The sequence below is a fragment of the Chenopodium album genome, chromosome 26 (genome assembly GCF_948465745.1).
Source record: "Chenopodium album chromosome 26, dcCheAlbu1.1, whole genome shotgun sequence".
NCBI classification, from domain to species: Eukaryota; Viridiplantae; Streptophyta; class Magnoliopsida; order Caryophyllales; family Amaranthaceae; genus Chenopodium; species Chenopodium album.
This window is the reverse complement of record NC_137859.1, coordinates 12,427,308-12,495,540: the sequence shown is the minus strand read 5'-3', so window position 1 is coordinate 12,495,540 and position 68,233 is coordinate 12,427,308. Positions and strand designations below refer to the sequence as shown.

Below are 68,233 nucleotides of genomic sequence, written 5' to 3'. Positions count from 1 at the left end.
TGGACCACTAACATTAGAGAAACTATGGTTGTTTTATTAATAAAAAAAAAGGTCACTATAATAAAATGAAGGTCACTATGTTGAAAATAAAAGTCATTTTGGTAATATATAGGCTATAAGAGGTTAATTTTTTCAATGAAATATTTTATAAGGTCAATATAAATAGGAAAAGGTGACTATGTTAAAATTAGGGTTATAACGTCGTACTTCAAGTTCACAATAGTATTAAACGTTATACAACTTTTAATAAAGGTTACTATGTTAAAAAATAAGGTTACTATGTTAAAAATAAGGGGTCACTATTTTCAATATAATGTCAGTTCCGTGTGTATAAACCTCGGGTCCATAATAATATTATTGTGGATCAGGTCCATGCAAGTATTTCTAAGTTAGATAAACATGTACTTCCTCATTCCCGACAACTAATCCACGAATGGGATTACAGAGGGAAATCATTTTTCTATACAATATATTTGGCGGCAAAACGTTCCAATTGCATTTCATACACTCCGTACTTCGTACTTACTTAGGGTTCCATCACTTTCACACTTCCACTGTCTCAGCTCATCCCCAAATTCCTCCTTCTTCTCTCTCCAATCTTCGGTGAATGTTTCAATGGCGGAATTTGCAGGAGAAGCTTCAGTAATGGCGAATTCGCCGATGATCAAGCCAATTAATAAGAGCGTGGTGCATAAAATTTGCGCGGGACAAGTAATTTTGGACCTTTCCTCTGCCATTAAAGAACTCGTTGAGAATAGTTTGGATGCCGGCCCAACGAGCATTGAGATTGCGCTTAAGGATTACGGTGAAGAGTGGTTCCAAGTTATTGACAATGGTTGCGGCATTTCCCCCAACAATTTTAAGGTCTAACTTTTAATTTCTTTAATTTTAGTAAGAATTCTAGCTAATTGTTGAAGTATTGAATTTTTTGTTTATGTAATTAACTCTTTATGGTTAATTTTTTCTTCTTTGCATATTTACTAGGATTTTTGCTAAATGGGTTTGTTGTTTATGTAATGATGGTAGTGGTATTTCACTCATGTTTTATAGTTCTTGTAATCGTGAATTCATGCTATTATTTAGGGGGCGTTTGGTATGTGGAAATGAGAATATGAGGATTAGAGTGTGTGATTGGGCATTGAAATTTGTGGGTGGGAATTCGTCGAAGTGTTGCTCATTTAAATGGTTTGGGTAGTGAAGGAAATAGATTGGAAATACATTACAAATTCACCTAAACACCCTTATAATTCACTTGAACTTTCCTTATCAATAATGATATTTTACCCTCTAGACAATAATACTATAAGAGTCGAGGCCATTATTTCCCATTCCCAAACCCACCTCCATTTCCAATCCCCACCTAACAACCATGAGAATTAATTCAATTTTTGATAAAAAAATCTCACTTCATGAACATTAAACAAACACACCCAATTCATTTCTTTAGATGGTGAATGCTATATACACTTAGAGATTTTGAAGGTTTTGTCTCATTGATTCCAATGGGCAATATTAACTCTTAGGGTGTATTGTTATCTCACTTTGGGATGTGAAAGATTTTGTTTGATTTATTGTGCAATCATGATGTATAATTGTATACAAGCTTTTTTGTTGCTTGTAGGTTTATTCTTTTAATATGTCATATGTTTATTGAGCTAAAATTATTGATCCTACAACTCTATGATTTTCCCATCTATCCTCCTCCTGGATGTAGGATGGATAGGTGAAAAAAATATACTTAACCTTTAGTTTCAGCTTAGTCAATTATGTCATAGTTGTTATTTGTCGCTGTCTAATTGATTTCAGTTTATGTATAGCAAGAGCTTTGTGAAAGTGGATGACGTTTGATCAAGATGTGCTACTTTTTGATTTTTTATTTTTTTTTTTCCTATGTACCACAAGTTAGGCTACTTGGGAGTGTCATTCTATATCCTCAAGTTAAAAATTCACTCCCCTCCTTTTTCCCTATATGAACCCATGTACTATAGACTCTTGTTTTTAGAAGAGTTAAGTAAGAAAGTAAGAACGAGAGTTGCTATAAGAAAAAGATAGGTAAAGTAAGAAGATAAAGTAAAAAGTTGGGTGGGTGTAAGGATAAGGTAGATAAAGTAAGAGAGTGAGAGGTATAAATATTGTGTACCAAAGGAGGTAAGATGGTAAATTATGTTTGCTTATAATAGAAAAAAGTAGAAGCGAGTGCATTAAAAGCACCTCAAGATGGAAAGTGGGTACATAAAATAGAAAAGATACATAATATATGAATGATATTTATGGATAAACTATATGTTTGAGAAATGACTTATCAGCTTAATTTGAGGAAATTTGATCAAACAATAGCCAACGATGTAAACTCTGAAGTTTAAGTACCCAAGGGTGGAAAAATTTCTCCCCCTTCCCCTCCCCCTCTACACGAATAACAGTCGGGTCTTATTGAACTGTTGTATCTGGTAGTAAACCATAACTATATGAAGAGACAATGAAAATATGTTAATGTATAGGCAAGAATAGCTGAGTAGCTTGTGAAAAGCATGTGAACATGTCAATTCTATCAAATGAATTGACACACATGGCATGCATATAATGGGGATGCCGCTTTTTATAACTTGATACTTTAAAAAAAAAAAAAAAAAGGCTGTGGAGCAATTTATTACATAAATATTCTTAGTGGCTTTGGCTTTGGAACTAATATTGGTGATTTAGGTGAAAATGTCGATGAATAAATTTTGTTAAGGGAGTAAATTATGTTGTATGAAGAGGATCTCAAGTTTTGACTCTCCTTGTCTTTCACTTTATAGTAGCACCATTGTTTTTATAGGGTTTTGTATTACAGCAATAACAATATTGGTTGTAGTGTAGGGAATGTCTATATGCTACTCCATAACATGAAGGATATATTAATGTAGAGGAAGTAAAGGTTTTCTTATGCAAAGTGAAAATAATGATGGTGGAAGCGTGGAGCTATTATTCTTTTGCAATAAAGGATCTTTGTTTCTCTTGCATGCTTTGTTGATAATTTTTATAAAAATTTATTCATAGATAGCATGGCTTGGTAATGAGATACTTTTGCATTGGAGGGGTGGAGGGGGAGAAGGGAGTAATGGTCTTCATATCTGCAATTAAGCAAAGAAACCTTTTGAATTTCTCATTCTGCTGCTGCCATTAATAATAGCTGTACTACTTGGTAAATTACATCCCTGGGCAGAAAATTCTACCATATGATGTATTTTCCAAGAATATATCTTGATTTTTGGGAGCTCTTTGAGGCAAAGGTTCTGGACATCTGCCATGGGAAAAGGTTATATAGTAGTAAGCTTATTGGGAGGTTCATTTTTATTTTTATCAAAACCTACATGCCTCTCTTCTGATTGGGCTTGCCAAAGTGTCTAGTATGTATGCTGCACAGCTTCCATCATTATGGAGCATTAGTGCAATGGGGAAACTAATCCAAAGAAGGGGCTCATTACGCTAGAAGAATGCCATGGAGTGACACAGACATATGAAGAACCCTATTGCTAATTTTGATATATTTGATCAGATAAGATTTATTTGGTTAAATTTTTTCTTGTCTTTTTTTTTACAAACAAAAAAGAGTATTTTTTTGTAATGGACTGAAATTATCACATATAAGATTAATATTTAACTATTTTAGTTTAAAGGCAAGAGCTTGGATATTTGATTGAAGGATAAAGAAGGATACAAAAGTGATAACTTGAGGCTATCAGTCTCACTAGCAGTTTTAGGCAGGCTACAATTCTCTCACAATACATCAGTCAAAGTTCACATAACATCCTAATGTTCCATTGATAAATTTATATACTGAGCCCTCTCCCCATACAAAGAAACCCTAATCGTAATTGCATTTTTCCTGTTCTGCTACTGCAACAATCAGTCCCGAGTTTCCCTCCTTTTAGTGTTCTATTGATTAGCTTTGTCTTTTTCTGTTGAAATGTTCTGCGCTCTTATTGGCTGTTGCTGATTGTCATGTTGTTCCCTCACTTCAATTGGCTGCTTCCTCCTTCTAGCATAGACCCAAATAGGTGGCTGTGGTGTTGGGATAACCTGGCTCATTACACCATTGGTATTATCCCGTTTTAGAACTGCAATGGACTGAATTCATTTTCTAATCATATGGAAAATTTGAAGTGGAATTCTAGCTTTTTAAGAGTGCACAGGAAACAACTTTTGTAGACTTACTATTTACTAGGACAAAGCTGTAATTTATTATTATTATTATTTTTTATTCTGTAAGCAAGAGCTTTGTGAGAGCCATTCTGCAGCTTATTATGTGATGGCTTACTAATTACTACTAGGATTTATCAATTTTCTTTCAATGCTGAGATGAGGGCATGGCTTCTGACATTCACTTTACTTTTCTTAAGAATGCTTTACTATGCATAAAATGAATATGTTGGTAAAATTGCAAGGGATTTTATTTGTTAAGGCACTTTTCATTCTATCCATTAAGTTGATTAGTGCTTGGTTGATAATCTGGCCTTAATTTAAATGCAGAAAATGAAGTTTTATTTAATGTTATGGTTTTGGTGTAGGTTATTGCTCTTAAGCATCATACTTCAAAACTGGCTGATTTTCCTGACCTTCAGTCTCTTACAACATTTGGCTTCAGAGGTGAGGCACTGAGTTCCCTTTGTGCGCTGGGGAGTTTGACAGTGGAAACTAGAACAAAAAATGAGTCTGTTGCTACACACTTGACGTTTGACAACACCGGCCAATTAGTAGCTGAACATAAGACAGCACGGAAAGTTGGTACTTCAGTAACTGTAAAGAAGCTGTTTTCTAATTTGCCTGTGCGTAGCAAGGAATTCAGTCGTAATATCCGCAAGGAATATGGAAAACTTGTATCTTTATTGAATGTGAGTAAAAGATATTGTTCATATTGCTTTTAATTGTTGTTAAAATAGATGATAGGTGACAATTTAAAGCTGTCATGCAATTTGAAATATTAAGATTCACCTCCTTCCCCCATCATTTGCTTGGGAAATTTATTTATAGCTTTTGTCTTTTATTTGGCCTTTTGTAGTATGATCTTGGAGTCTCTGGAAATTGAAACTTTACTAATATAATTCAACTGCACATATTAAACATGAAAATCCTGAATGGTCTGACTGATTTTGACTTTATGTTTCATAACCTTGTTTCTTCAGGCCTATGCTATTATTGCAAAAGGAGTTCGATTTGTCTGCACCAATATGTCTGGGAAAAGTGCAAGATCCGTGGTCCTGAAAACCCAAGGAAGTGGATCGCTCAAAGATAACATCATAACATTGTTTGGCATGAGCACATTTACTTGTTTAGAGCCACTGAATATCTCATTGCCAGGTAACTGCACAGTCGAGGGCTTTGTCTCTAAATCAGGTTATGGCAGCGGACGAAATATGGGTGACAGGCAATTCTTTTATGTTAATGGTCGGCCTGTTGATATGCCAAAAGTAGGTAAACTTGTGAATGAGTTATATAGAGGTGCTAACTCACGACAATATCCCATTGTGATTCTGAACTTCATTGTTCCGATTATGGCATATGATGTAAATGTGACACCAGATAAGAGGAAGATTTTTTTCTCTGATGAAGGCTCTATTCTACAATTTCTGAGAGAAGCTCTGGGGATGATCTATTCAGCCAGTTCTGTCACTTATAATGTTAGGAATATAGATGTACCTGATGAAAAAGATGATCACTTATCTCCACGCCCTGTGGGATTGCAGCTGCCCTCTGAGCTGTGCAAATCATCTTCAAAAAGAGCTCAAGCTGAAGAAGTATGTGAGGAGAAGCAAGCTAATAAAGATAACATGATATCAGGTTCTATTGGGAAGGGCAACAATCTTTCATCTTTTGGTCTCCGCAATGATGCTCAAAAGTCACAGGACAGGGATTTTGGTCTCAGGGTCCACAGAATTAAAAAGACTTGTAGCTATTCACCAAGCCATGAAAATAATAATACAAGTATTAATATTGATCAAGAATGCCTTAAAGAGGTTGAAAGTGATGTTGCAATCAACAATAATTTGGCTAATAGGCCAGCCTCTATTCAATCCTCACTTACCAAGTTTGTTACTCTGCAAAAGCGGAAGTATGAAAACTTATCTACACCCTTATCTGAAGCCCCTATCTTAAGAAATGAACCGCTTCAACGTAAGTCAGAAAGCAATGATTTGGAATTGCCTTTTGCTGCTGTAAGCTCAGCCACAAAGGTTCACGATTCTGCTGGGCTTTATGAGAATCAAACATCCAAGCATTCTAAAACTGCAACAGATGTGTGTCAACCAAGCAGTCCTCTTCTGAATGATGGTGATTCTTGCGTGGAAGGGATAATAGAGGTATGCTAGTCTGTATTCTCTTGATGAACCTTTTTGTGAACAATTCAAAATCCACACACACAAAAAAGAAAAATACTCCTATTTGTAATGACACCTTTTGTAGTTTTGTTCTTGATGCTAATCAGATTGCTCCTCGGTTGATAGTTTGTTTCAGAAGTTTGGAAGACCAGCCATTTACTATTGAAAAGTTTTAGTTGCACCCAGAGAAAACGTAGCTGCATAGATAGTAGGATTATATCAGAATTTAAACATGAGATTGGAGGCTTTGGAGTTAGTGGTGCACTCCATATTGGCTTCAATGGTAGGGTTGTTCGTGGGATGGTGGTGATCTTGGGTGCAGTGGTGGGATTGTTGGTGGAGAGGACGAGAGGGTTATTTCGCTTTAGTGGTGGTGCGGTGTTATAAGGTTTGATTATTGTGGCAGTCAAGGGTCAAAAGGTATTTGGTTGTTGAGTTTGGGGCTTAGGGTGATTCTCTTGGGAGGGGGGGGGGGGTGTAGAGAGTAGAAGAAGGTTGGGTAATCACACGGGTAAAGGGAACGATTCTCTTGGGAGGAAAAAAAGGAACTTGATTACCTTTCTTTTTCTTGGAATTCCCAAACCAAACACACCGTTATTCTTTTGACTATGTCTTAATAAATATAGCACCAGTAATCTATTCACTTGTTGACCATGATCTAAGTGGTGCTCTAAAAAAACTGGGTGCATGTCTCGCCTACCGTGTGTGTCCTTTACTTCATGATGAACTAAGCTTCCTTTTACTTTTTGGGACTCATGAAATGATCTGAACAATGAGATCTATTGTTGAATGCTAATTTAATTTTTTTAAAAAAGGAGAATATCAAGAAATTATCAGTATTGTTGACATTAATAATTTGAAATACTTCTTTTGTGGAGTGGGTTGCAATGTTCGCTTCGCTAAAATCTGAAGAAAAATGAAGTTTACAATGAGTCAATGAGTACTAGTAAACTTAATTACTCCTATAACCATGCTCTTTGGCTCACTAAATTGTGAGAGAAAGCTCTTTGGTTTGTAATTGTGGTACTCATGCTACATTTAAAAGATCTGGTTGTCATGTTTGAGAATTTTAGTTTGGTAGATCATATCAAGCCTAACCTATTTTTTTGTAAAAAAATGTTTATATGTTTGGTAAAGTGGCAGATAGCCACTTACAACATGTGAAATGACATTATCATGACTATATCGTAATCGTCTATATCTTGTGGATAAGCTTAGTAAAGTAAGTGAAGTTGCCATTTAAGGTGGCTCGAGAAGGAGAAAGTAACTTGCAGTAGGTGATGAAGCTAAAAGGTATGGGGGATTGGTGGAGTTGTACACTATATTATTTGATAGGCATATGCTCCTATGATTTTTTTTTTTTTTTTTTTTTTCCTTCTTTTTTTTAGAACCAAAAGTTGCTCCTCTTCTGTTTACCAAATGTCTATATGTCACATGGTTGAAAGGTCCAAAGATGCTACATGCTATTGAAATTTGAAGTATTTATCATTTGGAAACTTAGTAACTACCTTGGACCTATTGTCCAATACTATTCCTTCACCCGATTAATTTAAAATTGATTTATTGACTTCAAAGGATTTAGGTTCCCCTTTATACTGTAGCAGAGGAGATGTTCTAAAAGAGGGAGAACAATTATATCTCTATATAATGAACTTAAGCAATTATATGTCACTAGATATTCTTAGGAGTTCATTGCCTAGATAAATCATGGTATCACTGAGTCATTGCTCTGCCTAAATATAGTGTTCTGTATGCAATATGGTATCAGATCAGTGTTACGGCATTAGAGGATGTACCAAGAGTTTCCCTGTCTCAATGACTGCACAAATCTTGTAGAAATGTTTCTTGTACTGAGACTTGGTTTGTTACAGAGATTAATGCAGATCTTGCTAACTTGTTTATTTTATCTTTTGGATTGCTACTTGTTTATTTATTTGGTCATTTGGAGCTTAAAACATCACTTAAATTTCAGGACAATCAGCTCCAAGAAAAAAGAGTGCCTGCCGCAGATGTGATCATACTAAGTGAATCAAGGAGTGGAATCTCAGAAATTGAACTAGAAGAGGCACCACTTGGATCCCAGTCGTTACTAGGTACCCCTCCTTCATCTGCTCCAAAGGCCTCTTCTACTTTGCAATTCAATATGAAGGATCTCGTGAAAAGGAGGAAGCAGAAATTATCAATATCTCATTCAAGCTTTGATGCTTTTACTAGGACAACAACCAAAAGGTTTGTGAAGTATCAAATCTGGGAAATAAGTTTTCTCCCTTATTTTGTCTTTTATAAAGTAGTTGATGATATATAGGTGCTATGCTGCTGCGACACTAGAGCTTTCACAAGTAGATAATGAAGAGTGGAAAGCTAGGGCTCTTGCTGCTGCAACCACTGAACTGGAAAGGCTTTTCAGGAAAAGAGACTTCGGCAGGATGAAGGTAAAGAAATTGATTGCCTTGTCCGTAGAGTTAAAGTTTCAGCCTTCAAAGTTTGCTAGCAACCTGCCTATGCCGTTTGATGGGATATAGGGTAGCTATTTCTTTGACTTCTAGGTTAAGAAGCAACTGCTTTTTATTTCTTGTCCATTGTTAGCACGAGGTCCTGTCGATGAGCATGCAATTTTGAAGTCATGTTTGGCTTCGTCTCAAGAGAAAAATGAGCCAATACTGTACTCTATGTTATTTATGTTATGTGACCTGGCAAACTTACCAAAGCTGACCTGGAAGCTTTGGGGTTTGATGAAAATTTTGAATTTAAAACCCAATTATCTGAATCCTATAAATGAGGAATCCTGTTGGTTGGGGTTAAAAATGGGTTAATCTGCAGGACTCAAAACCAAATTTTAATAATATAATTTTGCTGGCTTATAAATACAATAATTACAGCAGGGATTGTTTGAAGATGACTAAAACTCTCTCCAATGCCTACCCACTTCAATTTCTTCCCTTTGTATTGTTTCATCTGCTGCCAATAACAGTGTCATATTTATTAGAGAAATAGTATTGACCTGCATTGAAACTGATATTTATTATTCAAAAAAAAAAAAAAAAAAGAAAAAAAGAAAAGCGTAGGTGATATTGAGCCACTGATTGACCCAAACTCTATGTTCTGGTGACTGGTGAGGTCGTGTAGTACTAAACACCGTTTAAGCTACTGATACGCCAACTCTGATTACTGGACATGAAATGGAGAGCACAATGGCCTTCTCTGGTGTTGCAACCTTTAAACTGCCTCATCCCCTTGACCAAGCTTAACCATTGTTGTCTTTCTATGTGAAAGCTATAAATTTGACTTTGTTTCAACTAATATAGAATTGCTTGCTTGGAAAGGCTATGCTATGTTACGTCTTACCCCTGCTTTACAGTTTACACTCCAAACTTCAATTGGTATTTCTAATACTGTAGCAGGCTGGAACTGTCACTAGTTTTTTTCTAAAAGTATCGGGTATGATGCATATTGCAGGCAGTTCATTGCATTTTGTTTAATCATGGTTGATTTTCATGGTATCGTATAACCCCTTCAAATTCAATTTTAGGTGATTGGACAATTCAATTTGGGTTTTATTATCGGGAAGCTAGATGAAGACTTGTTTATTGTGGATCAGGTAATTTTGGCCAACGGACTTTATATCTCTTTTCTTCTACTCTGTCATAGAATAACCACAGACCCAAAGTTTTCTGTTATTTCGGTCTGTAGTATTACTTCTAATTTGATTATTTCTTCTTGTTTTTACATGCTACTGGATTAATGATATATACATTCAATCACCAGCATGCAGCTGATGAGAAGTATAATTTTGAACGCCTCTCAGAATCAACAGTCATGAACCAGCAGCCTTTATTGCGGTAATCTTTTCTGCCTTTTTTAATGGTCCTTGGATAGTGAGACTGATAAATTGGGGTATCTTGAGAATAATTCTATGTTACATGCATTTGTTCAAAATTAGCTGCTATGCTTTTTGAATTGTGAAAGCTTTTTCAGAAGCAAGCATCAAGCTTTTGCATTTTGCCAACTGCATCTTGTTTCAAGAGTTTCAGTATCCTTTTCTCTTTATTATTTCGTTTCCCCCATTTTGTCTAAGTCAAAGATTCTGCTCTATTTACTTAGTAGAGTAGTTCTTGAACCTCCCGCCTGCAGTCACAATCCATTGCAACAGCAGTATAATATCAAATCCTTGACGGGCTTCAAAGGACACTAATTATTTCCTCCTGATAACTAGTTTGCACCTCTTTCTAGCATGAATAGTGTTGGTTTATTACTTTATTACATCTCCACTTTATTGTCATATACAGATTAAAGGGCTGATCATGATAAGTGACAAGATGAGTTTTAGATCGTGTATTTGTACATGTCATCATTCTTATGACCTCCAACAGTCTAATTTAAATAGCTACCACACATGCATCAATTGCTATTTATTGTGTGTATATCTATTGGTCGAGCCTACTCTTGCTAAAATTTGGACTGGACTGCCAACCTGACTCTTGCTTGGCCTTCAAGTCTGTCGACTTCTGTTCAATAATTGTTTGGCTGTTGGACGCTATATTAATTCTTGATAAATGTGTTACGCATTAGACTAACAGCAACTGAATCAAAGTAATTATCAGTTTTGTGACCAAGAATGAAGTTTTCTTGTTACTCTTTTCACACTCATCTTTCTGATTTTCTGCTTTGATAGTTTACAGTGGCTGTCTTTTAGAATTTTTGCAAGAAAAGATTATTGTAGCCTCATCGTCTTTGTGATGAATATGAATTCAACTATTGTGGAGTTCAGCTTGCACAGAAAATTCCGACTCTTTGACCATGCTTTGTGATGTCGTCTGTTTTGATTGAAGCAAATTACAAGTCACTTGTCTACCTCTTATCTTTGGCTATTGTATGAGCAATTTTGATTCCCTTTACTGACTCCAGCAGCCAATAAAGTGCATATTTTTTATTACTACTTTGTGGCATATCAACAGAAGACGTAGATAGTTTCACTATTTGAGCAGTGTATGACATACCCTTAGAAAGTCAAAATATCTCTCTTGCAGAAGCCTTTGAGTTCTATCCTATAATGCAGGCTCCATGAAACCTCTTCCCCCCATTTTTATTCCTATATTCATTTTTCTTATCTCTGACTCTTTCACCTTTCCATTCTTTCCTTTTTGTGCTTGTTGGCATTTCAGGGAGATAATTGTGCATATGCAGATGTATATGATTGAAGCTTAAATGATATTTTATTGCCCGGCTATTGTGTTTCTTTAAATTTTCAATGTACATATGTAAGGCCTATCTTAAGCTATTTCTTGTATTATCTCTTTGTACATGCAGGCCAGTCAGGTTGGAATTGTCCCCAGAAGAGGAAATAGTTACCTCAATGCATATGGATATAATTAGGTAACCTAGATATCTAAACCTTGCCTCTGCATCCTCATTTTACTGGCTGTATGTATTTTTGTACATTCCATTTAATCTACCCATGCAAGTAAAGTGCCATGTATTTTTTTTCAACTCAATTTTAATATCCCTTTCCTTGCAAATCAATAACAGGCACTAGGCAGCCAACCCTTCTCTTGCTTAAGGGTTGATCCATATCCCTCTTGGCTATGATGTATACTATTTTAGGGGTTTTCTAAGTATTTTATGGGAGCTGTTGGGGGTGGGGATGGTTGAGTTGGTAAGTGTAATCTTTGGTTAAGTTGCATCCAACGGTCCAACCCAATCTGGAATTCTGGATAGATTTTTTGCCCATTATAGACTTAGTGGTCCAACCCAAACTGTGCAATGGTGCAATGTACACTATTTTAGGGATTTTCCTTAGTATTTTATCATCTTTGTGATGAATTGTAATCCAACTATTGACCACAAATTATCCTTATGCCCGTATTAAACTCAGGGTTGATGGAGTTCGGCCTTGTGGCTTTTAAATCTACACTAGCTCTTAGAAAGGGAGTCCAAAATTAACAGGACCTGTGATCATGCTGATATGATAAATTGACAATAACATCATCAGTTTAAAAAACTACTTGGCAACCCTCTTTTGTCTCAGTTGATCAGTTAGCTAGAGCATAGAGCATCACACAATGGCAGCAAATTAAGAAGTAAAAGATGGTTAAATTGATATGATCAGAATTACAATAAATCGAACGATAATTCCACTTTCGAGAGGTGGATTCTCTCCTAGTATGAGCTTTCAAGAGGCTCACTCTCTCTCAATGATAAACCACTCAATATTCAACATATCCTCTTTCCTCCTAATGAGACCTATTCATAGAAAAATCCCTCCTAATGAACCTCTAGCTTATTCTCCAAGTTACTACTAATAGACTATGACTAACATGCCCTCCCCTAAATATTGATTTCTTGCAAACTTTTGCTCACTTTGGAAGGATTTTTAGATCTTCCATGGAAAGAAACTGGAGATTTGGGTTCATTACACTGATGTGTAGGAAAATGGTGAGTGGTGTGCCATTAAACTCGCTGCTCTTAAAGTTTAGGCTGGTGAAGTGAGACCTAAGAAAAATCTATGTTAAGGCATTTGAAACCTATGGGATAATTTATATTTTCATCAGAGATAAAACTTTATGTCTAGGGAAGTAATTTATGCTTAAATTATTGGTCTCTAAAAATGCTATATATAGGGTTAGACATTAAGGATTAAACAAGCCAGGCAATCTGGCATAGCTGCATTTGTATTTAACTATTGAGTGCACTTATTTTTATCATCTTCTTTATGTACCTTAGAAATTGGGATTACTATCCAATGTCCATTCATCATGCTGTTTTTTTTACAGTTTTAAGGTTTGTTTGTATGCTTAAGACCCTTACTTTATGTGTTTCTTTAGCAGGACATGTTTGTCACTTCATCTCACATATTAATCGTGATGACTGTAGGAAAAATGGTTTTATCTTGGAAGAGGATCTAGATTCATCCCCAGGCAACCGCTTTAAATTAAAGTCTGTGCCCTTCAGTAAAAATATAACATTTGGAGTTGAAGGTAATGTATTCATATTGCAAACTAATTAGTAGCATTTGTAGGATAAGTTGTCACATCCATTGTTCTGCAACCTTTTCAGAAGAAATCTGATCATCAGTACATGAGTACATCACTCTCTAATCACCTAAGTCTTTTGATCTTTTCTGATTAGGATTATCTATAGCATTATCAACATTGTCATTCAACTATGTGAAGCCTTCCTTGAACCTCCAAATACTCTTGCAATACTTGGTTATATGCTGTTTTCATGCTAAGTAGTCATTTTATCTCCTGTACCCACCTTTGCCGCTGCTGAACTTGGCCTTTAGCGATCAAAATCATCAATGGCAGTCTGTGTCGTTGATTCGATATCCTCTTCATATGCTTCTTGTCTCAGTACAACTTGAGTTAATTTCTTTCTATCGAATGCAAACAGAACATAGCTTTGTGAGAATAGCATCTCTAATCCAAGAGCAGCTTGTTTTCTTGCTGTAAGTCTTCAAGAACCCTGTATTTGTAATGCACTTCTTTGGCCACCAGATAACCGTGCATATTCTTTCAGTCCCCCCCCCCCCCCCCCCCCCCTGCGTGGGTCTCAATGAGTGTGAAGTTTCTTGTTAAGAAATAGCTGACATGTGTTTATCTATCTAGATGATGAGAACATCATCTTAAAGCCAACAACTAAAATCCTACAAGGCTTGCACCCTAAGATGAAAAATCTACATTAACCTTACCTCATGAATGTTTAAACTTTAAACTGATGAGTAGGCACATAATTACGGACTTATGTAAGCACCATATTGCCTGGTGCTTGGATTTCTTTTTTGTTTCTGGAAAGTCCAAAATTCTTTTTCCAAGTCTTATTAGCACAACTTTTTCCTCTGCTCTACTTTGGCACCATAGAGAGTTTTTAGTAAAGTTTTGAATGTCATGTCAATTAAGCTTTAATCTGATCCATTGGATATATTAAGTGTTTTTCTTGTTCCCATGTGCTGTGTAACTAGTCATGGCAGAAAGAAAATGGTGTCCTCTGCTAGCCGTATTATACCAAGGAGTACTCTTAGTTTTCAAGCAATATTTTCTGGGTTTAAAAAAAAAGTCAATTGCTAATCATTGCCTTCAGATATCGGGAGAATGAATGGATGATTTCTTATCACACTAAAATAATGCTCGACATGTGTATATCTCTGTTTCTATGTTTCTTTCGGTGCAGCTTTTGTTGCTATGGAATCATACTATGGATGTTCATAATGTGCTTTTTATTCTAGTACAGATGTAAAAGAGCTCATATCTACTCTTTCTGATGGTCATGGAGAATGCTCGATTATGAGTACTTATAAGATGGATACCTCTGACTCAATTTGCCCATCGAGAGTACGTGCAATGCTAGCATCACGTGCCTGCAGGTCCTCAATTATGATTGGTGATGCACTTGGAAGGAATGAGATGCAAAAGGTAATGTCTGCCGTCTTCTGAAAGTGAATCCTCTTTGATGTTTGTTTCTTTTATATTTCTGTGCTGAGACTTAACACTTACGTAACTTATAATATTTGAGACGGATGATGACCCTGCCAAATTGCGGTTTGGGTGGCTGCAATTTTGTAGGAAGTAGAAGCAAATTCTGTAATTTCTTAGGTAGGGGAAGCAATTTTGTAGCTGCAATTTTGTAGGAAGTGGAGATCTCTGAAGTGGTAAGCGAGTTTACACTAGAGGAGGGTAGATTACTTAATAATAGGAGAATTGTGTTTCCTAGGAATTTCAAGCAGAAAATACAAAGGTTGCTCAAAGCAAGCCAACTAATAGGCAAAAGAAAATCTAGTTTAGTGCGGGTTCCCTGGACGGGCTTCCAAATTTGAGCAGCCGTGGGGTGTATCATTGGAGGAAATTCTTCCCGTGGGAGAGGGGAAGGTGCCTTTACATTTTAATGAACTCACTTAAAACAAGGGCATGCCCCCACTCCGGGGTTCCTGAAGCAAGCACTTTGCATACTTATGAAAGTCTTTGACACATCAGGTCTCTAAATTCTTACTAACCTATTTCATGGTTTGCTCCATATAGAGAATGATGCAATGCACTCACCCTCACCACCAATCACAATCACTTACAGCAGAAGACAGAGAAAGCAGCCACAGCAGGAGGGAGTACAGCAGCAGGGGAAGGGGCAACACACCTCTCCTCCTCAAGCAGCAACGGCTCTTTAGTGGAGCAGACCTTTTGTAATTTAGCAAGAGGACAAGAAGAGTAGCTAGAGTAATTAAGGCATTAGGCCAATGAGAAGAAGGGAAGGAGTAGTATAAATATTGTAAGCCTTAGATGGCATAACTATCCAGAAATTGTATGAGAAACCTTGGAGAGTAATGGCCTAAAGCCATTGAGCGCTGTACACTTTTGCAAATCAATCAAAAATCCAACCTTTCAACTAATTTTCTGTCTAAAAATATCTTAGAGTATTCCACTTGGTATCAGAGCAACCATGCCGCCGACACCACTAACAGTAACGCCGGAGCGAGTGGCGGCGCTGGAAGAGAAAGTAGAGGAGATGCTGGAAAAATTAGGAGAGGGAGAGAACTCACTTTCACGAACCTTGCTGAAGCAACAAGAGGAAGCCATGGAGAAGTGGAGGATAAGAGAAGACGGGAAGATGGATAGATTCCGTCAAGACGTGAACCAGCAAATCCACATGACGGCGGGAAGGCGGGACAAGGTCCTTGACGAGATCCGAGGCGCCCTCAAGACCCTAGGCAAACAACCCACCCAGAATGTTGGGATAAACGAGGAGGTGGAGCAACCACAGAACTTGGGAGGAATCAACGACTCGCCAATCGCTAGCGGTGGCTATAACGAACCACCAGCAAGCGCCGGAGTGCTCAACGGACTGAGATTCGGTAATTGGAATCTGGGTACAGGGTTCCAACCGCCGCCCAACCCACCTCACAATGGCTACACCGACGAACCACCCCACAACCATAACTCTGACAACCGCTGGAGATTCCGAAAATTCGACTTACCCACGTTCGACGGGTCGGATCCGGATGGGTGGATCTTACGAGGAGAACAATACTTTCAGTTTTATAGATTGACCGAGGCGGAGAAGTTGCAGGCGGCAGTGGTGGCGATGGAGGGTGACGCTCTGCGGTGGCACCAATGGGAATCTCGCCGGCGACCGGTGATGAATTGGGAAGACCTGAAGATGAGACTCCTCACGCAATTCCGACCCGTTAACGCCGGTACCCTTCACGAGCAATGGCTTGCTGTGACGCAAACCACCACGGTGGCAGAGTATCGACGGGTGTTCATTGAAAAGGCTGCACCTTTACCAGATATTCCCGAAAGTTTGTTGAAGGCCTAGTTTATCAATGGTTTGAAGGACGAAGTGAAGGCGGAGATCCGAATGTTGAACCCGTTGAGTTTGGAGGATGCCATGGATTTGGCGGTGCGGGTCGAGGAGCGAAATCGGGTCGCCGGACTTAAGAAAACGGGTGGAGTATTTAGTAGATCTGGGCCGTACTCATACTTCAACAAAAGCCCAGCCACCACTATCCTAGGAACTGGGCCAGCCCAAACCATATCCCACAACCCAACTTATAACACCCACAATACCCAACCTTATAACCCAGCCAAAACCCAAACACAAAACAGCCCAACTTCCAGCACATCCCAAAGCTCAATTGCTTCAGTTAATCACCCCGCAACAACCAACTACAACCGAGTAAGTACTAGCTCCGGTCGATTTAACGGTGAGGTTCGACGGTTGACGGAGAAGGAGATTCAAGATAAGAGGGCGAAGGGTTTGTGTTTCCGGTGTGACGGTCGTTGGACGAGACCTACTCATGTGTGCCCGGCCAAGCAACTTAGTGTTTTGTTAGTAGAGGATGAGGAGTATGAAAACCCCGGTGAACTAGCAATCATGGAGAACGTGTGTGGGGAAGAAGAAGAGGAATTGCCGACAGCCATCTCTATGAACATTGTGGGTTTGACCAACCCCAAAACCATGAGACTCCATGGAACCATCAATGGACAAACCGTAGTAGTCATGATTGATCCCGGCGCCACACATAATTTCATAGCTCAACAAGCCGTGAAGACACTTGGGTTAACTATAACGGGAGACACTCCTTTCGGTGTTTCTTTGGGCAATGGCGAGAACATTAAGGGAAGAGGGCAATGCAAGGGTGTGCGCTTGAAGTTACAAGAAGGAGTAGAGTTGGAGGAAGACTTCCTACCTCTTCAATTAGGCAACTCGGATGTAATTTTGGGAATTCAATGGTTGGAAAAGCTTGGAGCCGTGCTTACGAATTGAAAGCTCCAAGAGATGACATTCACACTTGACCACCGAACGGTAACAATACGAGGTGACCCGAGTCTAGCCCGGACGGGAATAACTTTGAAGGCCATGATCAAGACATTGAGGAAGGAGAGTTGAGGGTTACTTGTGGAGTTGAATCGGATAGAGGGCACAAAGGAGGAGGGAGGAACCGAAGAAGTTCCTGAATTTTTGGCAGGGGTAATACGTGAATTCGAAGGGGTATTTGAGACTCCTAAAGGGCTGCCACCTATTAGGAATCATGAGCACTCGATCATACTCAAAGAAGGCACTAATCCCGTGAGCGTCCGTCCTTATAGATACCCTCCATTCCAAAAGGACGAAATCGAGAAGTTAATTGGAGAGATGTTAGAGGCCAGGATTATCAAACCGTCCACTAGCCCTTTTTCGAGCCCGGTTCTTTTGGTGAAAAAGAAGGATGGATCTTGGAGGTTTTGTGTAGACTATCGTGCCTTAAACAAGGAGACCGTGGCCGATAAATATCCCATTCCCGTGATTGATGAGCTCCTTGATGAGTTGAATGGGGCACAAGTGTTCTCTAAGCTTGATTTGAAGGCCGGGTATCATCAAATCCTAGTGAGGCCGGAAGACACACATAAGACGGCTTTTCGGACACATGAGGGGCACTACGAGTTTTTGGTGATGCCATTTGGGCTCACAAACGCTCCGGCCACTTTCCAATCGCTCATGAACGAGGTATTCCGCCCCCACTTACGCAAATTTGTCCTTGTGTTTTTTGATGACATATTGATTTATAGTGCTAACAAGGATGATCATATTATGCATTTGCGAATTGTTTTAGCTACACTTGAGAAACATACTTTATTTGCAAATATGAAGAAATGTGAATTTGGTAAGGAGATAGTGGCATATTTGGGCCACGTAATATCCAAGGAGGGGGTTTCGGTGGATCATGACAAAGTTAGGTCCATGTTAGCTTGGCCCACTCCTAAATCCTTGAGAGATTTAAGGGGGTTTCTTGGGCTTACAGGATATTACCGCAAATTTATCAAGAATTACGCCCAAATTGCTTATCCTCTAACTGATCAACTGAGGAAGGATAATTTTGGGTGGAGCCCCATGGCCGACGCTGCATTTCAGCAACTCAAGGAGGCGATGACCTCCGCACCAGTTCTAATCATGCCGAATTTTCAGAAGACATTCATAGTCGAATCCGATGCCTCCGGATTTGGACTCGGAGCAATTTTAATGCAAGAAGGGCGACCCGTGGCTTATTTTAGCAAGGTGCTTGGTCCCGGGGGAAGGAGTAAGTCGATCTATGAGAAGGAATCAATGGCCGTGTGCTTGGCGGTGCAAAAGTGGAAGCACTATTTGTTGGGGAGGAGGTTTGTAGTGAGGAGTGACCAACAAAGTCTTAAATACATCACACAACAACGAGAAATCGGCATGGAGTATCAAAAATGGGTGAGGAAGTTGATTGGATTCGATTTTGATCTTCAATATAAACCGGGGGTTGCTAATCGGGTGGCCGACGCACTTTCAAGGAGGGGTGAAGATGAGCAGGGGAGAGAATTTGAGGCTTTACTGACCACGCAAGGAGTGGATTGGAGTGTTTTGACACAAGAAATTGAGAAGGATGCGGAGCTACAACAATTGAAGGAGGCCGTAGAAAAGGGGGAGGCCGTGGCTGGGTATACAATCGAGCACCAACAGTTATGCTACAAGGGGCGCGTGGTGATTCCTCGACATTCACGTGTCAAGGCTGCTCTGTTCAAGGCGTATCACGATTCTCCGGAGGGGGGCCATATAGGAGAAACCAAGACTTATTTGAGGCTCGGAGCGGAGTGGTTTTGGAGTGGTATGAGGAAGGATGTGTCGGAGTATACGCGGCAATGTATGGTGTGTCAAAGGAACAAGTTGTCACAGCAGTCCCCGGCCGGCTTACTACAACCGTTGCCCGTGCCGGAGCAGATTTGGGAGGACGTGACGATGGATTTTATTGAAGGCCTTCCTCGTTCCAAAGGAATTGACACCATTCTTGTGGTAGTTGATAGATTGTCAAAATATGCTCATTTTATAGGACTTAAACACCCCTTTACCACGTATGGAGTTGCTGAGGTGTTTGTAAGGGAGGTGGTACGATTGCACGGAGTGCCGGGAAGCATTATTACTGACAGGGATCGAATATTTGTAAGTGTCTTTTGGAAGGAATTGTTTCGTTTACAAGGAACCGATTTGAAAAGAAGTACCTCGTACCACCCGCAAACGGATGGTCAATCCGAGGTGGTCAACAAGAGACTTGAAACATATTTGCGTTGCTTCGCTAGTGGGCAACCCAAATCGTGGGCAAGATGGCTGGCGTGGGCAGAATACTCGTACAACACCACCCCACACTCTTCCACTCTTTACACACCCTTCAAGGCGGTGTATGGCAGAGACCCGCCACGCTTGATCAGCGTGGGAGCTGGGCAGACCCCAGTAGATACGGTTGAGGAGGTGCTGCGAGAAAGGGATGTCATGTTAGATGAGTTGAAGTTCAATTTGCTTCGTGCCCAGCAAATCATGAAGAAGAATGCGGACCGTAAGCGAAGGGAAGTGGAATTTTCCGTGGGTGATTTGGTGTTCCTCAAACTTCAACCGTATCGGCAGAAGTCTTTGGCAAGGCGTCCTTTTGAGAAGTTGGCTGCCAGATTTTATGGGCCCTTTGAGATTATTCAGCGCGTGGGTAGAGTGGCATATAAGCTGAAGTTGCCAGATCAGTGTAAGCTACATCCGGTCTTTCATGTTTCGCAACTCAAGCAAGTGGTGGGGGACCGTTATCAAGCTCCTACAATTCCGGACCAGATAACACCAGAGCTGGAACTCGTGGTGGTGCCTGAGGCTGTTCTAGAGACACGGGCTAAAGCAGGGCAAGGATCAGCTTTTGAGGTCCTTATTAAGTGGCACGGGGTACCTGATTTTGAGTCTACCTGGGAAGACCCTGCAGCTATCAATGCCACCTTTCCTGACTTCCACCTTGCGGACAAGGTGGCTGTTTTAGGGGGGGGGGGTGTTGCAATGCACTCACCCTCACCACCAATCACAATCACTTACAGCAGAAGACAGAGAAAGCAGCCACAGCAGGAGGGAGTACAGCAGCAGGGGACGGGGCAACACACCTCTCCTCCTCAAGCAGCAACGGCTCTTTAGTGGAGCAGACCTTTTGTAATTTAGCAAGAGGACAAGAAGAGTAGCTAGAGTAATTAAGGCATTAGGCCAATGAGAAGAAGGGAAGGAGTAGTATAAATATTGTAAGCCTTAGATGGCATAACTATCCAGAAATTGTATGAGAAACCTTGGAGAGTAATGGCCTAAAGCCATTGAGCGCTGTACACTTTTGCAAATCAATCAAAAATCCAACCTTTCAACTAATTTTCTGTCTAAAAATATCTTAGAGTATTCCAAATGAGGGACTTGTTATGTCCTACATAGGAAGAGGTTTAATCAGAGGCAAAGAAAGAGTTCTTTTTATTCAGTGGCAAGCCATTCTATCCTAAATGCTTCTTTTCCTCTTTGCCATCACCTGTAAATTACTCTATGAATACCAGTGTACTGCAACCTGCCTATTAGTGGACACAAGGGGCCTTAAAAATGTATTTGTTTGACTGCTAATTGGCTCTGGGTAGGAATCCGCAAGGCATGCCAACAGCAGAAGACCTCATCTAAAAGCCTTGTCAGACTCTTCCTCTTTATCTGCCTTGGCAATTATGGGATGATTAACTATGGCAAGAAAGACAGCCATTTTAGTGGTCTTAGATAAAACGTCGAAATATGCCCGTTATATTTTAACTTACCTATCCCATTTTCATGAGAGATAGTCTTACTGCGTGGGTTCCCAGGATCTGTTTATTTGAAATCAAGAAATTGTCCTTGAAATACATTTTTCAAACTGCAACGAACATCACTAAAGCAAAGCCTAGCCCTGTTGGTGCTCCTCCTCCCCCCCATCTCTCCCTCTAAAGGTTGAGTTTGGGTGTGATTTTTTCTTTCTCTTGCATTGGCATGACCGAATGAAGCTAAAATCCTCTTTTTAAACGCTGAATTTATTTCTTCCCTGCTGCAGCATAGTTAATTTGTATGCTATTAGCTTTAGTATTTCTTGTCATATGTTTTCTTGTGTGATTTTCATGTACAATAATAGATCCTTGAACACTTGGCTAAAACTGAAGTCTCCATGGAACTGCCCACATGGAAGACCAACCATGCGCCATTTAGTCAACTTGGCTGTTATTTACGATAGAGAAGATCCGGAAATTACTAATTTGTGATGAACATTGATGGTATTTATATCTCCAGTCTCAACCAATGTGATGCAATTTTGTCAGTTGCCGTGTACAGTTTCGTAAAGATGACATACTTGGATCCGAATGCATGAATAATTTGATCAATATTTCTTATAAAAGTGTCAGGCATATGATGTGTTGAATATCTGATAACCCTGCTTTTTATACCATTAAGGCATCAAATTTGCCCAAACTCACGTCTACCTTGGTGAAAAAATGAAACAAGTAATTGGTTGGCACGCTTACTGTGTTATTGGTCAAGGTTATGAGGATCAAGAACTTGCGTCCCTAAGGAAGAAGACTAGGAAGGCAGCATTGTAGACGGGGTTAATCAACTGGAGCATATAGTTGCAGTGTCAGATTACTTCTCCGGTATTCGGAACAGCAGGAGCCACTTTACAAACAATAGTGATGGAAAGCAGTGGAAAAACTACTGGGTTTATGCACAAAAACTGTGTATAATGTGTAGGAAACGAAATCATCTGTGTAATGTGAAGGAAACGAAATCATCTGTACACTTTTGATGAATGTATCTGAATTCTCGCAGGCTCGCACGATACACAGCAATGCGGACCAGCAATTCGGATACAAGTCATACAAGATTGGATTGGATTGAGTTTTTGTTTTAAGACTACTGCATATATGATTTGTAAATTTCATTAACCAATGACTGTATATTTATTACTCCGTGATTAAAGTTTTTAGTTGTCCCTATTTAACTTTTTGCACTATCATTAACTTTTTGCCCAAGTGTATATGATTTTTGCTACATCCATAGTTTAGGGGTCTGTTTTATGCTTCACTCTAATTTTCACACCCAAGTTTCTACCCATTTCTCTCTCCAAATCTCATAAAACCAAATAAAAAGTAAAAAATAAAAAAATAAAAAAATTAAAAAATTAAAAAATTATACGGAGTAGTTATTTATCATTTAGAGATGTCTTTAGTTCGACTATTTCTTTACATAAACCAAATAAGATCATAATTGTTGGCGGAATATGGTGTGATATGATAACAATTTTTTGGTACAACAGACTATACCGTGTAACAGGGGTTGCCCGAATTATTCAGTTAGGGATTACTCGAGTTACTCGATCAAGGGTTACTTGAGTAACCCCGGCAACTCGAGTAACCCTTGACCAAGTAACTCGAGTAACCCCTGACCGAATAACTCAAGTAACCCCTGCCGCACGGTAGAGCAAGCCGTATACAAAAAGTTGTGTATTGATAAAAGTTGAGTAGTTTATGAGTTTGTCATTGTGGAGAAAAAATAAATAGGGACTGATTTATGATATTGATTCAAAAACAATGAAAAAGAGAGGAGAATGTTTGCAACTTTTTATAATGAACTTGCCCTGCCCATTAAGCTCTTAATCACCTCCGTTTAAGAAAAAAAAAAAAAAAAAAAAGGCTCTTAATCACCCGCTACCGCCTCTATTCTCTTTTCTCGCCAAACTACCACCATCCACAGCCCACCATTGCAGTCCCGGCAACTACCTAAACAACCCAACCACCATCACTAGCTCAACGACTCACATTTACCATGAACACCACTCTAATCTTCATATTCGCTCATTCCAGCATGAGTATATAAGCTAAAGTTGATGGCTAAGGTGTAATTCAGCCTTCTTCTAAGACCAATCCAAAGCACATTGAATTTTTCCAAGTGATCAATTGATAACATGATGTTGAAATTATGAACTAATAGAAAGGATTCAGAACAAATATAATCTTGTGCGTGTAATCCTTGCGCAGGATTAAGAACTAATATAATCTTAGGCTATAGCAAGGATTAAGAACTAATAGGATGTCATGACCTTCACAAAAATGCAAAGGAATATCGAGTTTATGATATTGTAGATCATACATATGATAAACTAATGCTTTAATATCTATAATGAATGAATTGAGATAAATAAATTACACATGCTCTAAACTAGAATATAATTATACTCGAGTAACGATTATGGCTTAACTACACAAGCTAATATGTGAAGCTTTCTTGAAACCTTTATTGTTTTCGACAAAATCCGTACGAACCAACACTACCTTTTATTGCAGGATCAGCTTGAGAATCAACAGGCGATCTGGAAATCTGCTTTAGAAACTTGACGAAAACTATCAATGCAATGGCGGTATATAATGTTTTCTTAATACTGCATATACATGAGACTCGTGTCACTTTTTAATGGAAATTGTCCATATTAGATCTGCATCAGAACGAACAGATACAATATCTCCAGTCACTATGTTTGATGTACTTAACAAACCGCCAAACGTCATCTCCGTGTCATCTGAAAAAATCGGAGGAAAATTATGTTAAAACAATGTTAAACATACACACCACAGAAAGAGGATATAAATTACATCAGTAAGCAATATATACACAAGTTTATCTCTTGTATCACCAGAGTTAGTCAATTGTACCCACCACTCACAATTAAGGGTGTGACAGGATGTTTCAGGTCCACAGTTCAATAATATATCATTACTGCTATACGAGGCAATCTTTGACAACTCTAAAATAAGATGTGAATCAATTCTGAACAAAGGGAGCACATCAATGAATTAGATAGACCTGTTTAGCACATACTAGTTTTTAAGTTAACTTTTCTACTTCCCAATAAATACTTCACATGCATGACAGTGTCATCTGCCGACAGACCTGGACTACGCATGACTACCATTCAATACTTAAGAATGGCACTAAAAATCATTGCTGAAGAATGACAATTACTTGTCGACAACTAGTTTTTAGTACCTTTGGCAGCATAATTTAGTTCTATAATCTATTATAGGCATATATGAGTAGTTCACATAGATACCTAATACGGCAATTCCCAAGTAACTCTAACATCCGCTATTCATAGAGGATAAAAGAAAACAGGGGGAACATGATGTTGGTTTAATTATTTCTCTTTTTCCAAATAAGGTAAATTATAGTAGGCTAAGGGAGATATAAAGAACAACATACAAGGAAAGTATTTCATCATTATTTAAAGTTGTTACACACAACACACCCACTCAAAGCAAGTAAAAGAGATATTCTACAATTAGGGTGATACAAATTTAAGACTTCTTACTGCATACAGAGGTCATACCATAAAAACACTTGAGCTTAGTTAAGGTGATACGAATTAAAGACTTTTTTCTTATTGTATACAGAGTATCATATTAAACACCACTTGAGCTTAGTTAAGGTGATACGGATTTAAGACTGTTTCCTATTGCATACATAGTATCATACCATAAAAGCACTTGAGCTATGCTTAAAAGAGAAGGAAAAAAAAAAAAAAAAAGAAGAAGAAGAAGAAGAAGTTTAAGTCTAATAAGATTAAAAAAAACTCAAATAAATGATAATAAGGTTACAAAGTTCTAACATGGGCTAATAAATTCAATTTGCAACTAATGTAAGTTTAGACAGTGCAAATAAATTCATGAAAATTCGAAATAGGTCTAATAGTTCATATATTAGATATATTCGAGTAAATCTAGGAGTTATGTCATACAAAACCAAGAGAACAAATGAATGTAGCAAATTGATAGGCATGCTATAAGTTTGAGGATCTTGATTAAGTTATGTGTACACCTAATATGAATAGCATTTCTGCTAATTGCAAAGTTCATGGCTTCTCTCTTCAATGATGTACGTCCTAATATACTTCATATCTCATATATTAGTACAAACAGGAGCAAATGCAAGATAAGAGGAAAGAAAAGGTAACAAAATGAGAAAATATTGACCAACAAGTTAACAATTCAGCAAAAACTAATTACGACAATAACAGAGAAACCGAAACACCAAAATGAACTATGCAAATAGCACACAAACATCTACTTACTGAGGTTCCATTTCAAGCCAGAGGTTGTGGTATGAAAAGCAGGCATTCCAATTGGTAACAATCCACAATGCGGCCCAACAACAGAAGGCTGAATATGGATCTCATGATGATGAGTTTTAGGGAGAAGTTGGATCAAGCAGTCATCTGAAAGAAGGATTACTCTCAAGTTAGAGAATCGATAAAGGACATTAATGTTCCCAGCTTCATGATCAAAGCGTCCACCAAGTGCTCCGGTAACAAGAATGCATAGCTGCAAGGTAATTAAATCAACCAATCAACTCTGCCCGCGGAGAAAAAAAACCCAGTATTTGTCTCATTGTCCAAGTTAACGAAATATATTAACATAGTATATATTCCTATTGCACCTAAACAGATAAGGATGCAGGCATAGCATAATACAATAGCTTTAAACTAAACACGATGAGGAAAAAGATGCGAAGCTCAGCAGCTCAAGAGCATTTGAACCAACTTACATCTGATTTCTCAGATTCTGGAGTCAAATTACTGAGATGTGATATACACTTGTGAAGGTCTGTGGTGTCTTGGTCATGAGATTCATTTATTGCATCACACCCCTGACAACAGAAAACCGGTAACAATGTCAGCAAAAAGCCAAGATAATCATGCACAGTTAAAAAAGAATGTGAACCACATAGCACAGCTAAACATCTAAGTAGAACTCATAGACATAGCAGAAAAAGTATTAGCTTCTGTTCTCAGCCAACTGCCATAAGCAGCAGCGTACTAAAAGGGAAAAATGAATAAATAATTTATTTAAATAAAAACAATCCAAAAAGTAGAAATCAAGAATCACTTATGTCTAACACAGGGTCAAGCAAAACAGTAATGGCTTTTAACAACTGCAATTATATACTAAAAGCATATTGTCACCATACAAGGGAACAAAAGCTATGGAGCTCAGTCGTGGTTATCAGTATCAGAGACCGATATGCCATATGTGTCCAGCTGTCAATATTGGTTGTTTGGGGGATTATTGCATGTTTCCGGTCCAATATATTAATGCCCACTGCCCTACATACCTATGTTGAAACATGAGATCTCTGACAATCCTGACTTTGATACTTAAGATTGAGGTAAAATGAAGTGCCGAAGTAAGTCAGGATGAATTTGCAAGATAAAGCAGTTCAGTCCCACACTACTCCCACTTCACAAAATACATTGCTCCCCCAACATTATCTCGTTTCTACAGGTGATGAGGCAGGAGAGTCACAAGGTGGTTCAAGGGTAAATTTTTTTCCTTATTTGTCAAAACTAAGCAATATATTGCTGGCAGAGTCTAATCTGTCTCTATGCTTATATGTAGTGGGATGCACACACACACACACACACACACACACACACACACAATATATAAAATAAAATAAATAATACAATAAAATAAAGAAATTTAAAATTGAAGACATTACAGCCATAAAGGCATCAATACATGAGAGAGTATAGCTTTTTCTGTTCACTCTATCCCCATGCACACCACACAAGCACATATGACAGCATCAATTACATAGAGCACAAAGCTCCAATGTAAAGGTATGAAAAATAAAATTAATTCGATGCTTGCAGTCAAATATGCTAATTTCTGTAGACCCTTAACTGAGAACAATAGGTAGAGTCTAAATTAAGATATTATTTATTTAAACCATTATGATGTAAAGTTTCGTTTTAGAAATGTTCTAAGTTATGCACTCCTAATCAAACCCATTAAATGAAAGATACTTAAATATATAGTTATATACTAAAACAGGTGACAGCATAAATATATACAGCAAGCAAACAACCTTTCCTAAAAGCGTTATTCTTAGAATGATCCAATTGATAAAACCACTAACCAGATTTGTATAAAAATCCAGAATCTCTGCTCTGACGGAGTCCATGTCACCCTTAATTAAATCTGGTATATACCTGTAACCAATCCAAATCTTAAATCAACTTATGGAAACAAAATCGCAAGTAGTTACAAACACAAATAAAAAATCCAAGTAACAAAATTAATCAAAATGACAGGTACATATACTATTCATTCAAAGGGTAGCTAATGATCAACCAAGTTCGTCAGTGCTTAGACAATTGAAATAAAACTAAATAAACTAACAGGATTTGCATGATTAATGATAGTACTGCAATGACATTGGGAATGATAAATACGAAATGTTTTAGCACTCTAGGGAATGTCTTGATCATGCAAGCATGCCAGTAGTGGTTCCACATAAACTGATAAACCACTAATTCAGAAAAAATGGAGTAGCATAACAATTCAACCTGACATGCTACTTTGGCACATTATTCAAGCCAACTAATATAGCATTCAATCATTTTTATAACAACAAACAATCAAAAACTCAACCCATCATAATTGACCATTTAATCCACCTAAAATCAATCAATCAATCAATCAATCAATCAAAGCCTTAATCCCAAAAGTGGGGTCGGCTAACATGAACCAAATTTGATTATTCCGTGTAGTCATCAACATAAATCTTTCTCCTCCATCCCTTACGATCCAAAACTTCATCCTCACGTAAATCCATGCACTTCATATCCTTCCTCACTCCTTCCAACCAAGTCATCTTTGGTCTCCCTCTTCCTCGTTTAATCCCTCCATGGTCCCACTCTTCCACTCTTCGCACCGGTGCACCCTCGGGTCTCCGTCTTACATGTCCAAACCAACGCAGACGATTTTCCCTTAATTTATCTACAATGCCCGCCACACCTACTTTCTTGCGAATAACCTCATTTCTGATTCTATCTCTTAAAGTGTTTCCACACATCCACCTTAACATGCGCATTTCCGTAACCTCCATCTTTTTAATATGCTCTTTCTTAGAAGCCCAACATTCTGTACCATAGAGCAACACTGGTCTTATGGCAGTCCTGTAGAATTTTCCCTTCAACTTTAAGGGAATGCTGCGGTCGCATAACACTCCCGTGGCCGCTCTCCATTTAAGCCACCCTGACTTAATCCTGTGGGTCACGTCTTGATCAATGTCACCATTCTTCTGGATGATCGACCCTAGGTACTTAAAACATTCACTCATGGTCAAATCCTTTCCATCCAAACTCACCACTTCATTGCTTGTCCCCCTCTGAGTGCCAAAACGACATACCAAATATTCAGTTTTACTCCGACTTAGCTTAAACCCTCTAGATTCCAACCTTTGCCTCCATTGCTCCAACTTGACATTAACCCCATCCTTAGTCTCATCCACCAAAACGATATCATCTGCGAACAGCATACACCATGGAACCTCATCTTGAATTGGTCTAGTTAATTCATCTAGAACCGTTGCAAAAAGAAAAGGGCTTAATGCAGACCCTTGATGCAATCCGATTGTAATAGGGAAATCTTTTGTCAACCCTCCGCATGTCCTCACATTTGTTGACACATCCCGATACATATCCTTAACTAGGTCTACATACCTTCGTGGGATACCTTTCTTCAACATTGCCCACCAAAGTATCTCTCTTGGCACCTTGTCATATGCCTTCTCTAAATCAATAAAGACCATATGAAGATCTTTCTTCTTTACCCTATAAAACTCCATCATTTGTCTTATCAAATGGATTGCCTCCATAGTAGATCTCCCAGGCATAAAACCAAATTGGTTATCTGAAATGCTTGTGCATGCCCTCAACCTTTGTTCAATCACCCTTTCCCACAACTTCATAGTATGGCTCATAAGCTTAATTCCTCGATAGTTAGAACAATCTTGAGCGTCTCCTTTGTTTTTATAAACCGGGACCAAGGTGCTCTTCCTCCAATCTTGTGGGATCCTTGTAGCCGTCCATATCTTGTTGAAAAGGTTTGTTAACCAATCAATACCAATCTTACCCAAACACCTCCACACCTCTATCGGTACCCCATCAGGGCCAACCGCCTTCTTAGGTTTCATCTTCCTCAGTGCAATCTCCACCTCTACTCTCCTAATCCTTCGCACATACTCCATGTTGATTTCTTCATCACTCATAGAGGTATCTCCTATCACAACTCCATTACTTCCATTAAATAATTCATCGAAGTACCCCTTCCACCTGTCCTTGATGCCCTCCTCTTGCACTAGGACCATTTGGTTCTTATCTTTGACACACTTCACCATGCCAATATCCTTCCTTGCCTCTTGTCTTCTCTTTGCCATCTTATAAATGATCCTTTCTCCCTCCTTGGAATCAAGCTTTTCATAAACCTCCTGATATGCCTTTTCTTTTGCTTGGCGAACAGCTGCCTTTGCCTTACTCTTAGCCTCCTTATACGCTGCAAAGGTTTCATCACTCCTACATTTTCCTAAGGCTTGATAGCATTCCCTTTTTTGCTTAATTACTGCTTTCACCTCTTCATTCCACCACGAAGTATCTCTCTGTACCGAAGTTCTTCCCCTTACTTCCCCTAAGACCTCTTTGGCCACTCTTAGGAAACAGTTCTTCATTCGTAACCAAGTCTTGTCCGGATCCACCTCTCCATCCCAATCCGCTTCTTCAATTACCTTTTCTGTAAAAACCTTAGCTTTTGCATCCCTTAGGGTCCACCATCTTATCCTTGGTTCTTCTTGTCTAACTTTTTTCTTCGCCTTCTCTTTCAGACGAATAGTCATTACCAATAGCCGGTGTTGGGTGACCACACTCTCCCCTGGGATAACCTTACAGTTTATGCAACTTTGTCTATCTATGCTCCTTGGGAGCAGGAAGTCTATTTGAGTTGCATTTGCTCCATTCCGAAAAGTTATCAAGTGTGAATCCCTCTTCTTAAACCAAGTATTAGCCAAAATTAAATCATATGATTGGGCAAAATCCATAATAGCTTCACCACCGGCGTCCCTCTGCCCATACCCAAAGCCTCCATGGACACTCTCATAGCCATCTCGGCTCGCCCCAACGTGCCCATTTAGATCCCCTCCAATATATAACTTCTCTGAGTGGTGGACACCCTGCACCACCTCGTCTAGGTCCTCCCAAAATTGTCGTTTCTCTTCTGCATCTAAACCCACTTGGGGAGCATAAGCACTGATAACATTCACAATCTCCTTGCCACATAGCAACTTCAGCCTTATCAACCTATCGTTCTTCCGATAGACCTCGATCACCTCTTTTGCCAACCTCTCATCGAGAACCACACCAACTCCGTTCCTAGCTCCACCATTCCTTGTTCTGTGGCTCGTTTCTTGCCCAACATACCATACCTTATACCCCAAAACCAAGCCTCGAGCTCCTTCTCCTGTCCATCTTGTCTCTTGGAGGCACATGATGTTCACGCGTCGTCTTTTCATTACTTCTACCAATTCTGCTGATTTTCCCGTAAGAGACCCCACATTCCAAGAACCAATCCGCAAACTAAATTCTTTTCTCCCACGCTCCCTCCTGATCCCAACTCCAAGCCCTTGATTATTTGACACCACAATTGGGCAATATGGCGCGTCGCTTCTGGGCGACGACCTAGCAACCCTTACATACTTATCACTGCACCCGGGTCTGGGAAGTGCAGCGCGTCGCTCAGTAGGGAACGCCCCAATGGCACGCCCTTGCTCATTTGACACCACACTCGGGCAATGTGGCGCGTCGCTTCTGGGCGACGACCTAGCAACCCTTGCATACTTATCACTACACCCGGGTCTAGGAAGTGCAGCGCGTCGCTGAGTAGGGAACGCCCCCACGAAAATATCTGTTTGGCTCATGTCATGGGATGTGACGAAGTTTTATACTGGCTGTCACTGGCCTACCGTAACCCTCCTCCTTTATCCAGGCTTGGGACTGGCAGCGGGAAACCCACTGGCGGAGTTTTAATCCACCTAAAATAAAGAAAATAAATATACAACATAAACCCAATAAAAATTACATAAAAAAATTCATATTTTTCATTTAAAAAAAAAAAAACACTTAGAAAAGAAGAGATTAAAATTAACCTGTTGCGAACATCAATAGGATTTTCAAGAGGGAAAAATTGAGGAATTTCATCAAATAAACGATTAGCTCCTCCATCTGCACAAATTCTTAATTTTGCTGTACTATACACAAATAAAATACCCAAATCAAAATTAACCGCCAAAAATTAAAACAAAATAAAACCCAGAAAAATTGGAGGAAGAAAACGTACCATGGTCCCATAGAAGTGGGGCAAAACGAGGAAGACGCTGGTTAAGAATAACCATGGCGTATTTTAGCGAAGAACCCGGAATTGGTGGAAGAAGAAAAGATGAAGAGTGTTGCATTACTTCCATATTATTATCACTATGATAACAATAAGAAATTTCAGTGAATTAATTTGTTGGGTTTTTGTTGTTAAATTGGAAGATCAAACTACTGTTTTTAATAGTGGCGGATCCGGGATTTCAGAGCTTGTGAGTCACCCTGAATTATTGATGACCTGTAAAAGTACCAAAAAAATTTCGAATCCATCATTTTGGAGCTTCGTGGCATCTTATCAAAAACCCAACGAGCTTTCTCTAATAACCCAAAACTCACATACATGTAAAGCAAATTGTTCTGAGAAAACCCATCATTTAAAAACCCAAATCTGACAACATGGGCATGAATTTGCTTGCCTTCTAAAATCCAATTATCAATGCAACAAGCTCTAACAAGAGAAGGAAACATAAGTACAAAATCAAGCATTCCCCAGCCAAATAGCATTGCAAATAACCCCTGATTAAGGTGTTGTATATAAAAGCATCTGGTTGGGGCATTTTATCAAAGAGTCGGTGGGCATAAACCAGATTTCGACAAAGCACAAAATTTACCCATTACATCAAAGTATGAAACAATAAGGTGAATAACCAAGTAATCAAGACTACAAAGTAGCAATTTTACCAAATAAAGTTGAATTCAATTCAACATTTCAACACCAAAATGAACAACCTGTCAAAGTGTCAAGACTATGAAATCAAAGACTGAAATTATAATTAATTAACACAATAATGAACAACAAATCAACAATTCGTTCAATTTGAAATTACACATAATTAAAATTAAAATAAAATCGGTGGTTAGTTGATAATTTAAATTTGAATACAATAATAATACCTTGCTTAGTTGCTCTGCTTCAATCGGTGGTCGGTGGCGGTGGGCTGGTGGTTCGTCCGGCGTCGGCGATGTGAGAGAGTGAGAGAGGGAGTTAGCGGTGTGTCGTTTCAGACTTTGACTTTCGTTTCTTTTCTGGTTTTTGAGTTTGTCAATGGGTTTTTGTAGAGGAGAAAGAGATGTTTGAATCAAAAATTGAAATGGAATAAAATATGAGATGGCGGAATATCAAATATGTGGGTCCAAGATTTCATCTTCAGTACTCCCTCCGTGTTTTTTTAAGTGATATACTTTTTATTTCCGGCCGTGTTTTTTAAGTGATACACTTCCTTTTTTGGCAAAAAAATACATTAAAATATTATCTCTCTCTCCTCTCAGGGTCCCCACCCAAACTCACTACTACTTTTTTATTATATATTTCCTCTCACATTCATTACTTTTCAATAAACTATTAACCCCACTATCTTTCTTTAACAATTTTTTAATACTCCACTACCCCACTCGCCTCTTATTTTATTTAAGTCAGTTTAATTGCCTAAAACTATGTGCCGGTCAAAGTGTATCACTTAAAAAAAATGGAGGGAGTAACTCAAACCGATTTTACCACGGAGTACCGGAAAATCTACAATTTAAACAAGATGTTTGAACTCCTGCTAGATCCGCCCCTGCCGTAACCTCTATGGCCCCGTATGATTGACCAAACTATGGCTATGTCTATGTTCATAGCCTTCGTCGGTCCATCCCATAATACTTGACACAATTTTTATTTCCGTCCGTCCTAAAATACTTGACACGTTATTAAATATGGAATGAGACCACTAATATAAAAAAAAATTTCCTTATTTTCTCTCTTCTTACTATAAACAAATTTTCCCACTTGTTGTCTTACAATATAAAATTCAAAAAAAGAATTTTTTATAAGTTTTCTTAAACTACGTGTCCACCTCAACATCCCAAATATTAGGGGACGGAGGGAGTACTTATTTACATATTTGCCATCCACGTAAGTTTGGATTCGATTATCCCAATATTTTGAATAATTAGAGCATATTCGTTGATAGGCGTGTCGCGTACCTAACAAAAATAACCTAACAAGACCACTACTATGTAGACGGGCAAGCAAGGGTCGGATCCCAAGAGACTATGGTTCAACTAATTATATAGATTCAAGTAATTACTAAGCAAGTAAACAATTCAAATAAATGAGAATAAATAACTAAAGAACTAATTAAAACGATTAAACTAAATAATATGACAAATCAATGCTAAAAACATCCAAGATCAAGCATCACCACGAATACAATTAATGCAATAGTCGTTCTACCCCTAACATATAATTCAATTGATTAATGAGGAAAAGTAATCCCTATATAATACCAATGGTCTCTCCCGAGTTATCAATGGCTTCTCTAATCACAATCAAGCCTACTTCCGTGGAATCATGCAAATTAAAGACCTTGAGCACATTACTCTAACTTCCTAATCATCCGTTCAACTACTCCCGTGATGAACTTCAAACCCTTAATTGATTTATTCAAACCCGTCAAGACCCAACTCCCATTGTGATTAAAACAATGGATTATTAATAATACTAATTATCCCTAATCTAGCATTGGCATGAGCACAATCAATTAAGCATATCAATTGCAATTATCATTAGAGAATTTAAAGAATTAAATCATGCATCAATCATATTCGGGTTCCGCTAGATCTTGGAATAAAGAAACTACTCACACATATTAACGAAGCAAAAACAATATCCAATGAAGAAAACATGATTAATAAACAATTAAAAGTAAAAGAAGAAATAAAGATGAATACCAATTACTTGAATGAAGAAAAGTACCAATCGTTGATGAACAAAGATCAAAACTTGAAAGTGCAAATTAATCTAGATCTAGAGAGAATATTAGGGTTCTAATGAATGTTAAAAGCTGCTAAAATAATAACTAAGTATGTTTAGTCGGGGTTTACAAAGGGTATTTATATCCCTTAATTAAGAAATAATCCCGAAAAATGATGAAAACGCGCCTCGCGAGGCTTTGCCCGGGCAGCTAGGGCAACGCCGCCCGGTCGGGCGCGAGAAACATCGCCCAAACGCTTCTTCACGTAGCCTTTCTTGTGAAGTTTCTTGTCTGCCCTGGTTGCCAGGGCAATGCTGCCTGGTTCGGGCGGACGAGAGTTAAACTCTTCGCACTTCTCCGCACAATACTCTTCTCTTCCTCCTTCGCCCTGGCTGCCAGGGCAATGTTACCCTCCAGGGCGGACACGGGTAAAATTATCTCCATCTTAATAAGCTCTCATGACTATCCAAAATAAGTTCAAATCATCCGAAAATTTTCATGTGCCTACAAAATCAATTAAATAGACCAAGCCACACTAGAGAAGAGAATGTTAGCGAGAAGTAGCTCTGTAGAGCTCAAAAATCACACGAAAAATAGCTATAAAATGAGAGTAAAATATGGTATAGAACGTGTACATCATTCGTGCTAATACATATACGAGTATATTTTACTGTATATGCTATTTTGTAGAGTAAATGTAAAAAGTTGTTGACCTTACTAGCGGTTTTGCCTAGTAAAAGTGTGCTATCCTAACATTTTTACTGTTTACTTATCACAAAAAAGTCCAAGCTACAATTCCACTACGCCTAATCAATAAAATCTGTGATAATTAACGCCAAACAAACTATGATAAATCAACACCAAATTTATGATGATTGTATAAATAAATTTGCGATTATATTGTGTTGCAAATATTGTTACATTTTCATTTTTGGAAAATGTTGCAAGTATTAAAAAAACACTGAGGAAATATATAATAGATCGATGGCCCTCGATAAACGTTTATGATATTAAACGAGTATTAATTAATTAAGTAGCAAGTTAAAATATAAACAGATGGTATGACATGAATGTCGATCCATTGAAGCCTTGAAGGTGTCGGCAATAGCCTGAAGAATCATGCATTATAAAAAAAATAAAAAATAAATAAAAAAAAAAAAAAAAGAACATGAAAATAGAGGATTTCAATATTGTCATAAATTCGTCTCACCAATTATCAGTGCAATAATCTTCACATGAATAATAAAAAAACTAATGTGTATCTCGGGTGATATCTCGGGTTGCTTGTTTGTGTATTTCTTGCTTTAATTTAACAATTATGTTTGACTATTTGTATAGTTATTAGTGTGTGCAGTGGTTCGGGCATTGCCTTGAATGTCACTTTTTTTTACATCATACTACGTATGTATTTGTATTATAATCTTATGAAAAATAAATGAATTATTTTACCTCTAATTTACATAATAAATGAAAGGAATATATAATATTATATGAAACTTAAAACATTAATAATAGTTGGTTCGGATGGTAAAAGTATTACCTATATGCATTGAAAATTATCAAAACATAAATAAATAAATAAAAATATATGATAAGCCCGGTCTGGCTGACTGATATTATGGTAGGCTTTGGGCAAAAAAATTCCATCTGGCTAACCACCTCTTTTATAGTGCCAAACACAAAATGTGCCAACTAATACTTTATTTTGGCTTTATATATTGACGTAGATATTTTGGATACAAATTTGTCAAAAATAAACCAGAAAACAAAAGTATCAATTTACATAATAACTGTTGATAAACACTTTTTTCTTTTTTTTCTTTTTACGACTTTAAAGTTTGATAGCATGTGCATTTAGAAAGAAAAATAATAGGAAATGTGAAAGTTAAAAAAAAAAAAAAAATTGGAGAAGTGAAGTTATTTACCCCCTCCATGATTTAAACTTTTAGTATTAGAGTGTACCCGTGTAAAATGCACGTGCAAAATGCACGAGATATATATCATATTTAGATTATAGAACTAAATGTGGAAATATTTTACTCGTAATAAAATTAATATTAATTACACTGATCGACGCGTGATTTTGTCATGCATTCCAAACTTAATTCTCCATCCGTCCCCGAAAGAAATACCCATTTGGCCTAATTTTAGAGTCTGTTCTCATTGACTGAACTGAACTGAATTGAACTGAACTCAGCTGAACTGAACTGAACTGAACAGAACATAACTTAAATGAATATTTTATAAGAGAAGGAAATTAGGAGCTGAACTGAAGTGAACCGAACTGAATTGAGTTGAACTGAACTGAATTTCAACGTAAGAGAACATGCCCTTAGTCCCAAAAAGAATGACTCATTTGCATTAAAACACCCACCAATTTGCAACAATATTTGTGCAAAATTAGCTTCCCCATATAAAAATTGGATTTCCATGTAATTTTATTACTTTCTCTCTCTATTTTTTTACAAACCCCATGTAAATTTATATTTTCAATATAATTTTACTTCTTTTTATTTAACTTTCTTAATACTCGCGTAATCAACCCAAATGGGTCATTCTTTTGGGGACGAAGGGAGTATTATTTTAAGTAATATACTAATCCATAATCTGACGCCTCGGGGCGTTTTTTAGCAAAATCCATATTATATAAGAAATATATTAAATATATAATCTAAGAAAAATATATTTCAAATACGAAAAGTTGATAAGTGGTACACTTAGATCGACACAAATTTTAGGCAATTTAATTAACTTAAATAAAATAAGAGGTAAGTGTAATAATTTGAGTATTAAAAAATTGTGAAAGAAAAATAATAGGGTTAATAGTTTATTAAAAAGTAATTAATGAGTGTGAGAGGAAAAAAATAATTTAAAACGTAGTTGTAGGTTTGGGTGGGAATTATAAAAGGAGAAAAATATAATATTAAAACGATTTTTCTAACATGTGCCCATGAGCACACATAAAGAAAACAGATTCCTAATGAATGTTTGATAATGATGAGAAATATCTACAAACTTAAAAAGGACAAGACTAATACAAGTATATCATTTGTAAAATAATAAAGTTTTCATTATTTTTCCTTTATTAAAAAACTAGGTTAAATCCCGTGCCATGCACGGTAAATTCAAGAGTTAATACTTATCATTAGTTTAACGCGCACTATTATTTAATTATAAAAAAATTGTACCTAATTGCAAAATAGGATGAAAGTTTTGTAATTACAAAAAACAACTATCACACTAAAGAAAACATAGAGAATAATATATGTACGACTAATAAAAATAACTATGAATTACATTACAAAGTTATAGATAGAAAACTATTATTGCATAATATTTATAAGAAAAATAATATCTTTGTTTGAATGTGTACAAATGGAATAATATTGTATAGTTTGTATTAAAAACTTCTCTAAGAAGTTTTGGCCAAAAAATAAAAACTTTTAGAGGGAAAATTTTTAACCATGAGATGACATGTATCATTTCTGGTTTCGCCTTTAGTATAAAGTTATAGATAGATAGATTTACCACATTTTTCCAAATATTGCTTAATCCATTTGCCGCCTAACTTTCACAAAAGAATGTAATATTGAATAGTTTGCCCCCCTAATTTTACAGAGAAATGACATAAAAATTTAAAATAAAAAAATTGTTGCTAGCTTATTTCATCCTCCTAATTAAAGCATATGTATTATTCCATCATTTATTCTTGCACACAATAAATATTGCAAAATATTTTGTGTTTCGGGTAAAAACAATGGGACCTTGCCGAAGGTCCTGTGAAGTGGCTGAAGACTGACTCGGTCCAAAGAATGTTGGGCCGAGGGTTTCCTGCATAGCAAACACACGTAAACTGGCCTCAGGGGTTGTGCCGAGGAAGACCCCTCCGATGCCAAAGTCAAACAGTGTCTGAGAGAGAAAGCTATTCAAGAGAATTAATTGCTTGAGGCTATATGTGAATGAATGCATTAAAACAAAATTTGTATTTCTACAATTTAATCAATATGTTGTAAGTCCATAACTTATTATCTCACTACTTATTTTTGTAAAAAAAATCACGACACTCAATTTAAGTAATATTATCTCACTACTTATTTTTTAAAAAAAAAAAAATCACGACACTCAACTTAAGTAATGTCGTATAACATATGAATATATGATCATTTTCAATTCACATAATTATTGCATATTTTTCTTTAATTTTAGAAAGTATGGTCCTAAGCTCATACCTATTTCTGCTTTTGATAAACTTCCATCTTCCTCTTTTTTTCTTTTTTTTTTTTTTTTTTTTTTTTTGGAAAGATACTTCCATCATTTGTAAAAATGACCCATGAAAATCTCAGTCGCGTGGGCTCTCTTCAATAACTACTGGGTTAAAAGGTTGAAAATTTGTGCAGAAATTATTTTCATCCGCTCTCTTCAATGACTACTGGGTTAAAAGGTTAAAAATTTGTGCAGAAATTATTTTCATAAAACCATAATCCAACAATAAGGCTCTTATGCATCTTCCAATCTTCCATGATGCTGAACTACCACTCTACCAGTCTATCAAAAAATATTTACAGCGTTTTTCATATTAAGTATAGGCGTTTTCTCGACACTAGCTTTTGAGTAACTTTTAGGTAGCTGTTAGTGGTTTAACCAAGTCAAATAGTGGTTGGGTAGCATTTATGTATTTACTCCCATCCGTTTACCAGAGAGAATTATTTGGATAATCAGTTCTTCAACCTCAGTTATCAACTTTACAAAATTCAATTGGTCATCAATTGAAACCAAATAATGCCATATATCAAATAATTGTTGCATACTATTGATTCTTTTTATTTAGAACAAACTATTTTTTATACTCAATAAAAAGATACTTTATAAATCAAGCTATATAAAAAAAGGTTTTAATCAAACTTGTCCCCAAGTTAAAACTTAGGCATAAACCATAAAGAAGGGCAGAAATTTGAATGAATAGCATCACCTCCATAAACAGTTTCAAACTCTTTATTTGTCATGTTAAAAAGTCCCATATCATCTGTGAAGTAAATACAATTGCGTTTGCAATTATAATTATTATTGTGTGCTGCACAAATAGGAATAGAAGTATTATTCCCCAAAAACAATGCAACATCACCCAAGTCATTGACCTGTACCCATTTATGTGCGTCAAAGTTGAACCTATACACATTAAAATGTAATGTACGATAATCCACACGATCATCCTCAACTCCGTCAAAATCTTCTTTGTGTCTGCTTACCATGAGAAGATCACCAAATGCATCCAACAAGTATGCTTGTTTGATTAACCGGTAAGGGTCGGATGGAGTAGCCGAATACCACATAATCGTGGCAAGCTCCGAGGTTTGAAGTGCACTCATGTCACAATATCCAATCTCTCCATCCGGATAAGAATAGTAATTTTCGACCCCAACGCACGACATCCGACACACATCCTTGTAAGTTGGCTGTACTAAAAATCGAAGTCCATGCTATGTCACTTGGCCTTGCATAGTAAGCTATTGGACCTGGGAAGGCACCAGGTAATGATATAACAATATAATGCTCTATCTCTTTATCGGATTCAATGACAATCATCTTGCTCACATAACACTGCCGTGTCCAAACAGAGTCATTTTCTCCATCATAGTCGTTGGACATGGTTATTTGAGGGGGTAGAGGAACACGAGCTTTGGTTAGCGGGTTAAACATATATATCTCTAGGTTAAGATCAAGCGTGACAATCCAACCACACGACGAACCCCAACATCTAGCACCATAAGTTTCAGGGAGCTTCAAGCCTTCAACTGGTAACACCTTTGGTTATTAGGACAATATATTTTCCTAAGATGATAATGTTTCGAGTTTTCTTGTGTCGTGTTTTCGGGTAGCATCAACCATGGCATCGTCGAAGGCCAAGTTTTTTTATCAGCCTTAAGAGAAGTAGACGAAGTCTTGGACAGAATCTAGTTTTAATACTATTTCTGCAAGGATAATATCAATGGGTAAATCACTCCAATCAGCCATGTTGAGTAATAGGGTTACGAAAAATTATAAAAGGATGATAAAATATGAAAGCAATTATAGATATGCTGAGATTAGGGCTACGGCAAATTAAACTTTGTTCTTATTTTTATTTTATGATGATATCATAACTTCATATGCATATTTATAGTTTTATAGAAGCTCACAAATTAAACGATTGTGTAGGAAGGAAACCTATAAACAAATTCAAATGCATTACGTAGACATACCAAGTTTCAGGTTTAGAATGCTGAAAAATCATCAATCAATCAATCATCAATCAATAACTATATATATACTAAAAGACACACCGGGAATGACACGTGTCATTATCTGGTGAGTTCTTTAGATTTTTCTTTTTAATAAAAAAAATACCTATTTAGGAAATAAAACTTATACAAAAATAAAAGATTAGAAAAGAATTAATGTATTCTTCTAAATATATATTGATACCATAATTTGTGACATATGTAGTGTTACGTACTACTTTACCATTAATAAAACAAGAATTTTTAAAAAGATTTTTGTACTTAATTATATATGAAAAGCTTGCAAGAAAGATTTGAAAAAGTATTTAAAGTTGGTTGATTATGAAAAAAAATACTACATAAGATAGAATGAGTAACAGTGTGCAAAAAAGAAATTTATTTACAAGTAAAATAATATTGTTAAGGGCTTGTTTGGTATCATTTTTGGTTTTCAGTTTTCTGTTTTTTTTTTTTTTTTGAAAACCAAAAACAGGAAACAAGAAAAAGATGTTTCCACTTTTCTGTTGTCAGTTTTCAAAATTATCATGATTTTAATAAGTCTATATAATTTTTGTTTCATTATGTGACATATATAATACACTTTTAAAAAACAAAAAACAAAAAAACAGAAAACCACAACGATGCCAAACGAACCCTAAGATATTCATTTGGTTAAAAAGAAGAAAATGATATAAATTTGTTGGTGAAATATATATGAATATACATACATATGTATTTTAAAATATTTATTTTACAAATAATAGACTTTCATAATAAACTCATTTTACAAATTAATAATTTAGTCAAATTTATTTTTTTATAATTGAATATAACATTAATTAAATAAATAGTTATTAAAAGTTACCGTGCATGGCACGAGACCTAATCTAGTTTATTTAAATAGCTCAACCCGAATAATCCGATCGAACCTGATTGCCACCCCTTTTATGTGTCAACTAATGTGGAACAAAAAGAGTGGTTTTCTTCTGCTTAAAACATAAATTAAAACCAGAAAATACATACAAACTACAATGTTTAGCAGCAGAACCACTTTATTAATTTAGCAGCAGAACATAATAGATAAACCCACATTCTTACTTGTAAGGTTCAAGTGTTAGATCCATATTCTTTCTCAAAAACATTATAACCCTAAAAGCCACCTCCTATTGCCGAAGGTAAAATAAGGAACTCGACTTTTACCATTACTCTTAGCTCCATCAAAAAACTACAAACCCGTCTAGACCTTCAGATGGTAGATGGAGCATTTAGAAATTCGCATAATACAAGGAGCAACCAAAGCAATTTCACCTAATGAGTGATGCGCTTTGGCTATCGCACAAGAAAGACTGCGCAGCAAGCCAACTGCAGAATTCCCATATGTAGCTTGGAAGTAATGATACTGGATAGCAAGCAACTAAAATTAGAACAAAGTGCAAACATTTAGAACAAGGATATAAAACAGGGCCAAGATTAGCAGAAAATCATAATTTACATCAATCAGTATAACCCACTTCATCATTGCATATCCCCACAGCATATATATGCTTAATTCGTCCATTTTGCAACTACAGAACTAGATTAGATGCCCTGTAACTTCATAGATATGATTATAAATAAATCAAGTATTCCATTGAACTATCTTTTAAGTAACCTCGGTATCTGAGTACATAATTTACACTTCATACAACTGATTACAAGTGCCACTGAACCACAGTTAACCGCACAGCAACACTACAATTGGTTACAAGTGCCACTAAACCACGGTTTACCGCACAGCAGCAGTAATGATATATGATGATGAGAAATGGTTATGCCGTTACTGTACAAACAAAATGCAAGATTCGCTTATTAAAATTGCTCAGGATAGTATATACAGCAAATAGGTGTAGCTTTTGAAGCCAAAAAATTGCTGGGGGATAGAGAAGGGAACCCTATAAGTTGCAACTGCTATACATTTGGCCGGAAAGGGAGGGTGGGAGGGGAAATCTGGCTAAATATGATACAAAGAGGATACAAGAGGCTTTGGTGCAAGGACCTTTTGGGATGGGAGTAGCCACCATGTCAGTCTCATTTGAACAGGGAACAGATGACGGGAAAATTTTAAGTGGCTGCTTATCTAAATTACGGATCTTCATCTTAATATATAAGACAAATACCTCTTCTATATGAAATAGCTCAGGAGTTTCTCTTCCTTGATCCACCTTCACCATATAATTCATTCCATTGCAGGAGCTAAGCTCAGCTAAATTAAGGATCTTCATCTCACTATATAAGACAAATACCTCGTCTACATGAAATAGCTTAGGGAGCTTCTTTTCCTTGATCCTCCTTCACCATATAAGTCATTCCACTGCATGAGCTCATTCATGTTGGTGGACTCTGCTGAGAAGCTTGCACATACCTACATTCCATCACAATAGTTATCAGTAAAAGTAACAAAAATGACGGATCATATAATGACATCACAAATACAATAAATAACTATATAAAGCCATCAGCAGTCCCACATTGCGACGTTATCAGCAACAATCTCAATAAACATATAACTATGACAAATGTACATGACATCGGCTACTACTAAAATGTATTTTTATTGAAGCTGTTAATAATTGTAACTGACTCAAAGCAGAGTGGACAGATTACCTGTTCTTGAGCATATTTAAAGTCGCTCATGTTTAAAGGACGGACATCTTCACCACTGTATAATACAGGTGATCTGCTCTCAGCTAAAGCTAAAGCTTTTTCCTGCAAAAAGAGCAACCATAAAAATCAACAAACATCACACATATTTTAAAATACATTGTTAGGCTATATATAAATATCTTCAATTGTCTGATTGTCTCAATAATTTCAAAAAACTCAATACTCTCTTGATCACTCTGCCAAATAGTATCAAGGATACCGGGTCAAAGATTATTGCAACGAAAAATCATAGGGTGACTGGATATCCACACAACAGTTATAGATAAAATTAGTGATTCTGATGCTAAGAGAAAACGACAATACCTTCTTCTCTGTCTCCAATATCTCTCGGATGGGACAATAGGCCGCAGTTACACAAAGATTCTGACCAAACAATGAAAAACCAAAATCACTACAAGTTTCAAACATAAGGCATAACACAGAGCAAATAAAGGTATACAATCAAAACCTTCAGGTCACTTCCAGAATATCCATCAGTCATATTCGCAACCACAGCCAGATCAACGTCAGGTGCCAACTCTTCTTTAGCTAAAATTACACTCAAAATCTTTTGCCTGTTAGGTGCATCTGGCAAGCCAATCATCAATCTGCCACAAGAACAAATACCAGACGCATCATTTTACCACTTAATTATTCTTTTTAGTTAAGTTACTGTATAAAAAAGTGAAGTAAGAAAAAGACCTCCGGGGAAGCCTTCTGATAACAGCTTCATCCAGGTCAAAAGGCCTATTTGTCGCTGCAAGCACCAATACACGTTCTCTATCCTTCGTACGCAAACCATCCCAATTCACCATAAACTCATTCTTCATCTTTCTCATAGCTTCATGCTCACCTGGATTTTCACGTCTTCCTAACATGCTATCAACCTAAAGCAACCATTTGATAAAATAAGCAAACAAAAAATCAGGGAACACATAGGGAGGGGAATTCCCCTTTCATCCATTTAACACAACAAACATCTCAACCAACCTCGTCAACAAAAATGACGCTGGGAGCTATCTTACTAGCTAGTGAGAACACTGCTTTGACATATTTCTCTCCTTCACCGAACCACTATCAGAAAAACAGGTTAACATATCAATATCGTAAAGCAAAATTAGGCATAAAAAGTGCAGGCAAATAAATAATATTAAGAATATACCTTTGAAGTGATGCTCGACATCGATATGTTGATAAAATTTGCACCAGCCTCTGTAGCAACAGCTTTTGCAAGCATAGTTTTTCCAGTACCAGGGGGGCCAAACAGCAATATTCCCTTGCAAGGCTGAAGTAGAACAGTGACTTGATTTTAGGAGACAGAATATAAAGAATTTGAAAACACAAATATTGTTAAGTAGCAAACCTTTGTCAATTGTCCTTTGGAGAATAGCTCTGGTCTTTGAAGAGGTAACATCACTAGTTCCTTTAATGTATCCTTCACATTTTCCAAAGCCCCAATATCATCAAAAGTAACTCCAATTTCACTAGCTGGAATAACATCCGTCAGAAGCTTCTTTTCAAATTCATTCTCAGTAACTACATCCTGAAAAACAAACAAACTGGTTCAAGTCTGATTAACTGAAAAAGAAATAAATATGCAAAACCATCTTTTGGTAGGTTCATTCACATGTATCTCAGCGAATGAACCTTCCAAGGAGGTTCAGATCTCTCGTCGAATCATTCTCAAAACATTCTTTTGCCAGGATTCAACAGAAAAGGAAAGAGGTGCATATCAGATACCTTCAATGACTTCTTGGTACTCTTGGTTTCGTTTTGAACACCATGCAAAATATTAAGCCCGTGCCTAATACTGCAAAAAGGAATTCAATATTTCACAAAGAGGATATTGATGATTTTAGACATGTAAAACAACTGATTTTTAACCCTCTCTTACATAAGAGGGGGGGAAGGGGGAGTTTGCAAGTCATAATATAACAACCTTTCGCTAGAAATAACGAGTTTCGAATCATTTACAGAAGGTTCGGCACTATGCATGAAGTGACGAGTTAACGCCCAACCAATTACTTTGTCTGCGTCTAAAAATTCAGAAGAACAAATGTAAGACAAAACTTGTCATCTAAATAACCAAGACATAATTATAATCATGATCAAGAGACTAACTTTCATTAGAAAGTGCTTGATCCTTAATCGATAGTGTCTCAATATCATGACAGTCAATTCCAGTGCGGTTCAGTACCTATATTACACAAAACCACAATAATTAGTTAAACAAGCCTAGCCTAATTTAGAATACCATGCCAACTAACACGGGAAACAATTACTAATATGGAGTGAGTTGGGACGAGCAACAAGAAGCTGTAAGCTTAAATAGCTATTTATAATAGGAAATTTTGTCAAAAAAAGCCATTTATAATAACCATTTTGTTGGAAAAAACCTTATAAAAAATTTTTGGCAAGGAGAAACCAGATTGTAAAATATTTTTGTTGAAGACAACCAAAGATCTCTAATCACTCAATTAACCACTAATTTTCCCTTAATTCTTCTAATTACTCATAACTCTCATCAACTATTTAATAATTAGGTTGATATATAAATTAAAAAAAAAAAAAAAAACAAAACAAACACCACCCTCGCCACCACTAGTCGGCCACCCTCTCCTTCTCCCCCTCCCATGGAAGCAGCCCCCTCTCCCATCCCTGCCGGCGTCCAACTCGCCGGCCGAACCCTACCTCCGATTTCCTAAACGCAGCTAAAGCATGATCCAACAACATGAAGACTCATTGCCAAATCCAAACTGGGTTTACCTAATTACCTTCAACCGCACATCTCGATATCTAACAATTTCCACGCTTAAATTGCAAAATCTAAGCCTTAATCGGGACATCCTCAGAAGCAATAGTATCGCTAGCAAGCTTCAAAAGAAATGGGCCTACAACAAGGGAAGATTCATCTAAATTGAGTGGGATTTTTTGTGGGTCGGATTTTTTGTGGGTTTAATGGAGGAGAGAGAAAGTGTTGGTGGTGGAGTTTTAGCAGAGCATGGCATTTTTTTGGGGTAGAAATGGAGCAGAGAGAAAGAGAGGATGAAATTGAAAGGAGGTAGATGAAGATTGAAGAGCTTTGGGTTTGAATTGCTGGGTCAGAGCGGGGTCGCCGGCGGGGCAGAGAGGGGCTGATGGGTTCGGTTCGGCGGGGGTGAGGGGTTCTAGGCAGCGGCTGGGGATGGGGAGGGGGCTGCCGCCATGGGAGGGGGCTGCCACCATGAGAGGGGGCTGCCTGGTGGTGATGACTTGGTGAGGATGGTTTTTGTTTTTTTTTTGAAAAAAAAATAATTTAGCAATTAGCTTAATTATTAAACAGTTGGTGAGAGTTATGAGTAATTAGAATAATTAAGGTGAAATTAGTGGTTAATTGAGCGATTAAAGATCCCAGGTTGTGTTCAACAAAAATATTTTACAAACTGGCTTCTCCTTGCCAAAAATTTTTTATAAGGTTTTTTCCAACAAAGTAGATGTTATAAATGGTTTTTTCTGACAAAATTTCCTTTATAATAAAAAGCATTGGTTCATACAAACTAACACACTAGTCATGACTTACAGATCGTATGCTAACAATGTTTGACTGTGCTTTTAGAGTTTCCATGTCACGCTCCAACTTCTGCTTCCAATCTAGTAGAAGATTCTCATCCTATAACAAAACAGAAAGGTTATGATTGTATAAACTAAGGTAAATCCAAAGAAGCCATGAAAAGTAAATATCAATCAACCTGAGGCATCTGTATGGTGACTCTGTTTGTGAAAAGACGGGTTAGTTGTTTCATTATCTTGGATGTGTCCTTGTTGTTTCGATCGCTTAGCCGACCAAAATTGTCCTGAATCAAAAGAGATAATTACCCTTAGTAACGTGTTCAATTTCACTCACTCACTCTCTCTCTCTCTCTCTCTCTCACACACACACACAGAGACACATACACAGAGAGAAAGAGAGAGAAAAACATAGCAAGAAATTGAGCTAAGAAATTTTCCAGCATGAAGCCAAGAAAATCTCTTTACTAAAAGCATGTGCTAAAGTCCTGCATCCTAAACCTTTAAAAAGATCATTAGGAACACTGCTATTCCAGAAAAATTTCTAAGTTTTTCAAACATACTAAAACACTAAGATAAAATGTCAGTGAAAGATCACCTAAAGCTGAACAATAAAAAAAGCATACTCCTTTAAACAATTTTCCTCCAACGTGCTTTTCAAGAAATTAAAAAAGCAAAATAAATAAATAAATAAAAAGCACCAACAAAATCTTAATTGTACAGAATTCAGCCATATTAGCTGTTATATTTTACATATGTTAGGTTTTTGTTCGTGTTCAAAAATTCATCATGTAACCATTAATTTTTCAAATATGCCCCATGTCACCACATACCCAATACTTAGCTTTCGAAAAATATCACAACATAGCTGAATCAACAAACAAAGATGAATCAATAAACAAAAACTTACCTGTTAAAATCCTTGCAATAAAATTAAGTTTAACTTTACATATTGAAAAAGTAATTTTATTCAAAAGGTACCCCTAAGGTCTTTAAATATAGTACACAAAGTTCCCACTAATTTTCAAAAACTCACCATGTACTCACTGAGTTTTCAAAAAAACAATGACATTCCAACCTAATTAATCTCTCAATCCCACCACCACTCTCTCCCTTAAATATATTCCACCAAATCAATTGATAGAGAACAAGGGAAAAGGATGAAATAAAGAGGGCAATAGGGTATTTTGGCTGTTCGTGAGAAATCCTTGAGTTAATGTGTGTTATAGGGGGAAACAGGATAGGATTCTATGACTAGATATGAGAGGAGGAGGCATATAAGGTACTGCAAGATAATTCAGTTATTAGTGTCTTGAGGAAGAAGATAGGTGCATTAGATACAGTAAAACTATAAATAAGAGAACATCAGTAAGAGATTGGCATAATAAAATATTGTATAAGCAATTAGGGTTAGCATGTAATTCCTGTTTATAATCAATCAATCTCCTCTTCGGTTAATTCTTGCATTGCCTCTCTAAACTCATTTCATAGTTTCAAAGCATTATTGGTATTCAATTCAAATTATAAACCTTCAGGGACCCTATGAATTTTAAAAACAATGTACCAATGCATTTTTATTAAACCTGAGGGCCTTGAGGGGCAACCAGTAAAATTAATCAACAACATACATTAACTCTTCTCTTATCAGTTCGGCAGTTTGTACAGTAGAAAGTAAACCTATATCATTTTCTTCAAAAAAATCAGGTAATTCAGGAGATAACACAAAAACATGTAAAAAAATATATATATATACCAACCGTCACAATTTAAATTGTTTTTCCATGCTTGTATTGCCTATTGGCAAAAATAGCGGAGTCAAGGGTCAATCTGAGCATGTGACGGTCAAGGCAGGCACAAGCGCATTCGACGACGAGATTTATCTGTTTTAGGGTTTAGTGAATTTATCTGCCCCTTTAGGGGTGTTATAAACATGTGGCGGGACTATATCTATAAGAACGTATAACAACACACAAAATCTGAACAAGGAGGCAAAAATGGGTTACAAGAATATGTGGTACACCAGTGTATATCTGGAATGGAGAGATCCAGACATGAAAATGGAAAACACAGGATGAAGATCTGGAGTCAAACAATCAAAGAAAGAATTTTAACTATACCAAAAACCTAAACACGAAGGACTTCCATTACAAAACCACGCACCAATGTTGTATAAAAAATAGATAATAATCAATAAGCAAAGGTTTTGATGGGCATACCGGAAAAGCAAGATCAAGCAAAGCTGTGTGGTTGCTGCCAAATTTTGTAAATAACAATCCACCTGGATGAGACTGCAAAAACATTTGCGTTTCACAAAAGGAAATGTCATAAAATTAACAAATGTCTAATAGAGACTGAACATCAAAAAGGTGTTTAGAACAGACTAAGATACATAAAATGACAGCATACCTTCTCTTTCCGACTGTCTGCTTGAGTGTGGGAGGCAATCACAACCAAGTTATCCGGCAGATTTTCAAGCTTGCTTTTAAGTTCCACATATGCCTCAGGATTCCCTGCCATGCACTTCTCCATATCTTTCAAAAACAGAATCACAGGGCCATCTTTACATTCATCTTTTGCAATCTACAAAGAGAAATCAACAAGTTACAAAATGACAAGGGAAAAAAAAAAAAAAGCACCTGCATTACAAAAACTATATTCACCTCAAAAATTTCATTCACTGCAAGTCTGTCAGCATCATCACCACCCGAATTTTCCAAGCATAACGAATCAGCTAAAAGTAAAACAATAAACCATCATTAAGCCAACGAAATAGAGAAAACCAAATGTGAATGCAGACAATTTTAAATGAAAATGCAATAGAAGAGTGTCACAAAGAAAATCACCTTGACAAAAGAAACCATGATCAGTTTCACAACGGCCTCCAAGATTGTTACCTTCAGGAACAGATTTATCAAATCTGACACCAATTTTGGAAGACTGGTTATCCTTAAAGACAAGGACAACCTTTCCTCGGTTACCATATGAAGGTCCCCTGCAAACACAAACAAAAAAGTAGAAGAAAATCAACCAATAAAATACCAGACAGTGGAAAATTCAGGCATAAACAATTACATCCGGAAGCGAAAACCACCACTAACTACATGCATATTAGTCATGTCATTGCAATGGCAAAAATGATTCGACTTGTAACATAAAGCAATTTGATGATAAATGAGAAATTATATATCACCTCTGTTTCACAATATCCGCATTGCTTTGACTACATTTTTTAGTTATTACATTAAAGATAATTATTACTACATCATATATTGCTGGATTGGTTTCAATTTATCTATTCAAAACAAAATATTTACAAGGCCTAAATTAAAGCCTCCTTTCTCCCATATAAATTCATTTACTCATAATTTAATCAACCAACCATCACTAGCACCTTTTCGTATTCACATTTAACCAGCCATTGACATACCCCCACTATCTTGTATTTCACATTTACCTTCAATCAAACAAACCCACTTTTTCATTTTTAATTTTTACCTTTCAACAAAACCACACCATCAACATTTTAAACCAAGTTCCTTAAAAACAAGTGCAAAAGGTAAATGTGACTATTCTTAGGGAGAAAAAGGAATATATGTGTATTGGTAAACATTAAAGTCAAAACAGTGCATTTGTTGTCAAACAGATGATGTATATATGACAACTAGAAAACACTTATGGTAGCAACCCCCGTGGCACAATCCAAATACCTCCCCAAACATCATACTCAGAAGACAAAGAAGGTCAAGGCGTGCGCTTTCTGCACCTTCTGGAATGCACTACGCCTGGGAAGGTAAGGCTTTGCGCCTTGACTCGCCTGGTGCCAACTATTTAATTTTAAGGACATCATAATTTAAACTGAAAGATAAACTACTGAAGAAATTGACATTTCGGTGAATTCAAACGCCAAGACTGTAGCATTAACAGCAGAATGTAATGGGAAGGCTGGTGATGATGTTGCTAGAAGTATCAATGAATGGTACCATCAAACTGAAAACGGTACATGATTTTTTTAAAAAAAAATAAAAAGCTCAGAGCACAAGCAAGTTTTTCTACAGTAGTCAGAGTGCTCAAAAGGCAGATACACTAAACATGTTTCAACTTTGGTATGTATTGAATCATTGGCAACTACATTATCAATTTCCAATAAAATTAAATCATGGTGCAGCAACTCTCTCTCACTGTGACCTCAAATTTTTGTATAGTTGAAAGACATCATGAAATGCAATCAAAACAAGGGCTCTAGAAGATACAGTGCAATGAGTAAACATCAATAAGAATTCAGACCAAAAAAAAGGGAAAAAAAAAAAAGAAAAAAGAAATCAACATGGGCTTCAATAAGAATTCAGACCAAAAAAAAGGGAAAAAAAAAAAAAAGAAAAAAGAAATCAACATGGGCTTAATATAATAAAGTGACTCCAATTGGTTTGGACATACCTCAATGGCAATAAAGGTGGAACCCCAGAAGGCATTGGACCTAAAAATTTTACTCTATCACCTGCACATGACAAAAAATTTATAAATAAGATTCTTAGACTACGAGGCAAGACAAGAAATTACAACATATGGTACCAGTCTAAATGAAAAAAGGCAATTCAATTCCTCATTGTATTTGCATGGCTTAGAAACAGAAAAATAATTTCCAATAAGTAAAAATCATTTTTACTTGGCAAATAAACAAGTCTAACCAGGCAAAATAAATTCAATTTAAGTAAAAATCAGGTGTAGAGAACAAAGCCTCCTACAATTTTTTTCTGGAATTCATATGATTAATACCAATATTTAAAAACGTGAATGAATAAAAACATAGCTTTTGCTTAAATCATTTGAATTGTCAAATTGTACTTATCAAAAACAAATTTATTACTGTAGAGTATGTCATATTGTGCTAGAATAAAGTCATCCACAGTAAGTTATAAATTTCATACAATTGTGTAATTAATGATACAAAGGAGAGGGTTAGTTAAGCTTTTACACAACATTGGATTCATTTAGACAAACAAAAAAATAAAATATAAATGGGATCATAATCAAGGATTAGCCATTGCAGAGGGACATCCTCCATAAAAGCTTTTTAATGTTCACATTGAAATAAAGATAAAAAAATAAAAATAAAAAAAAACCCCCCCTCCTTTCCATATTCGACCAAATCACTAACCCTTCTATGTTCTATCCATCCCACTTCCCCACCCTTCCAACAGATGCCAGCCACCACCTCGGCTCTGATTTGAGTCCTTGACAACGGTGCACTTGAGTACTTAATAAGTATAAAGGGAGAGTGATTCACTATTTGAGTTTTATTAGTCTATTATCAAACTACTACACCAACAAACAATTCATATCCACAAGGACATGGGGCTTTGCAGGTGGTAAACAGATTCAGCCACAAATAACAACACTTTTCAGCCTCAAGGCCCTCAACAATAGAAGCTTAACAAAGCCAAGTACAGAGCTGGACAGGTTGTAGATTAGAGTGTTGAAGCTAGTGTCTCTGTGGGGTCAGGTTTTCAATAAAAACCGTCTATATGTGTGAACCAGCCGAAAACAGATATATATGAAAAAAATGTACAGGGAAATCAAGAGCAAATATCTTACATAATCAACGTGTAAGAACCAGTCTACATCAAATAGAATGATATCTTGGTAAAGAAAGAAACATCAAGACAATAAAAGGTGAAGTACACACCTTCTTTGAAAATGTACTTTCTAGAAGATGCAGTCGATACTTCTTGCTTTGGGAGTCGCTGAGCTGCAACAGCAGGTCCAGTAATCTCCGCCTCAACACTTGACGCTTGTTTCTTTTGTCGTAGAGAAGCCACAACTGATGAGCGTTTTGCATGAACACTAGATTTCTCAGGCCTAGAGTGTTCTTTAGAAGTATCAGCTTCCTTTGCAGTTGGTCCCTGTGACAGTGAAAATCTTAGTTTTTGATACCTATCCTCCCCCAAGGAAGGAAATTATAGATTTAAAATTTAAAAAAAAAAAAAGGCATCGCCAAACTACCATGGTACAAAATCCTTAAATTGTAAGGAAAAAAAGAAACGGCAGCCAAAAGCTCACCCCAGGCAGAAGAAGACTATCAACAACAAGAAGTCTTGCACCAAAATGCTTAGCTAGTGCCTTAGCTAAAGTTTCCTGATATATCTCTGAACCTGAAATGTATAACTCGGACATTAATGACACCAGAGTATAAAGATATTCACATAGAAAAAATCAGCAACTATGTTCAAAAGCAGCTTCAGAATTTTTTACGAAGTAGCTTTTAATAGGAATATTATCACACGCACATACAATTCTCATTAATGATACAAGAGTATGAAATACAGACAAGAAATTGCAACTGTGTTCAATAGCAGTTTCAGAATAAAATAACCAACTTAAAACAGGAAATCTTATCATCACACATAACAATTCTCATTATCTAATATAAAAATAAAAAAATAAAATAAAATAAAAAAACCAAAATAACCTAATTAATGCTATTTGCAACTCAATCAGCTTCCTTCCCAGAAGATCCTTTTTAATATCAGTTTCAAAAATTAGGAAATACACGTATATAATCATTTGCATTTACTCGAACGAAAGAAGTTTGTGAGCAAGTGTTTTAAAAATAAGTTACAGTACCTGCAGGTCCAGATAAAAGTACCCTGGGGCACACAGTGGGAAGCTCTGACGCATACTTCAGCATTTTGCTACACTTCAAGGGTATGTATGCAGCAGCAATCAATACATTTTTAGTAGTCTCGCTGTTTCAGAATAAAATATTATAAGAACTTAATGTAGACATGTACCAGTTTTCATGCTCACAAAATAATTGCCAATTGACTATGAAGGGAGTGAAAAATGCATAACATCAAGAATCCAAGATACAGTAAGTGCTAGAAAAGAGAGTACTAGGAATGAGGTAAGAAAAAAAACAACATAGATATACAAGCACAGCAACAGGACATGATGTTCCCAGTTTGGATAATCACTTATCTCACACTTCATGCACATACATACAAAAAGAATGAGACCAAACTGATAAACAAAAAATGTAAGAAAGCCTGCACTAACAGTGGTAGGCCAAATCATACTACATAAGACTTCTTGACATACATTAAATCATATTCATAGCACATATGCATTGGGATGGGATCACATTAGAAAATTACTTATAATATGCACATAGTAAGGATTAGAATATAATTTTCTAACTGAACAGTACCTACAACTTATGTTAAATAGAGAAGTAGGGGGGGAAAAAAAACTTTTAATCAGCCACATTGTCATGCCATTGTACTACACTGCCACCTTTTTCTCCATAGCAAACACCACACTACTGCCTAAAATACGAGTCAATTTTTTCATTCACCGCCTAGATCACCACATAAAGCACAAACCAATTCATATTTAGTAAAATAAATCAATTGATGAACAGATGTTGAATTTCGATCATACACTTGCAACCTCAGATCTAGATCCTCTTAAAAGGTTTGAAAGAACAAGCAAGTCACAATCAAGATACGGAGAAATTAATGAACCACTTCATCTCATAGTTAAAGCCATCATGAGGAAAAAAGAGAATAAGATCCTATCATTAAATCTCAAATGGTGCTAAAGCCTAGACCAATTGTGATAAAGATATTGTAAAAGCAATCCAAACACCCGCTATAGCTGTCATCTTCAATGATCACAACCATCTAGTTGTTGTCAAGGATCAGTAAGATTCATAAAATCCAAGCAACGGCAAATGAATGAGGCTAGCAAGTCCTTTGACCATTGATCTTTGTTGGCTAGTTTTGAGTGTGTGATAGGTAATTATGGTGGTGAGCATGGGATGAGGCAAAGTGAAAATTTGACAAGACAAAGGAACAACGCAAATTAAAAGACTAGAGAGAGGGGGAACAAGAAAAAGCAGGGGGAAAACAAAAATACATGACAAGGGTTTCTAGGAGTTAGACCCTGTTCACTTCACTTTAAAAAAATAATATTCAGTACAGTAAAAATAATTTTAGTTCAGTAAAAATAAGTTCAGTTCAGCAGAAATAAGTTCAGTTAAGTAAAATTAATTTCAGTTCAGTAAAAATCAGCTAACTTAAATAAGAAATATAATACGAAATCTATAAAAATAATTTCAGTTAAGCAGAACTAATTTCAGTTTTGTAAAATAAATTTCACTTCAGTAAAAAATATTTTAGTTCAGCAAAAATAATTTCAGTTCGGCAAAAATAAGGTGAAGTGAACAGGACCTTTGTATTATATACTCCTGGATCATGGTACTCCATATCCAATATACTTGAGTTATTTTGCTTAAAACCTTGTGTATTTTGCTAAAATTGCTAAAATAATATGTTATTTACTTACTTCAACATCATGCATAAAAAAAAATGCATTTATAAAAATAATATGAACTTATTTAAAAAATAACATATATATAAATTGAAATAAAAAAGGTTTACATCAAAATAACATGAATTTTACAAATCTGGAATACAGGGAAAGGATCAATGTTGAGAAAAAAAAAAAAAAAAAAAAAAAACAACAACAACAACATGAACATATAGTTATTTTAAAATAACATACATATAAATTGAAATAACAAGAAGTTCATATTACAATAACATAAATTTTATAAACCTTGGCATACATGCCAGAAATAGCATAGAATTTGCACTCTTGAGCACACCTTTAGTCCTTTACCATTTACAAAAAACAATTGATTTGGCTAATTTGACAATTTACGAATCTCGGCACACTTATTAAGTTAATCACAATACAGTGTGTGCTTGTGTGTATTATGTGATTTCTCCATCATGAAATAAGTGCAACATTTCTTAGTTTTGGACCATGGGTCTCCTTCATGCCTATCCCATGGCCCACTAAATAGAATTTATTAGAGAAAAATGAAGTAGTATATATACATAAATCATCAAATGTGTATGTGAATGTATATCAACATAGACAAAAAACCCAAACACACTCATGAACAAGTGTATGTGTGGATTTTCTCAAACACACAGGTATACATGTGCAAGCATACATGCACGTGAATGTATGTAGTAAGTATATAAGCAGTATATATGTATAAGATACACAGTTATAGCATATACCATGTTATATTTGTACACATGAGTAACAAAAAATTATAACAATAACAATTTGATTGAACAATACACTGACCAGTACACTATGTTACCCCGGACACAAATATAAGAAAAGAATATGATATCCATGTGCCTATCACATCATGGCTAAAAAGTTTTAGACATCAATACCTTTATTAAAGAGTTGGACAATGGAGCCAACACCCAAGTACACGCATTCGTGAGATAATAACTGATTTTCCAAAAAAAAAAAAAAACAAAAAAAGAAAAAAAAAATTGCAAAGACTTCCCAATTAAATTGTTTGCAACATTAATCATATATAAGACTAATAAGAGCATATGTACTGATCCAAACCCCCCAACTATCAGCTTATATCACGTAACTCTCCTATTTCCCTCTCGTTTATATATATACCGACCTACGTGCATGGATTAACTCCCGTTGGGAATGAGAAATCCAACCAGGGGAAATTCCCATGTTAAACAGGACACTAACCACTGAGGTATCCTTCTCTGCCCAAAAAGAATCACTCCTTTCACAAAACACACTAATGACACAGTGTCTAAGCATATAATATGAAGTTTACAAGCATCAAAGAAGAAGACAGCACACAAAACAAGAGAAGATTAAAAAACAGTTCTCTTCATAACTCAAACAGCAGATCTGGAGATCCTTAACGAGAGAAAAACAAATGGAATGCAAAGCAAACTGTAAAGTCACTAACCTCAGATAATATGGGAAATTATCCAAGGATACATCAATATCACCAGCAGTAATAATAGCCTTCCGCAAAGTGTCTTTAAATGCTTGACGCCTGGTTGAAACAAAAGTTGGACGATCAAGATCCTTCAATAAATCCCTTATTTGCCTTTGCTCAGCCAATAATTTCGAGAGGCCGCTACTAAAATCAAAATCAGAGGTAGACGACCTAGCAAGCAGCTGCAAGAACGGCCTCAGTTCATTATTCGATCCAGCAACTGGTCCTTCTTCCGTGTCCAAGCCAGTATCCTTTAACGCATCATTAATATTCATATTCTCATCAGACACAGGACCCACTTCCTTCTGATTTAGGGAGGCACCACGATAGTCCTGATGTTCCAAGCTATCAGTCATGTCAACGTCACATATACCATTATCTGATGCCCCAGAAAGTGAACCCATGGCGGAGTCCTCATCATTGCCTTTTGAGGGAGGAAGACGTGAAAGGCGTTTGCTATTTGACAACGAAGCCAGTACTCCAGCAGCAGCAGATGAAGACGAATCTCTTCCTTTTGCTTTTGTATCGTTTCCCGTAGCTGGAGCACTCTGGGCTTCTAATATGGCCAATGACGATGGTAAGCCAGGAGCAGCAAAAGTGTCCTCAGAGAGTTGCTGGAAAATCTGTAATTTTATTAAGGAAACTGGCTATGCAACAAGCACTCAACCCACTCCCTCAGTTTCAGCAAGACATCAATTGCTGAAGGTTAAAGCATATACCAAAAGAGAAAAAGGCAACCACGAAGTAGATTACCCACACCTAAACCCATAATATGCTGTTATGACTTACGAAAAAAAAGTATCAGTTTCACAGACACACAAACAACAACAATAAGAAATACAAGTAACAATATATAAAACCACATCCAAAGAAAAAAAAAGGGGGGCTTGCCATGTAAACAAAAGATGAAAATATTATTCCAGAAGGATACGTAAGCATATCTCCCAGTCCCAGCAGAGCCGAAAATCAACTCATCACCGCCAGTTACAGTAAGAGGTGAGGAACTCTTGCAATGGACCTTCCCATTTAGTTGCACAGCTCCTTTTCCTCCTGTAATTTCTAGTCTGATGATAGAGGAACTCCCTCGCTAAAATTTAAGAAATATAATGAGTTAGAAATCAAAACATGAAACAAAATGTCACTCCTTCACTCCACTCTGTATTAGCATATAAATAGACTAATAAGTGTTCAAAATGCCCATACCTCTATGCGCTGAAGTTTGCATAATATTTTACTAACAGTAGGATCTTTCAACCAGAGGTCACATTGACGGCCATGACCAACAGTGAATTGAGAACCACGAATAAACTCGTGAGGATTCTGAGTAAACAAAATAGCCAGAACAAATAATCAATAATACTGCTACTGGAAGGACAAGGAACATTACGATTAGAAACATATTTGGTTAATCAGAAATTCTCTGTTAGGGTGAGAGGCTAGCTTTAAAAGCTCGAATATGACAAAAACATCAATTTTCCAGCAAGTACTCACAAAAAACTAAAAACGGCTAAAGATGTTGATACACCCTACCTAAGCCATAAAAACCAAGGAAAAAAGAAATTTATTTCAAATCATTTACTCAACATTTCCTAGGTCAAAACTAATACCAAAAAAGATTCTCAAATTCTAATCATCCAAACTACACCACACTGACACATTTCATGGGACAGCAAGTTGAGTCTACTAAAAAATCTTTTATTAGCAGGAACAGCCTTGATTTAAATCCATGGTCCAACTATACAATGGAAGTGCATTATGAAGTGAACTAGTAAAAAGTGGATACTGAAGGGATAACCAACAATGAGATTTATAGCATAAGACATTAGGATACCAATTATAACAAAAAGAAAGAAGCAAAATGCTTGCCAGTAACCACTTCCTATTTGCAAGATATATTTTCTCATAAAATTACCACTTTGCATCTACCCCCCAAATTCGTGAAACGTGTCTCCTTAGGAAACTACCTGAGAACTATGAACATATTGCTGAACAACCTTAATGGCCAAAGGGGAACTTTCTTAATATCATAATTAAAAATAAAATAAAATAAACTCTAAAAAGAACGCAGTTGTGTACATTTATCAAAAGCATTATTCAATTGTCCAAATCCCTAAAACAAACCCATAACATCTATCATCTTTCCAAGTCATAGAAATACAAATAACGGGCTTGTAATACAACCGTTTAACTTTTACACTATTTATATGCTCTACTTTGACTAGCTTTAATTATTTACAACTATAAATAGTCATGTGGGATCTTTTTAGATTCATTTATACTATTTTAATACCTAATGTTTATAAATTTACACATTAATAATTAAAGATATTAATGCATTGGCAAGCGTGAAAAGAGAAGTGCTACAAATTAAAAAAAGCAGTAAAAGTATAAACTATATATCACCATTATTTAAATGCCTCTAATGAAGATCCCAACCAAAGCTAAGTAATACTTCCTCCATTTTTTATTAGTTGACACGTTTGATTTTGGCACACAAATTAAGGAAAGATGAGAAGGAAAGTGAAAATACAAAACTACCCCTATAAAGTTATGACCCACCCACCACTTTTGCCTAGAGCCTACCCATATCTTGAATATCTTTCGAATCTGGAAACTTACCAAACAATTAGCAATCCCACCACCACCACCATCACTCAACCCCACCAATCCATCATCACCATTAATTTGCAACAACTTAACCCATCTTCTTATTTTTTTCACAAACAAACAACTCTCATAATGGGAAGATTAAAAATTAAATCTTAATTTTCTGTCTTCAATGGAGGTTTCTCCAGCGATGTCGGCATCAGCTTTCATTTCTTTAGTGAATTCATGATGTCTAATTCAATGGTGTTTGGTCAGCGACGGGAATGACTGAGTGAACAACTTATTAATTTGAATTGTTGATGTTGTGAGGGAGGAGAGAGAAACTCATGTCTGGTGTCCGCCCGTGGTGGTGGCTGTGAGGGAGGAGGGACTCTAAAATGCAACTCCCATGGCGGTGGATGTGACTCATGTGAGGAGACAAACTACTGAGATAGTGGGTTATGGAGGAGAGAGGAGAAAAGAAGGTAAGGGCAATATTGACATTTAATTATAAAAGTTACCTAAAATAAAAATGTGTCAACTAAAAAGAAATTTCTCAAAAAGGAATACGTGTCAACTAATAAATACGGAGGTAGTATGAAGCACTTGCCTACCCTTGGACTAAGGATTACCAATAAAAAGCTTTGCAATTCAGAATTTTCCAAATAGAGCCACAATGGCATAAGAGACATATTCTCATAAAATTCCAAAAGAATGACGTAGATTTTTTATAGCCAACCTTAAAGCAGGAGGATTCTAAAATACTACATTTTTAAGTGACTACACAAAAAAAAAAAAACTACTATTTGTTCCGTAAGATATTTTACACTTTCCACATATGTCCATTCTTTCTCATTCTTCACCCTTATTAGGTAAATTTTTGGTTGATGAATTGCTGCACTTCCCTTGCCCTAGAAAGGGAACCGCTATCTGTCCACCACATGCTACCCCACTCTGAACACTATTTCTTAATATTATTAATTTGTGTGCAAATAATAACAATAAAGAACATTTAGGAGCATAGGTAGTACTCCGTATAAATTACATAAGTATTTGGCAATCACAAAAGTTTTATACCCAAACTCGATTAAGGCCAATACTAGAAATGGTAAGAATGAAAAATAAATAATTATTTAAATCAACAAATTGCACAATAAAAGACAATAATGATACTAATACATAGGTTTCATTGAACCTCGATTTAATATAATAAGTAGCTTCTAGGCATTGCTATTTTCCTTCAATATAAGGAAACAATGACACATACCCCTTGGATGAAAAGTAACACAACGGTTCAACAGCAAATATTACTATAATAACACAAATCAAAAAGTCACGAAAAGTAAACTATTCCTTCTATAGAGGCTCTTTATGCAATTTACATGCTTATCCAACATACATAGAGCATTTTATTCATTTTCCTTGTTGATAAGGAGTGGATCAGGATGTACATAGTCCAATTCTCACAAAAAGTTCAAGATCTTGATAACATTTAAATTCAAATTTTTGCAACAATGATTTAAGCTATTATGACGGATAGCTAAACATATATTTTAATATATCAACAAAAATTCCTTAGTAAATTTAAGCTTCAACAAATACAAACCCATTATTGGCTTCACATGCTACGATAATCGATAAGCCACGAACTCATAACGTCCAACAATAACCATAGTAAAATGAGTTCGTTCGGAATGTTTAAATAAGCAACCACAGAAACAAATCAAACAATACAACTGTCAACCCCAGAACTCATTTCAAAAAGTAATTCAAGACGTCCATTTGCCACCAACAAATCCCATAATTGGCTTCACCCGTTACAGTAAGCCATAAATCGATCCAATTCGACAAAAACCACACTTACCACATTAACAGATTTTTGATTCAAAATGATTAGATTGACACACCAACAACAAAGACGATGCAACCACCAACCCCAAAACTCAATTCATAACTATAACTCAAAACATTCATATGCCACCGCAAAAACCACAACAAAGAATGAGACTTTATTTTCTTGTACGGCAAAACCCCAGCAAAAGAACAATCCTTTACAACACTAACCTCGGAAAACTGCGAAATGAGCTGCCCCCAAGCGGCGGGCTCGGTTCGAACATTCTTCTTTAGACGTTGCCGCTTGACACCCGTCTTTGTTTCTTTCTCATCCACCACCGCATCCTCAATACCCCCTAAAGAAAACCCACAAATTGAAATTAAACCCAAGAAAACCAATTCAATCAACAAAATCAAAACATGCAAATCAACTAAAATCCTTACCTTTGACTTGAACAGCAGGAGATTTCTCATTAAAGTTCAAATCTGAGGGTTTATCGGAACCGGCAACCGGCAGATCAGCGGATCCAACCTCAGGTGGATCCCGCGATTCAGACCCCAATTGATTACCCGCCGCCGCGGTAGTCGTCACCTCCTCAACTGGCAGCTGCGAAACAGACTTATCCTCCGTCGACGATGACGCTTCCGAATCCTTAACCATCAATCAATCAAATCAAACCAATCAATTGATCAAATCCAAATCAAAATCAAAAAATCAAAAACCCTAATTTTCGAATTTTTGAACCGAATTAAAAAAAATCAAACCTTGGAACGTTTGGAAGCAGGAAGAGGGGAATCGAGAGGACGTTTGGAAGAAGAAGAACTCCGGCGAGTTTCCACCATGATTAGGGTTACGAAGGTGATTTCTCTCTCCTCTTGATTTTCGTCGTCTTCTTCTTCCTCTGATCTGAAGGATTTGGTTTTTAGAGAGAGAAAGAGATGGCGAATTAAGAGAGAGAGAGAGATGAAAACAGTTGCGGAAGATCAGTTGAAGAGCTTGTTCTGCGTTCTTTTTAGGTGAGCTTTTTATATTTTTTAGAGGTCTTGTGTTGCTAAATGCCGTTTTATTTCTTTTTTTTTTTTTTTTTTTTTTTTGAGGGAAAACGCTCAAAGAGCGTTAATTTTCATTCATAGGAAGGTCGAGTTCCAAAGAACTAGCAATACAAGATGGAAAATTAGAAAGCCAAATGCTACTACCTACATCCCATGGTAAGCAATGAGGTAACGCATGAGCTACTTTATTACCCTCCCTACGAACAAACGACCAAGAAACCGACTCAAGAAAACTACTAATATGATGAATATCATCCAAGATAAGATAAAAATCATTCCTCCCAACTTCTTGTGATACGATCGCATTGATGAGTCCAAGACAATCACTCTCAACCACCACCCTTCGAAACCCAGAGTTGACAGCAGCTTCCAAGCCAAAGAACAACGCCTTAGCTTCAGCAATCAATGGCTGCCATTGATCAGCCACCATACGCACAGTAGCTAGCTGCACATCTCCCCTGCAATCTCGCACCACCGCTCCTGCACAAGACCCCAACCCATCACACACACCCCCATCCACATTGAGCTTTACCCAACCCTCACTAGGAGGCTGCCAGCGAGCCTTAGCACCACTGCCCGAAAGCACAGCCCCTCCTTCCTCCTTGCTAAGCTCTCCCATTAACTTCAAGACATACTCCATCGATCTCTGCGGGTTGCAAGCCTCCCCTTCGAAAATCCACTTATTTCTAGCACTCCAAATCGACCAACAAACAGTCATAAAGAGTCCATGCTCGCGTTGTGGCAGCCTTTCGAAACACACAGATGCAAACACGATAAAAGAAGAAAAGCTACCCTGCACCTCTCCACCAATTCCACTCGCATCCCACAATAAACGAGCAATAATACACTCTTTAAGGCAGTGTAAATCCGACTCTTCCTCAGCCTCACATAGAGAACAAAAGTGTCCCTCCCAGGCAGCCTCTTACCCAGCCCCACCAAAGTCAGAAGAGCCCCCCTACATGCCCTCCAAAAGAACACTTTAACTCTTGGTAGAGTTGTAGCATTCCACACCTTGCCCCAAAACTTAGTATGAATCGAAGAAGATGCTACATTCTCTATGTCCCACTCACCATAAATTGCCCTAAAAGCCGATCGAACAGAGTACTCACCATTCTTTTCAAGATCCCAACACAAGGAATCTTCCGGGAGCCGCATACTAATTGGGATACTCAACACACGGTCACACTCAAAGGGTAGAAAAATTCTCTTCACCTCCTCCACATTCCAAGAGGCCGTAGGGAGATGAATTAAGTCACATACTTTCAAATCAGGTGGCGCATTACCCATAGGAGAAATTACTTTCCTCGACTGAGTCCCCGGAATCCAATAGCTCTGCCAAACCGAAATGTTCATGCCGTCCCCCACCCTCCACCTCATACCCCTCTCAATTACCCATTTAACACCCCAAATGCTACGCCAAGTATAACTTGGCGCTCCCCCAAGCTCGGAGCTCAAAAAATCCCCATCCGGAAAATACTTAGCCTTTAACACCCGAGCAACCAAACTAGAAGGGCATTGTAAGAGACGCCATGCCTGTTTTCCTAGCAAAGCCGAATTGAAGGCCTTCATATCACGAAATCTGAGACCTCCCACCGCTTTAGGCTCACATAATTTCTTCCAAGCCACCCAATGAATTTTTCGTTCACCTTTTTTCTGACCCCACCAAAAATTAGCTACTAACGATCGTAATTCATCACAAAAAGTGGAGGGAAATTTGAACACACTCGTCGCGTAGGTCGGGATAGATTGGGCCACTGCCTTAATCAACACCTCCCTCCCCGCTTTAGATAAAAATCCCCCCTTCCAACCTTGGAGTCTATTCCACACCCTCTCTCTAACCCCTTTAGTAAGTACCTTTTTTTATCGACCTATCACCGTAGGCAAACCAAGGTACTTATCATGCACATCCACCTCTCTCACCCCTAATAAAGTCACCAACTCACCTCTTTTCTCCAACGGCACACGCTTACTAAAAGTCACATTGGTCTTCCCAAGATTCACCATCTGACCCGATGCAACCTCATAAGAGTGAAGGACCCCTTTAATGGAATTCACCTCATCCACACTCGCTTTAGCAAAAATCACACTATCATCCGCAAACAATAAATGTGAAATCGAAGGAGCCGATGGAGCCACTTTTATACCATGTAACCTCCCTGTCTCAACCTCCCTAGTTAACAATCCAGATAGAGCCTCCGCACAGAGAATAAATAGATATGGGGAAACAGGATCACCTTGCCGTAAACCCCTAGCCGGAGTAAACTCCCCTGAAGGTGCCCCATTTATCAAAACTGAAAAAGAAACCGCCGCCACACAATGCATCACACGATCAACCCAAGTATCAGCAAACCCCATAAGAATCATGACCGCTCTCAGAAAACCCCATTCAACCCTGTCATAAGCCTTTGCCATATCCAACTTCAGAGCTAGAAAACCACTCTCACTACCAGAGTTCTTCATATGATGAAATAATTCAAAAGCCACCAAAATATTATCAGAAATTAATCTTCCCGGCACAAAAGCACTCTGATTAACAGATGTAATTTCTGATAGAAACAATTTAAGACGATTGGCAAGAACTTTGGTAATCAATTTGTAGACCACATTACACAAACTTATCGGTCTAAATTCAGTCATATTATCAGGGTCCTTCTTTTTCGGAATCAAAACAATAAAAGTACTATTCACCTTCTCGGGAATCACCCCACCATTGAGCACACCAATAACAAGCCCACACACCGCAGGACCAACAATATGCCAATAAGTCTGAAAAAATAAAGGGCACATACCATCCGGACCAGGAGCCTTCAAAGGGTGCATCTGCTTGAGCGCTGTGAAGACCTCCTCCGAGGTATAAGGGGCGCAGATTATAGCGTTCATGTCCTCAGTAACTCTATGATCAATCCCAGCCAGAGCATCTTTATAACTCGAAGGCACCGAGGATGTAAATAAATTCTGAAAATATCCCACTGCCATATTCTCAATCTCCTCCGGGTCATCATGTCTTGTACCATTTTCTGCCACCAAATGAGATATACGGTTTTTAGAACGCCGATGAGAAGCTTTCCGGTGAAAATAGCTTGTATTGCGATCCCCTGCCTCTAGCCACAACGATCTCGACCTCTGCCTCCAATAAATTTCCTCCTTGTGAAGTAAATCATTGATCTCTTTAACCACACGTTTTCTTTCTTGCACACGAGCAGTAGATCGACACCCCCTATTTAAAATGCTCAACCTTTTCCTCTTTTTTCGAATTTCTCTAAATAATGCACCAAACTCCTTATCACTCCATCTCCTTAATTCGGCAGCACAAAGAGATAATTTATGCTCCAAAGTCAACCCCCCCTGCCATGCATTACCCACCACGCCCTCACAGCCTTCATGCTCCACCCATAATTGTTCAAATCGAAAAATCTTTTCCTTCTCCTTACTCCTCACATTTCCTTTTCCTCCAAGTTTAATTTAATTGGAGCATGATCAGATAACTCACGCTCTAAATTAAATAATTTAGCACTAGGAAAAATATCAAACCACCCTTGAGAAGCTAAAGCACGATCAAGACGACATTGAACATTATCATCCCCACTTTGACCATTATCGTAAGTGAACTCGTACCCCGAAAAAGGCACATCCCTCACATTACATATCTCTACCGCCTCCTTAAAGTTGTCCATTTGCCACAAAGCCCTATCTCGTCCACCTTTCTTCTCCGAATCAGAGAGGATTTCATTAAAATCCCCAATGCACACCCACGGCTCATCACACTCCAAAGCCAAATCAGACAACAATTTCCAAGAGTGATGCCTATTATGCACTTCCGGCCACCCATAAAACCCAGTTAACCGCCACACAACCGAACCTAGACCCTTCATAATCATCACATCGATGTGGTGTAACGACATAGACTGAAGCACCACCTCAATACCCTTACTCCAAAACATAGCCACACCCCCGGACCTTCCCCTACTATCAACCGCCAAGCCTTCGTACCCTACTAACTTCGAGCAAATTTTAACCATTTCACCACTACTCAGTTTCGTCTCCATCAAGAAAATAAGAGACGGGGCCTCCCTCCGAACTAAATTCCGGAGATTATTAACTGCGTCGGTATTGCCCAGACCTCTGCAGTTAATACTTAGAATACTCATTGGGCTTGGCGGGGTAGCTCCACCGCTACCTCCGCCTCACGCCATCCAGTTAAAACATTCTCATCAAGCATGATCTTTTTTGCACTAGTCTCCATCTCCAGCATATTTTCATCCCCCTCCCTATTACGCTTACCAAGAAGAATATCTCCCTCAAAATCCATCCTGCACACATCCCCACTCCCTTTAACTTGCATTGCCTTTTTAAGTTTCTTTGGCCCCTTTCCAACACTCTTCCCCGCCATCTCCCCTTCTCCTGCCATAAAAATCATGCCCAACTTATCTCCCCCTTTTGCTACAGCAGAAACCACACCATCCCCCCCTAAAATAGTACCCCCATCTCCCTCCCCTGTACGCACAATCACTCCCTCCTCTCCCCCCTTTTGCGCCCCTCCATTCTCACTCTCTAAGCACAAAACCGAAAGGGCAGACGAGTCCTCACCCTCCCTACAAACTCCATCCCTATGAACATCCCCTTTCTTTCCTTTAGAATTCGCAGCAGCAGGTTTGTGAGTGAAGACTAAAGCCTTCTTCGCCGCCGATTTGAGACTAGCCACTTCTTCGATAAATATTGCTCGGCCCTTACGAGGCGAAGCTCTAAGCCACTGACAGGCTAAAGTCGTATCACCTAATCAAAAGTAATTCCTAAAACCACTAACTAAAATAGATAGGGCAGTAGGGTCGAATCCACAGGGAAACAAGTCTTTTTATTCCTAATTAATTAATTATAATCTAAATTATTAAGTAACCAAATTGTTGTTATTTAAAGGAATTATACTACGAAGAATAAAAGTAGGGAGAAATAAAAGTAGGAGGAAAACAATGAATAAAAGACCTAGGGCATAGGTTCACCAATAAATAATACTCCAGGGTAAAACATAATAATCAATCATCAATGTATCAATTAATCAGATCATAAAGGGCTTTCGCTACGTATTACAATCACAGAGTTAATTTACCGGTATTAAATCTCATCTCTCGAATCTCGACTTAACCATTTATAAATTAAACTGCCTATTGAAACTAGGCCTTAATATTAATTCTCATCTCTCGAATCTCGAATCAATATTGCGTAACTCATACAATTAAACCAGCGCTAATCTAATTGCATAGCATTAAATCAATCAATAGGAAATTAATCTAGCATTGACAATACAATAAATTACCCCATCATATTATTTATGGATCCCCACAAACCCTAGAAAGGAAACTACTCGCGCATAATTAAAATTAAACTAATCAGAGCAATTAAAGAAAACATAACAATAATAATAACAATAATAATAATAATAATAATATAAACAAGAATTACGTATGTATACTTAACTAACAAAATAAAAGCAAAGCATAATTGAAAAGATATGATGAGATTAAGAAAATATTGATACTAAAACTTAAAGAAAACTATAATAAAATTAAATTAAAAGAAGTCAACTAAGACTTGCATAAAAACGAAATTGACGAACGAACGAACAAAACAAAGAAAATTCCTCGCTGAACGAAATCAAGGAAAAGAAAACTAAGCTAAAAATTATGAAAAATAATATCTAAGCTCACCTCCTAATAACATACTACTACTCCTATTTATAAACACTTCACCGCCAAAACAAAACTAAGTGGGCCTAACAACGAGCCCATTATAATGAAGCGAAACTGACGGATTGCAGC

The 68,233-nt window shown here is 37.1% G+C and overlaps 2 protein-coding genes and 1 pseudogene across 6 annotated transcripts; 1 reads left to right on the top strand and 2 right to left on the bottom strand.

The window, feature by feature from the left end:
- The first annotated feature begins 543 nt into the window (after window positions 1-543).
- On the top strand, window positions 544-22,331 carry LOC145618662 (DNA mismatch repair protein PMS1-like; annotated as a pseudogene). Its single transcript, XR_014107963.1, has 11 exons — window positions 544-864; window positions 4,548-4,871; window positions 5,163-6,335; window positions 8,326-8,582; window positions 8,659-8,785; window positions 9,883-9,951; window positions 10,119-10,192; window positions 11,661-11,726; window positions 13,224-13,327; window positions 14,580-14,761; window positions 21,772-22,331. The product of XR_014107963.1 is annotated as a DNA mismatch repair protein PMS1-like (transcript).
- Window positions 22,332-23,666: 1,335 nt separating this feature from the next.
- LOC145618663 (thiamine pyrophosphokinase 2-like) lies at window positions 23,667-32,926 on the bottom strand. 2 transcript variants are annotated; one of them, XM_081673438.1, is made up of 7 exons: window positions 32,782-32,926; window positions 31,856-32,125; window positions 31,665-31,761; window positions 27,603-27,675; window positions 26,229-26,330; window positions 25,756-26,005; window positions 23,667-24,207 (listed from the first exon to the last, which is right to left on the bottom strand). In XM_081673438.1, exons 2-7 carry the CDS (start codon window positions 31,977-31,979, stop codon window positions 24,092-24,094), a joined length of 762 nt encoding a protein of 253 aa, XP_081529564.1. In that variant the 5' UTR covers window positions 31,980-32,125; window positions 32,782-32,926; the 3' UTR covers window positions 23,667-24,091. The 2 variants fall into 2 exon arrangements, with proteins under 2 accessions (XP_081529564.1, XP_081529565.1); XM_081673439.1 differs by lacking the exon at window positions 32,782-32,926 and having other exon boundaries at window positions 23,668-24,207; window positions 31,665-31,766; window positions 31,856-31,974.
- Window positions 32,927-41,913: 8,987 nt separating this feature from the next.
- On the bottom strand, window positions 41,914-62,369 carry LOC145618612 (uncharacterized). 3 transcript variants are annotated; one of them, XR_014107954.1, is made up of 28 exons: window positions 62,133-62,369; window positions 61,812-62,019; window positions 61,599-61,723; window positions 58,152-58,268; window positions 57,880-58,035; window positions 56,916-57,571; window positions 53,729-53,850; window positions 53,165-53,256; window positions 52,791-53,007; window positions 51,542-51,602; window positions 49,951-50,099; window positions 49,768-49,838; window positions 49,514-49,687; window positions 49,324-49,395; window positions 47,290-47,394; window positions 47,121-47,210; window positions 45,683-45,758; window positions 45,501-45,597; window positions 45,302-45,371; window positions 44,925-45,104; window positions 44,724-44,846; window positions 44,552-44,635; window positions 44,264-44,448; window positions 44,031-44,169; window positions 43,886-43,945; window positions 43,523-43,624; window positions 43,036-43,280; window positions 41,914-42,278 (listed from the first exon to the last, which is right to left on the bottom strand). XR_014107954.1 is itself a non-coding variant. In XM_081673389.1 (28 exons), exons 1-27 carry the CDS (start codon window positions 62,208-62,210, stop codon window positions 43,167-43,169), a joined length of 3,723 nt encoding a protein of 1,240 aa, XP_081529515.1. In that variant the 5' UTR covers window positions 62,211-62,369; the 3' UTR covers window positions 41,914-42,278; window positions 43,162-43,166. The 3 variants fall into 3 exon arrangements, 2 of the variants coding, with proteins under 2 accessions (XP_081529515.1, XP_081529514.1); XM_081673389.1 differs by having other exon boundaries at window positions 43,162-43,280; XM_081673388.1 differs by lacking the exon at window positions 41,914-42,278 and having other exon boundaries at window positions 42,463-43,280.
- Window positions 62,370-68,233: the final 5,864 nt, after the last annotated feature.

Excerpts from the sequence above, each read along its gene's own strand:
- LOC145618612 (XM_081673389.1), bottom strand. The coding sequence starts at position 62,210 with ATGGTGGAAACTCGCCGGAGTTCTTCTTCTTCCAAACGTCCTCTCGAT. Across the intron at positions 49,688-49,767 it reads CAGTGAATGAAATTTTTGAG|ATTGCAAAAGATGAATGTAA; the intron begins GTGAATATAGTT and ends TTCTCTTTGTAG. Across the intron at positions 44,847-44,924 it reads CCAAAGGACAATTGACAAAG|CCTTGCAAGGGAATATTGCT; the intron begins GTTTGCTACTTA and ends GTTCTACTTCAG.
- LOC145618663 (XM_081673438.1), bottom strand. The coding sequence starts at position 31,979 with ATGGAAGTAATGCAACACTCTTCATCTTTTCTTCTTCCACCAATTCCG. Across the intron at positions 27,676-31,664 it reads CCTATTGATGTTCGCAACAG|GTATATACCAGATTTAATTA; the intron begins GTTAATTTTAAT and ends GATTGGTTACAG. Across the intron at positions 26,006-26,228 it reads CAGAATCTGAGAAATCAGAT|CTATGCATTCTTGTTACCGG; the intron begins GTAAGTTGGTTC and ends ATTACCTTGCAG.